Raw genomic sequence first — 72,089 nt, 5'->3', positions numbered from 1 at the left:
ATACACTTCTTCATTTAAGTAGCCATTCAAGAAGGCACTTTTTACATCCATTTGGAACAGTTTGAATTTCAGAATACACGCCACTCCAAGCAATAATCTAATGGACTCAAGGCGAGCTACAAGAGCAAAAGTTTCATCAAAGTCCACCCCTTCAACTTGAGTATATCCTTGAGCTACTAATCTAGCTTTGTTCTTAGTAACAACCCCTTGTTCATCAGATTTATTCTTATATACCCACTTTGTACCTATGACATTTACTCCTTCGGGTCTAGGAACCAGTTCCCATACTTCATTCCTCTTGAATTGACCTAACTCCTCCTGCATGGCATTGATCCAGAACTCATCAGTCAAGGCTTCCTTGACGTTCCTAGGTTCAATCTTTGACACAAAGCAGCCATGTGAGATCACTTCCCTTGATCTAGTAGTGACTCCTTTAGTTGGATCTCCTATGAAAAGATCGTTGGGATGATTCTTCTGAACTCTGATAGAGTGTCCCTTATTGATTTTGTCATCTTCAGGTTCAGCTTGAGGAGGTTCATTTTCCTTATTTTTGTCTGAGAAGTCAGCTGGGGAATCATTCAGAGATGTCTCGACATCGTCTGTGACATCAGTCTGTTGGTCATCAACCACAACATTAATGGATTCCATTAATATATTAGTTCTGGAATTAAAGACCCTGTAAGCTCTGCTGTTTGTAGAATAGCCCAGAAATATCCCCTCATCACTTTTGGGATCCATCTTCCTTCTTTGCTCACGATCAGCCAATATATAACATTTACTACCAAATACATGGAAGTATTTGACTGTAGGTTTTCTTCCTTTCCAGACTTCATATAGGGTTGTGGGAGTCCCTTTCTTCAATGTCACTCTGTTGTGAACATAGCAGGCTGTATTCATGGCTTCAGCCCAAAAATGGTAGGGCAACTTCTTAGCATGAATCATAGCTCTGGATGATTCTTGAAGAGTTCTATTTTTTCTTTCCACCACACCATTTTGCTGGGGAGTAATGGGAGATGAGAACTCATGATGAATTCCTTCTGAAGAGCAGAATTAAGCAAATTTGTTGTTCTCAAATTCCTTCCCATGATCACTTCTAATTTTGATGACAAGGCTTTCCTTTTCTCTTTGTAGTTTTAGACAAAGCTCCTTGAAGACTTCAAACACATCAGATTTTTCTCTTATGAAATTGATCCAGGTGTATCTGGAGAAATCATCCACCACCACATATCCATACTTCTTCCCACCAAGGCTTTCTACTTGCATGGATCCCATCAAGTCCATATGAAGGAGTTCCAAAACTTTGGTAGTGGTGTCATGTCTAAGCTTTTGGTGAGACATCCTTGTCTGTTTTCCAATCTGACATTCTCCATAGATTTTTCCCTCATCAATCTTTAAGTTGGGAATTCCTCTAACAGCTTCAACATATATGATCCTCTTCATACCTTTAAGATGCAGGTGGCCCAATCTTTGATGCCATATCTTCACTTCTTCCTCTTTGGCTAAGGTACACATTGAAGAGTAGCTAGTTTCTTGAGAACTCCACATGTAGCAGTTGTCTTTGGACCTAACTCCTTTCATGATCACTTTATTTTCCTTGTTAGTAATCAGACATTCAGTTCTAGTGAAGTTTACATTTAGACCTTGATCACATAGTTGACTGGTGCTTATTAGATTAGCAGTTAATCCCTTTTCAAGTAGGACATTGTCAAGGTCAGGAAATCCAGGGCAATCCAGCTTACCCATTCCCTTGATTTCACCCTTTGCTCCATCACCAAAGGTAACATAACTCATGGCATGAGGATGAAGGTCAGTTAGCAGATTTTTGTTTACAGTCATATGTCTGGAACAACCACTGTCAAAATACTAATCTTCCTTGGCTGAAACTCTGAAGGAAGTGTGAGCTATTAGACTTGTAGCATTTGTCTTAGGAACCCATTGCTTTTTGTTGACAGGCCTGTGAGGTTTGGGTCTTGATTAATATTGAGTCTGATCAGGGCTAGGATAACCATATAGCTTATAGCAAAAGGGCTTCAGGTGGCCAAATTTTCCACAGTAATGGCATTTCCATCTTTGATGCTTCCCTTTCTACTGTCTTCCCTTCTGATGTTATGACATATGATGTGACATCTCAAGTTTGTTTTTAACATGGCTGCACTTAGGTTTGGATTTTGGTTTGCAACCAGTGTAACTGTACTCAACCTTAGATTCATTGAATCCAATGCCAGATTTGTCCCTTGTTATTTGACCAGTATGGAGAATCTTGTCTAAGATGTCAGATCCATTGTTAAGCATTCTTACATACTTGGTCATCTCATCTAGTTTGGAGTTTAAAAGTATTGCTTCAGTCTTTAACTTGGAGATGGTTTCCACATATTCGTCCTTTTCATTTTCCAGCTGAGCTATCACTTTCTTTTGGCTTTCAACTTGTCTGCATACTCCTACACTTTTGTGGCACAACTCTTTGTAGATAGTGGCCAGATCTTCAAAGGTTACTTCATCATCACTTGACTCTTCATCAGAACCCCATCTTCCTGTCAATGCAGTCACATGATTTGCAACTTCTTCTGTTTCACTTCCATCAGACACAGAGGTAGCAAGACTCCTCTTTTGTTTCTTGAGGTAGGTCCCACATTCAGTTTTAATATGACCATACCCATTACACTCATAGCACTGAACTTCTTTGGGCTTTTATTCAAACCTTGTTCTTCTACCAAAACTGTTGGATTTACTGATGTCAGGTGCGATGTTCTTGACATTAGATCTCACATCAATCTTTTTCATAAGTCTGTTGAACTGTCTTCCCAGCATTGCTACCTCTTTTGCCATATCTTCATCAATATCTTGACCACCTTCCTCATCATCCTCTTCAGTGTTTGACATGAAGGCTATGCTCTTGGCTTTCTTTTCAGATCCATCACATATTCCCATCTCAAATGTTTGGAGGGATCCGATTAGCTCATCAACTCTCATATTTGAAATGTCTTAAGATTCTTCTATGGTTGTTACTTTCATAGCAAATCTCTTAGGTAGTGATCTGAGTATTTTCCTTACTAACTTTTCATCTGACATCTTCTCTCCCAAAGCTCCAGAGGCATTGGTAATTTCAAGGATACTCATGTTAAATTCATGAATATTTTCATCTTCTTTCATCCTTAAGTTTTCAAACTTGGTGGTGAGCAGCTGTAGTCTAGACATTTTCACTCTAGAGGTGCCTTCATGAGTGGTTTTGAGAATGTCCCAAGCATCTTTAGCCACTTCATAGTTGTTTACTAATCTGAATATGTTCGTGTCTACTCCATTGAAGATGGCATTCAATGCTTTAGAATTTCCAAGGGTTAGGTCATCCTCCTCCTTGGACCATTGTTCTTCAGGCTTCTTATCAACAGTGGCTTCTCCTTCCTTAGTAATTACTGGATGTTCCCAGCCTGTTAACGCAGTCTTCCAAGCCTTATTATCAAGAGTTTTTAGGAAGGCTACCATTCTAGGTTTCCAGTAGTCATAGTTAGATCCATCCAAAATTGGTGGCCTGTGAATAGATCCTCCATATCTCACCATTGTACCAGAAAGTGTTGTCCCTAGATCTCACCCAGAACCAGAGCAGGATGCCTGCTCTGATACCAATTGAAATTCTGGTATCATATATGAGATGTCGAAGATAATGTCACGACACTAATATCTGAGTAATGCAAACAAGGATAAAGATAGAGAATAGTAATGCAGGAGACACAAGCAATTGTTTACCCAGTTCGGTCCAACTCACCTACATCTGGGGGCTACCAAGCCAGGAAGGAAATCCACTAAAATAGAACAGTTCAAAGACTCTCCGTACACTTCAACAAGTTATAGTCTTTCTCACCTAATCTCTACCCGTGCAATTTCTACCTAAGCACTCTTAGATATGAGAACCCACTCACTTCCCTACAATCACACTTGTGATTTTAAACAACAATCCCTTGTGAAAAGAAAACACTTTTCAATAACACACACTTGATTTTACTTCACTGTTTCAATCAAGTAGACACACTTTTGATCTTGCTTAACAACTTTGATCAAGTAGACACACACTCTTGCTTAAAAGCTTTGAGTGACAAATTATAACCACAAATCAGACCAATTCAATCATCTATGGATGACTTGAATGGCTTACAAGTCTCACGACTAAACAAGACACAAACCCTAGCTCTCTCTCAGTATTTCACTCTGTATATTGGTTGTGTGTACAATCAGGTTTTCCAAGTCCCTTTTTATAGAAGCTTTCAGTTGGGCTTGGACATCTTGAAAACCCTAAACTATTTTCCAATTAAATCTTCTCATGACTGCTGGTTAGATCTCCTTCGAAAATAAGTAAATTAGGTTGTAATCAATGATTGAATGCACCTGCAAATCAGATCTTCAATCATACACAGATAGCCATTAAATGCGCAATCACAAAACACCAAACATTCATATTGAATGTTTTGTGTACAGGATGTCATGACATCGGGTCTGACATCCTGGAACAATCCTGCATAATTCCATAATTCCATTTATAATTTCCAGCAGGTACATATATATTAGATGTCATGACATTGTGTATGACATCCTGAAACAATCCTGCATAATTATGTTTTTAAACTCCAGCAGGTACATAATATCAGATGCCATGACATGGTGTATGACATTCTGAAACAATCCTGCATAATTATGTTTTCCATTTGAACTCCAGCACGTACACAAGACATCTTATGTTAAGACATCACACATAACATCTTGTGAACACTCTTTGTTTTACCAAAATTGCTGCCAACACTTAGAACCAACAGAATTATAGACTTGGTCATCTCAATTTCAAAGACATCAGAGATTTGAAGAGAAGAAATATGGTTTCAAAATTACAAGAAATCGACATTCCAAATGAAGTGTGTGAAGAATGTGTGTAGGCAAAGCAGCACAAGAACAACTTCAGTAAGGATGCAGGAAGTAGGTCGAAGGAAATTCTTGAAGTCATATACTCTGATGTATGTAGTCATATCCAAGTGGATACGATTGGAGGTAACAAATACTTTGTTACATTCATATATGATTTCAGTCGGAAACTGTGGGCTTACCTGATCAAGAAGAAAAGTGAAGTGATTGAGGTGTTTGCCAAGTTTAAATCTATGATTGAAAGATAAAGCGGTCGAAAGATCAAGATTTTGAGGACTGGTGGTGGTGGAGAATATGTGTCAAAAGACTTTGACGCATTATGTGTGAAAGAAGGGATTATGCATGAGGTGGTGTCACCCTATGAGGAGAAGCTGTATCGACTGCAACATATATCCTGAATAGATGTCCGACAAATAAGCTAGAAGGAATCACACCAGAAGAATGTTGGTCTGGTGTTAAGCCTAGCTTGAGCCATCTGAAGGTATTTGGATCTATAGCATATAGATATGTACCATATCAGTTGAGAAGAAAACTTGATGATAAGTCGAGTCAGATGATCCTGATAGGATATCATTCGACTAGAGGATACAAGTAGTTCGACCTAGTGAACAAGAAAATGGTGATCAATATGGACGTGATCATAGATGATCTTAAAGAATGGGATTGAGCTTAGAATGTTAAGAAGGAATCATTGATAATCTTATATGATGAACCAGCTAGTGAAGTCGAAAGAGAAGTTTGACAAGAAGTCAGAGGTGAAGCAGGCATAAGCAGACCTCAAAGAACAAGACACATACCTACAAGGTTGCAAGAATGTGTGATTACATCAGATGATATGGTCAATGAAAAAGGTGAGTTGGTACATTTATTTTTCTATGCATATGTCGAACCAGTCAATGCAGTTAAGGCATTGAAAGATTCGAAGTGGGTGAAAGCAATGAACGAAGAACTGAAGACAATCAAAGTCAACAACATTTGGTCACTTGTCGAATTTCCCCAAGACGAGAAGGCAATCGATGTGAAGTGGGTATACAGGGTGAAGTTGAATCTCAAAGTAGAAGTGACTCGACACAAGACGAGACTTGTGGCGAAATGATTTCTTCAGAAAGAAGGAATCGACTTCAACAAAGTTTTTACACCTGTTGCTAGAATTAAAACAATCAGGTTGGTTGTTGGTTTAGGAAACATGAACAACTGGAAAATGTGTCAGATGGATGTGAAATGTGCATTCCTGAATGACCCCTTAGAAGAAGTTTATGTTGCACAACTAGCTGGGTTTGTGAAACAAGGCGAAGAAAGAAAGGTGTACAGGTTGCATAAAGCCCTGTACAGACTTAAACAAGCTCCGAGAGCTTGGAACAAGAAGACATGTGAATTTCTAAGGAAGAAGGAATTTGTGAAGTGAAAAATTGAACATGGAGTATATGTAAGAAGAAGAAAGAGTGAATTGCTTATACTATGCCTCTATGTCAATGACTTGTTGATAACAGGTAGCTGCAAGAATGAGATCGAAGACTTCAAAGATGATCTCAACAAGGAATTTGAAATGTCAGATATGGGTGACATCTCATATTTACTTAGCATCGAATCCTATAAAGAGTGGTAGAGGTTTGATGATGCATCAAAGAAGGTATGCAGGCGAAATACTCAAGAGATTTGAGATGCAAGATTGCAACCCAACTTCGACTCCAGTTGAGCCCAGATTAAAACTGTCGAAATATTCATATGAAGATGATATCAACCCAGCCCAATATAGAAGACTTATTGGGTGACTTCGATATCTTTGTCACACAATGCCTGACTTAGCATACAATGTAGGTATGATAAGTAGATTCATGCAGAAGCCAAATGTATCACATCTAACAGCGACGAAGAGGATACTAAGGTATCTGAAAGGAATTCTCGACTATGGAATTTTGTTTCATGTAGCTGATGAAGGAAAAGAATGCAAACTAGTGGGATACACCGACTCACGTTGGTGTCGTGATGCTAAGGATCGAAAATCCACAGCTGGTTATGTGTTTATGCTAGGTGGTGCACCAGTTGCTTGGAGTTCGAGAAAGGAGCCAGTAGTGGCATTATTGTCGTGTGAAGCAGAATACATAGTTGCTTACCTTTGTGCATGTCAAGCAACGTGGATGGTGAATATGGTCAAAGAGATAACAACGAAGAGTCATGGAGCAATTACCATGAATGAAGATCGACAACATGTCATCTATCAAACTGGCAAAGAATTCGAAGCACATGGTCGAAGTAAGCACGTCAAAATGAGGTTCATTATCTTCGAGAGCAGGTAGCAGATAGGAAGATGAATGTGGAACACTATAAAACTGAGAATCAGATTGCAGACATCATGACAAAAGGATTGCAGGTCGAAGTGTTCAGAAGACTAAGAGTTATGATGAATGCAGATAACTTAGACATAATGAATTAGGTGGTGTGTTGAATTGTAGTTCCTTGTGTTGAAGCAGGTTGCTCGACAGAAGCAAGGAAGTGTCGAATCACCTAGTGTGTTGAGTTGTATTAGTGTGTCGAAGTGTCGAAACATGTTGCTTCACACATGATTTCGACTTAGGCATATTTTAGTAGTGTTATCTATTTTGGGCTTTTATAGTTTTGGGCTTTGGCTTAGTGAGCAAGTTAACCTAAATCTATAAATAAAGGGAGTAACCCTTATTCTTGTATGAAGAAAAGAAATAACTCATAACATTGTATTCACGGAATTTTGCACCTGCAAAGTGAATAAATAAGGTTTCCACAGGCTGTGGGCAGAGAGAAAACTATGCATAAAATATTCTTCTTCTCCATCGTTCTTTCTTTTCTTTCTCAATTATTCTTTTCTTTTCATTGTCATTGCGTGGTTGATAAAAATCTTGTTCATCAAGATTGATTGAAACTCTCCATAGGTTGTGGTGGATTTCCAACAGTATCTACAATCAGCTGCTATGTGTCCAAACTTTCCACAATGATAACAACTATAATTGTACTTTCTTGATTGTAGTTATCTCTTCCTCGAACACGGTTGTCAAATCCAAAATTACTTCCACCTCTTCCTTGATTGGATGGATTAAAATTATTGTCTCTCCATTGGTTGAAGTTGCCACGTCCTATTCCTCCATAGTTTCCTTGGACAATGACTCTATAATTTTCACTTCCTCTATTATTGTAATTATTTTGACCTCTTTTTTCTCCAATACGACCAAATTTATAAGTCTTTTTAAAATTTACTTGACTCTTGAGAGCTTATTCTTTTACTACTTTCTCAGTCTTTTCTAATATTCTATTGACGTGATTTTCAACGCTTCCTTATAACTCTACTACAGAAAAATTGTGTGTGTGTGTGTGTGTCATAGGACTCAATTATTATATTCACCGCATGGTCAAATTTCATCGACATCGTACGTAGAATTTTTTTACCACTTTGTTATCTGAAATATCTTCTCCACATACTCTCATCTTGTTGACAAAATTTATAACACGAGAAAAATATTGTTCTACAGTTTTTGAATTAGAAATTTCATACCTTTCATATTCTCTACGCAACGATTATAATTTGGACTTCTGAGTCATCTCTACTCCTTTATGTGACAAGTTCAATATGTCCCACGCTTATTTAGAAATCTTGTCATTTGCTATTTTGTCAAATATTGAATAATCAATTCTTTGATAAATTTGTGAAAGTTCCAACAGGTCCCTTCTACGAGCAACTTCGTCAGCTCCTTATTATAAATCGGGATCCACAAAGCTCCAAATATTTTGAGTTTTTAGATGTGTTGTCATAAAAAAATTCAATAATTAATATAATTATGCATTTGATTTTGGACTCGACCAGATAAAACTATAATTGTTGTCATATCTCTCTCACAAAAATACTCACAATGATTTTTGACACAATGAAAACACGAAACTTTCTCAAAGTATTTTAATACCAATTTAATATCTAATGAGTTATAATTAAATTAGAAGTCGCACTCATTGATGAGAAAGAGAAGAAGAGTAATTTATAATAACTCACGCATTCATACAAACTTCATGTCACTACATCATGACTTTATATAGACTAGAAAATAAATAAAAACTAATAAGCTAAGAAAATATATAACGGTGATATGGATGTACTAAAAACTAGTAGATAGACTCTAACTTAATTCTTACTAATTAAGTATATTTAATCTTATTACTAAACAAAGTAGTTAAGCGCCTCCTCAATATTTTAAATGTCTAATGATAACTTTTTTTAATTACGAAGATATCCATATCTTTTCAATAGTCTTCTAAATTTGATTTAATTATTCAACAAACTTACTATAAGAAACTTGTATTTTACCTTCAAAAAATTTAGCGTCTATTTAGCATCTATTATTTTAAAAGAAAAAATATTTTTCTAACTAATTTTTTAAATAGCATCTACAAATATTGGCACTAAAATTTATAATTTATAATTTTCTAAATATAATTTTTAAATTTTTTTAAATAATGCCTATTAATTTGGAAGTTAAAAAATAGTTTATTCATTTTTTTTTCTATCAAAAAATTTCCCACTATTTTTCATATTCCCTTCATTGCTTTCTAAACACTTTCTTCACTTTTCTTTTGATCAAAAACTTATTTTGTTCTCTTATTAATTAAAATAAAATTAAAAACTAAAGGAAGGAAGAGGAAAAGAGAAGAACAGGAGTAACCGAAAATGAAAAGAAAATTATAAAACTCTAATCACCAAAGTGTTTCTCCCTCGACGGCAAAACCTTAATTCTAATTTATATTTCTTATTCCACGACGATTATACCAAAACAAAGACAACAAAAGAAATACAAGAAAATACGAAAACAAAAAGAATGTACAAAGAGAAACTTTTACATCCTGTTTTGCATACCCTAAGTAAAATTCAACCTCGACGCTACTCTCAGATTCTAAAGTCCATAAAATACAGTGGGTTCTTGTTTCTCACTTTATTTCTCCGCCTATACTCACATGTGTGGATGTAGAATTCATGTTTGCTCCATGGTGGTTTCACCACCATTCAAAAACGTGTTTGTCTCCATAGATAAGCTCTTTGAGTACACCTTAGCGAAGATTTTGTGCGAAACTCAATGGAAAGGATCCATTTCCAAGGTTATAGTTTATGTGTGCACTCTTTCGTTTGTGTAAACCGATGTGGTGTTTGTGGTTCTATGTGTTATGCATGTAACATTATGGTTTTGATTATGACAACTATGACAATCGTCAAGTATGTCAATGACAGCTATGACATTTGTCAAGTATGTTGATTACATATGTCAAAAAGTTTTGATCACGGTTGCTCTTCAAATGATTCTCTATGATGACATTCAATTAAAGAAGAAATATATCAGGTATCTTCAGTTAAAGATATCAAGTTCAATGCTAGAAAAAAGATTTAAATAATTGAAGTTATGATCTTGAAGTTTGAAGGCTCGAAGGTGTAAAAGTGTTAAAGCTCGTTTGGTTCGATGCTTAAGGTTTTTCTTAGTCTTGATCAATTTAATTGTAAAAGGAAGGATATTACTTTAGTTAGGTACTTTGATTCTGATTTTGTTGGTTGTAAATTGGATCGGAAAAGTACTAGTGACACGTGTAATGTGCTTAAAAACTCACTTGTTTCCTAGCATAGCAAGAAACAAAAAAGTGTTGTATTATCCATTGCTAGAGTATAATAAGGCGATGAAGTTAGTTATTATACACAAATTATCCATGGCTAGAGTATAATAAGTGATTAAAGAATTAATCTTTGAGTTATCCTAATAAAATGTGACAACACTAGCACCATAAACATCACTAAAAATCTAATACTTAGTTGCATACTAAGGATCTTGTCCAAAAAAGGATTATGTAATTTAGTATATGTCTTCATCTAATAAATTGACATATATTATTCAAAATCTTTCTCTAAAAAAAATATTTTTTATAAAAATTGAGTTTGGGGTCTTAAATCAAACCTACATATATTAAAATGTTTAAATATCTTTGCCCCCTTCCTTCTTCCCTTTCTTAAAGTGTTATACACGTTAACAAAAACCAATATCCCACTTAACCTAAAATATATTCCAAGATAACTTCCTAATGTCTATAGGAAAGACAATAAAAAGAATTTGTATTCAGACTTTAATAATAATCATAAGCTCTATTAAAAAAATCAAAACAAATTTTGTAGCAACCCATTCTCATATTTTCCCTAAAATTTTGTACATAGGTTATCTTTGTAATAGAAAATTCTAATATATTTCACTAAATAAATCATGACTAAATAATATCTTTGAGTGAAGGACTTTGTGGTATTTACAACTAGGTGCATATAAATTCATCACAATCAAGGCATCACCACTTAAATTCTTCTTCCACCACTTAAAAGTTTTACTAATCTTGAACAAATTCTTGAACATGGTGGATCTTAATCATATTAATCTTTAAGTTCTTCTTCCACTGCTTAAAAGTCTTACTAATACATTTTTTTATGTTGAATATAAAAATAAAGAATTAATGTAACAAAAATAACAAAATTAAAAAAATCAACAACAACAAAACTAATATAGCAGAGTCTTTTACATACATTAATAAAGATAAATATTATTTAGCATTATATTAGCAACACATATGAGTAAAGCAATGCGACATCTTTTTCTCAATAGCACTTTATCTTACATGTATGAGGCATTAATTTTTGGGATTTTGAAAGAAATGTGAAGAAAATAATTAAAAATGTTAAAGCACGGGCACCCAAGATGTTGAAGCACTCTTTTAATTTTCATGGAATATCGTGCATGTTTGTGAACAGTTGTGAAAGTTGAGTGAGCTCGATTGCAAAAATCGTTGTTGGATTTGAAGTGGTGGAATACTATGCATTCAAATCTTCATAGACAAGGATTGAGGGCAATCAGAGCATCTTTAAATATGAAGCTCTGACACGTCATTCATACGTGTTGGTGCAAAGGTAGAATAAAAGATGAATATTCTATTAAGAGAATGACGGCTACAAAACATGATAAAAGTTACAATGATTGTCACCCTATTTATAAGCTAAAACTAGGGTTACTAGAATATAATAAAATACTAAAATACCCTCTAACAAACTTAGGGGCTAAGAAAATAGTAAAACTAATAAATATGAATTACTTCTAATACCATCCCTTAATTCATATTCCATCAAAACTTGTAACACCAATTCCATCCCTTAATCTGAGGAATTGATCAGTCTTGATAGCTTTCGTCAGAACATCTGCCAACTATTTCTGAGTGTTGCAGTGTACAACTTCTAACACTCCCCTCTGAACTTGATGTCTCAGAAAATGATACTTGGTCTCAATGTGCTTGCTTCTCCCATGCAACACTGGGTTTCTGGCAAGATTGATTGCAGACTTGTTGTCAATCATCAGCTTCAGAGGTTTGTTTACTTTAATCTTCAGATCCTGCAATAGATTCAGAATCCACACAGCTTGGCATGCAGTAACAGCACCTGCAATGTATTCAGCTTCACAAGTTGACAATGCCACAACAGGTTGCTTCTTGGAACACCAAGAAATGGGACCTCCCAGAAATTTGAATAAGTACCCAGACGTACTTCTTCTGTCAACTCTGTCTCCACACCAATCAGAATCTAAATAACTCAGAAGTTCTGACTCATCCTTTCTTCCAGAAGGAAATAATACTCCATACTTCAGAGTTCCCTTGATATACCTCAGAATCCTGACAGCAGCTTGGTAATGGGACCACTTAGGTTTACTCATGAACCTACTAACCATCCCAACTGAATAGCAAATATCAGGTCTGGTATTGCACAAATACCTCAGAGAACCAACCAACTGTTTGAAGGTTGTAGCATCCACATCCTTTCCATCAGAGTCAGAATCCAGTTTCTAATTTGTATCAGAAGGTGTGACAGCAATCTTACAATTCTCCAGTTCAAATCTCTTCAGAAGTTCTAATTCATACTTGAGCTGATGCAAAATAATACCTTTCTCAGAGTATCTGAATTCCATCCCTAGAAAGTATGTCATTTTGCCTAGATCAGTCATTTCGAATTCATTCATCAGAACTTTCTTGAACTTGGCTATCTCCTGTTCAGAACTTCCAGTCAGCAGTATATCATCAACATATAAACATACCAGAGTCATATTTCCTTCAGAAGTATGCTGAACATAGACACCGTACTCCATCTCACATTTCTGAAAGCCTTGCCTCTTGAAAAATGAATCAATCTTCAGATTCCAAGCTCTGGGCGCTTGTTTCAATCCATATAGAGCTTTGTATAATCTGTACACCATCCCTTCCTGATTCTTTTTCACAAATCCAGGAGGTTGTGACACGTAAACTTCTTCTTCTAATGGACCGTTCAGAAATGCAGATTTTACATCTAAATGCATCAGAGGCCAATTCCTGTTAGCAGCTATTGCAATCACCATTCTGATTGTTTCATGTCTTGCTACAGGTGCAAACACTTCAGAGTAATCCAGCCCAGGTTTCTGTAGAAATCCTCTGGCTACCAACCTTGCTTTATGTTTGCCAATTGAACCATCTGGCTTTAACTTCTGTTTGAAAACCCATCTGACGCTGATGGCTTTCTTGTCTTTTGGAAGTTCTGTCAGCTTCCAAGTCTTGTTTCTCTCTATAGCATCAAGTTCTTCTTTCATGGCCTTCAACCAGAGCTTCTGCTTAAGAGCCTCTTCTGTACTTATGGGTTCAGAGTCTACTAACATGACACACTGAATAACTTCTCCTTCAGAGTCTACTTCAGTGTCTTGCAGCATGTCAAATTCTGCATATCTTCTGGGGATGTTTCTGATTCTTTGTGGTCTCTGAACTTGTTCAGAGTCTTGAGCTTCAGAGTTTCTAGCTTCAGATGGTTGACTTCCTCCAGAGCTTTGACCATCTTCAGAGGCTGGCATATTTCCAGAGTCTGAATTGCCACCAGAATCTGGATTACCATCAGAGTCTGGGTCATCAGAGTCTGGATCATCAGAGTTTGGATCATCAGAGTCACCTTCATCTTCTGAGTCTTCTCCAGAGTCAGAATCACTATCAGAATCAACGTCAGAGTTTACTCCAACTTCAGAAATTCTTAATTCTGACATTTCTTCAGAAGTTCTAACATCAGAATCAGATTGAGACTTATCCCAATTCCAAACTTCTGATTCCTTCACAATCACATCTCTGCTGAATTCAATTTTGTTGGTTTCTGGACAATAAAGCTTGTATGCACCTGTACTGTGGTACCCTATCAGAATCATCACTTTACTTCTATCATCCAGCTTCTGTCTTCTGGCTTCTGGAACATGTTTATAGCAAACAGAACCAAACACCTTCAGATGACTAACACTTTGCTTATCTCCAGTCCACTTCTGTATTGGAACTATTTCCTTCAACTTCTTCGTAGGACATCGGTTGAGTACATACGTTGCAGTGGCAACAGCTTCTCCCCAGAGCTTCTGAGGAAGCTTCTTCTCCTTTAGCATGCTTCTTACCATATCAAGAAAAGTGCGGTTTCTCCTTTCAGCAAGACCATTGTGTTGAGGGGTATAAGGAGCAGTAACCTCATGCTCAATTCCATTCTCCTCACAGAACTTCTGGAACTCTTTGGAGTTATACTCACCTCCACCGTCAGTTCTAAGAATCTTCAACTTCTGACCACTCTGATTCTCAGCCTTCATTCTGAACTTCTTGAATTCATCAAACACCTCGTGTTTAAACTTAATAAGGGATACCCATGTCATTCTTGTGAATTCATCAACAAATAACACAAAGTATTTATTCCCTCCAATCGATGCTACTGGAAATGGACCACACACATCAGAATGTACAACTCCCAAGGCATGTTTTGCTCTTGGAGCAGTTTCTGACGCAAATGGCAATCGTGGTTGTTTTCCTTCCATGCAAACTTTGCATGACTTTTCAGGCTTCTTAATTGCAGGAATTCCATGTACCAACTTCTTTGAATTCAGATGTTTTAAGCTTCTGAAATTCAAGTGACCAAATCTTCTGTGCCACAGCTCACTCTCCTTCTCAGCACTTGTTGCACTAAGACATTCTGAGTCTGCAGTTCTGACATTCACCTTGAATGTTCTATTCCTTCCCTGTTCTGACTCCATAATCAACTTCTGATTGCAGTCATACAGCTTCAGAAGATTGTCCTTCATGGTAACTGAGAAACCTTTCTCAATTAATTGTCCCACACTCATCAGATTGCTTCTGATGCCAGGTACATACCACACGTTCTGAATCAATGCTGTTTTCCCATTGTTCAGAATCACTCTGACATTTCCCATACCTTCTGCATTAAGATATTTGTCATCAGCACATCTGATCTTTGTCCTCTTTTCAGAGTCAAAGTCAATCAGCCATTTCTTGTTTCCAGTAAGATGATTTGAACAGCCAGTGTCCATATACCACCAGTCTATCAGATCCATATCATCAGATTCAGAGGCCATCAATAGCACAGATTCGTCATCAGAACTTCTGGCTATATTTGTTTCTTCTGATTTTCTCTCCTTGTTTGACCAACAGTCTCTAGCAAAATGATCGAACTTCTTACAGCAGTAACATTGGATTTTCTTCTTGTCATACTTCTCTTTTCCCTTCTGAGCATTCTTTTGTCTATCAGAGGTTGAGCTTTCTGACTTCTGACCACCATCAGATCTTCTCCTGGCTTCTGACTGCTTCTGATACCTCCTATCAGAAGTTGCTTTCAGAGCCTGCTGCTCTACTTCCCTTTCAGAAGTTCTCTCAGTTAAACGCAACTCTTGCGCTTCTAGACTGCTCTGCAGCTCTTCAATTCTCATGGTGCTCAGATCTTTGGAATGTTCTATTGCTACCACAATGTAATCAAATTGACAGGTAAGGGATCTCAATACCTTCTCCATGATTGTTTCTTCAGAAAGAGTTTCTCCACACGCTTTCATCTCATTAGTGATCAGAATCACTCTGGAGATGTATTCAGAAACTTTCTCATTATTCTTCATGTTGAGATTTTCATATTGCTTTCTCAAGGACTGAAGCTTCACCTTCTTCACTGATGCGTCACCACCATAACATCTAACCAGTGTGTCCCACGCAGCCTTTGCTGTCGTTGAATCTGCAATCTTCTTAAACACATTTACATCAACACATTGATGAATGAAGAACAATGCCTTCTGATCCTTCTTCCTTACTTCCTTCTGCGTGTTTTTCTGTTCATCCGTCGCATCTGTTGCTACCGGAACATAACCATCAGTGACAAGATCTAGAACATCTTGAGCACCGAACAGTACACGCATTTGGATCATCCAACGATTCCAGTTTTTACCGTCAAATACTGGAAGTTTGGTGTTCATGTTGCCGTTTCCGTTCATCTTTCTACCTTGCACAGTACACTCAGATTTCTCACACAGTGTTTCCCAACCCACATAATTAAAATTCTGATCAGATTTTGTTCAAGATTCAACACGAATCTAAGAATCAAAATCAAACACACACAAGACCTCACGTTCACTCGTGTTTCCCGTGTTTCCCTATGAATCCGAACCGGAGCTCTAGATACCAATTGTTGGTGCAAAGGTAGAATAAAAGATGAATATTCTATTAAGAGAATGACGGCTACAAAACATGATAAAAGTTACAATGATTGTCACCCTATTTATAAGCTAAAACTAGGGTTACTAGAATATAATAAAATACTAAAATACCCTCTAACAAACTTAGGGGCTAAGAAAATAGTAAAACTAATAAATATGAATTACTTCTAATAATACGGTGTGTCATCGTGTCGAACACATGTTTGACACAGATACGCGTACAAGACGTGTCTGATACATTTTTGAAGTGTCCACGGAAAAATAAAATTGAATCACAACGGATACGAATACGACACCTTATTTTAAATAAAGGACATTGTCTAACTCAAAAAATTTCAACAAAAAAAATCAACTAATTTTTTTTCAAAAAAAAAAAAAATTACTTTCATATTCCACTTTCCCATTATAAAAATAACACAATTATGATTCTTTTTTTTCTCTTCATATTTCACTCCTTCTGTTGAAAGAAATTATAGCACATATTCATTTATCCATTTTATGAAGAGAAACAAGATGTCACCATATTGAGCATAAGCTTTAATATATGTGCATAATAACCTTACACTTCTATCAATGAGCACTCCCAAATATCATCAAGAGGAAATTAAAATGTGGGATATTGTTGTAGATGAGTTTGACTCATTAGATGACAGAGGATTTCTTGAATTTGTTGACTTGTCTTTGGATGAGGCAAACTTAGAGGCTGGTTTTCTCAATAGACTATGTTATGATTTGTATTATTTTGTTTTGGTGGATTTATGTCTTTTTTTTCGTTGATTGAAAGTACTAAGTTTAAATAAACATAAGTTTTACTTCTCATTTTAAACTCTTTATAAACTGTGCTCATAAATTGCATTATTATATTAATATATAAAATATATATAGTCGTATCCGTGTCCTGTATTTTTTACATTAGCGGAGTCCTCGTGTTCGTGTCCGTGTTGTGTCCCGTTGTCTAGCATAAAAACTAACACTTATTCCCATTGTCTAGATGATGTGATCTTGGTCCTCATATTAACATTCTTGACTAGAGGGAATAATTTGGCTAAAAATTTCTTGACTAGATCATTTAGTATGGTAATAGAATTGGGCTATAATGAATCGATTTTAAAAGCATCTTTCGTGATTTTAATACATTTGAAGTTGCTTGCAACTTCCAAGAATTGTCTAAGGTGTGAGTGAGGGTCATTTGCTGCCGCACTCGAGAATTTCCCAAAAATCTATAGCATACGAAACATCAAGGGTTTGAACTTAAATTATGTAATAGTGATCTCAAGCATAAGGATACAATATTCACAACATTGAGATCAGAGATGGCATAATACTTGATACTTGTTGCTTTGTCATTTGCAATGCCTATGTCATCTTGGTTTTCCCAAGACTCTTTCTTATGCTTTCTAATCTTCTAGTTCTTCTTCAGTTTGCTTTGATTTAAAAACAAAGGGTTATAGAAATTGATAGTGTTCGCGTTGAAATCTTATAAGGATTATGAATGTTCTTTTTATCTTAGTGTCAACTCTGTATTTAGGTAAAATCAGTTTGCACACATAAAGTTACTAATGTTACCTGTCATTTCAATAGTAATCAAATAACAAATTAAAAATGCATAATCATAATTATCTTACTAGATCAAATAAATAGATTAAAGTTTAATCATACAATTTCCAACAACGACGCCCAAAATTTGTCATGGATAAAAATATGTGCAAATATACACAGTAAAATCAATAACAAGAGATAAGAAAGATATTGATCCCATGAAGATTGTGTTTAAACATTTCATAAATAATTTGAAACAAATAAAGTAATTAGTAAGTTAAAAAGGAGAACAAAATTAGGTAACTTTCATAATAATATAAATTAATAGTGAGTTTGAATCACAATTTACAAAGATATTGGACAATGATCCATTTCATGATTTCACATAGCATTTATGACGTCATTTGGCATCATATCACGAGCGACCAAAGCTAAATCTCATGGTGTTTGTCAACATTGTGAAATATGTAACAATCTAAGCCACCATTAACACAATTAAATCTCAAGTAAAATTTGTCATGCTTACCATTACAACCCTAGTCCATTATGAAAAAGTGAATAAGTAAGCAACATATGTCTATTTGTTATTTAACCATATTAATTATTGATATTTATTTACTAAGCACCACCACAACTTAATAAACTTATATTTAACTCTAAAATGATCACACCTATGGTTAAACATATAACATAAACATACAAGAACTAATAAAGACAACATAAACCACATTAAATCGCATAAAAAAAATTACTCGTTTAAGGAATATCACAATATCCAACAAAATATAATTAACTCAAGGTGAGCATAACAATAACGAAGTACTTAGATATTATAATACACATTATTAAACATGAGAGTATAAAATGATAAATCTAAAGACATGTTAATGATCCCTTTAATCTTCCAATTGCATGGGATCTTAAATGTAACGTCTCTTAGCGCCAACTTTGCAATAAAAATGGATATAGGGTGAAGAATGTTGATTGAATATATGACCCATCTCTTTCTTAGGTTTTCTCCAAATTCTTCCAAGTCACTCCTAATGCATGATTTTCTTATTAGTCTTGACTCAAGAATAAAAAATATTTATATATCCATCTTTTGATACTTGGATCGATATCCTTTTATCTTATTAGTCTTGACTTAAGAATAATAAATATTTCCCTTTTGAATTTGAATTTCGATAGTACAACTGCACATGCTTGGCAACTTATATTCCTTCCCCACAGTTTTACATCCTTATCCATTAATGCAAATTCTACATATGGCCTTCACAACTAAAATCCTCTCATGGTCAACTTTTGCTCTGACGTCACAACTCCAGCCAACTGTGATAGAAATCAAGAATCAAATATTGTCTCGACACCAAGCATCACCAGACTAATTCCACAGACATAAAATACAAGTGAAATCCATAAACAAAGCATCCAATGTGTTTAACTGCAATACATAACAAAATGACTTAATTCACATAAAACCAATATTATCAACCTAAGTTACAAGAGACGAGATCAAATATTTGGGATCTTAAATAACTCACACAAATAGAGTCATCACTCGTCAAACAATTAGATGACCTTAAGGTCATCCAAATACCATGAATTATATTTCTCGCCCAAATATATATTTCAAGGGTTGGTCTTTGAACTTGAAGTGGTGCTACTTCTTGACTCATGTAGCTCAACTTGCCCATGCGAAAAGACTTTCTTGAACACAGACGAACCAAACCATTTTGATTTTAATTTTCCTGATTTTTTTTTCAATTGAGAATTAAAGAACAAGATTTTCCGTACCAGATAAACGTTTATCTTAACCATGTTTTTAGCATGATACATATTAGTTCTCGGTTTGTATATCTTGTATATCAATGCATTTTCATATGCTTTTAACCTCACCTTCTCCAACTCATTAAGCATTAAGAATTTTTTTGTCCACCTAAATTAGTGTAAAAGTTTAAAAAATTGATAACTCAATAAACTTTGTGTTCTCGTTCGACCAAAAGATGACTTAATTTCTCATATTTTAATTGATACAAATAAGTTCATATGCGTTTTGAAGGCGGATCATATGATTCAAATCATGTGACCTAATTGAAAGCCATGGATACAAATCAAACTTATAAGTGTTAACAAAGTTTTCAGCAGGCAAGAAGCCAATATATGTGAAGTGAATTTTCTAGGTCAATGCAGTGTTGTTAGCTTATCTTACGAGGTCTTTGATACTAGAAATGTAAAAAAAAACACTAAATATATAACCCACCATACAGATCTTCTACTTCATGCAAGCTGGCTATTAGGGTTTGACCCGATTACTTATTTACTAGCCGTCGGATCACTTATCATCTTCATTATATATAGCCCACCATACAGATCTTCTACTTCATGCGCCGTTCACATTCACTTCTCTTCCTCTGTCCACTCTCTCTGAAGTTAGCTTATTAATTTTCATTTTGCAATCTTCACTTTGTGCTCGTATATTGTTTCCTAGCATCTATTTCGATTTCGATTTGCTATTTGAAATTGGCTTCACTATCTGGTCGATGTGGATTCTTTCAATTCCCTTTAGACTCGTTCCCTTGAAGCAATAGTTATATGTGTTGTTTTTTCATTTCACTTCCACAATCCTTTTTTTATTGGTTCCGGGAGAATGCGAGAACAACTAAATTATAAATTGTAAATTAGATCTTTTCATTGATGAGTACGGGGAATGACTAGTTTTAACTGTGATGAGTTCTTAACAGACCTGTAATGATTTGCGGGAATGATCGCAGATTTATTGAACATCTAAGGGGCTGAGTTAACTAGTTCTTCACCCAACTTTCTCTTTGATTCTTGTTTTCAAACATCTTTTTACTTATTTTTTGTATGTGGAGAATATCGAAAAATATGATTAGATCCAAGAACATAGAGTTGTGAAACATAACATTACATTGTGGGTACGATGTCGTCGGATTTCACACTCGAATCATTCACAGTGGAAACCAGCGACTGCGTCAAACTCCGTACGAGGTTGTTCAAACCCGGTCCAAACATAAACATCAAAGACGAAAACTTTGCGGTGGTTCTCGTCCACCCATACTCCGTTTTGGGTGGCTCACAAGGTCTCCTCAAAGGCATCGCTTCTGGGTTAGCTCTAAATGGTTACACCGCCGTCACTTTCGACATGAGAGGTGTCGGAAAATCCACCGGAAGAGCATCCCTCACCGGATTCGCAGAAGTTAAGGATGTTGTCTCTGTCTCCAATTGGGTCTCTCACTCTCTCTCCATTCCCAAAATCCTTCTCATCGGTTCTTCCGCCGGTAACTTTCACTTTTAATTCTAAAACCTAATTTCATGAAATTGAAAAAACATTGATGTGTGTTGTTGTTGGTCATAGGTGCTCCTATTGCTGGTTCTGCTGTTGATAAGATCGAAGAAGTGATTGGATATGTGAGTATTGGTTATCCATTTGGGATCACTGCGTCGATTCTTTTTGGGAGGCACCATAAAGGAATACTGCAATCTGGAAAACCCAAATTCTTCATTATGGGGACACAAGATGGGTTTACTAGTGTGAAACAGCTGGAGAACAAGGTTAAATCTGCGGCTGGGAGAGTTGAAACGCATCTGATTGATGGGGTTGGGCATTTTCAAATGGAAGGGCCTGATAATGATGCTTATATGGTGGATTTGATAGTTAACTTTATTCGATCATTGTGATTGTAATTTGTAACTATAAACAAATGACTTATTCATGAGTGTGAATTGTGCTTGAATACTAAGTTTAGTTGTGTACATAATCTGGCCGTTGAATCGGCATAATTCTAGGAATGTCATGATTTTGTCATATTCATTTACAACAGTTTCTTACAAGTGTTTGTCTGTTGGTGTAAGCCCTAGAGGCTAATACATTTTGGTACTTGTATCGAATAATAAAATGCATTCTCTTTATTATGGTTGATTAATAAAGTTCCTGGAATAGATAGTCCGTTTAATGTATTAAGTGTGACTTAATCATGAGAACATATTAAACATAAGGACACTATTCCTAAAGTATCCGTAGTCGAGCTTTAGTGTGAAGTGGGATAACATTAAAGCATTAAGACTAGTATGTTTGTAGATTGATGATCACATCTCATGGATCATGGATAAAGAGTTATCAAGTCTTAAACATAGGTATGAATATTAGGAGTAATATTTATACCGGATTGATCCGCTATGAGAATATTATATAGAAAGTTATGCAAGGTGTCATAAGTTATTCTCATGGTGATAATAGTGTATTCCACTCTTCGACCTGAAACCACTATGGATCCTAGATGTAGAGTCGAGTGCTTTATTGCTGATCCAACGTTGTCCGTAACTGGATAACCATAAAGACAGTTGATGGGTACTCTACAAAGCATGCTGAGGGACATGAGTGACCTAGATGGAATTTGCCCATCCTGTATAACAGGATAAATGTTTATGGGCCAAATATTGAACTGGATAAGGATGACACGGTCTATGCCTTGTGTTCAATATAGACATAAGGGCAATAGGGTAATTATACACATAAGTATTATCACAGAAGGAATTGTCAGATCACTGTTTATTATGTTAAATGCGTGATTTAATATAATTGCCAACGTCACGAAAACCTACAGGATCACACACAAAGGACGGATTGATGAGAGATAGAGTAACTAAGGAATACCGTAAGGTACGGTGCCCTTAAGTGAGTTATAGAGCATCGTAAGGTACGATGTAATTGAGTAGAATACGAAATATGGTAAGGTACCATGAGCTTAAGTGATTTTGGGCATATTATAAGATATGGGCCAAAATACACTTAAGTGGGCTTTTAGCTTGAAGCCCACACAAGTGGTTCTATAAATAGAACCCTTGTGCAGAAGCAAAAATTTGCGGTTGCATTATTTTCGTTTTCTATCACTCTCTCTCTCTCTCACTCAAAGCCTTCATTCGTACCAGCTAGCACTGAGATTGAAGGAACCCGTTCGTGTGGACTGAGTAGAGACGTTGTCATCGTTCAACGTTCGTGATCGTTTCGTGGATCTGCATCAAAGGTTTTGATCGTCACAAGAGATCTGCACCAAAGGTTTCGATCATCACAAGAGGTAAATATTCTATCACTGATCATGACCATTCGTAAGGATCTCTAAAGGAGAAATTTTAATTTCCGCTGCGTTTTGGACCGCAATTCTCCTTCATTGTCTTCATACTATCAACTCCAAACTTTCTTTTCTATCAAGATCATAGGAACTGCTTCGGCAGGTTATTTGGCTTCTACTACTAAGACATTATAACTTTGGTGGTAATATCTCACACGCCATTGGTTTGGTTTAGTGGAAATCCACAATGTGTTACAATTTCTGGGAACAAATCCAAGTAACAGTAATACTATTATTGGAAAAGGAGGTTATATTGAGATTTTGTGAGAAATGAGACAAGAGCCTATTTAAAAGAATAATAGTAATATTTATCGTTTGAGGCAATATTGTATAAGATTGTTTAAGTGTTTTTTTCTTGCTTGGTTCATAGATGATAAACTCTCGCCTAAGAGAGATCATAAATTATTGACTGAATGTATTATTTGACCCCTCAATTTAAACAAACGTTTGTTCTGTTAATCACATTGTTGTGTTTGTAAAACTTTGTCAAATTCTGTTAACTTGTATATGCGTGGCACTTCAGTTGACAACTCCATGTCATCTAACTTAGTCCAACTGAATTGCCATATTTATTACCTAGATACATGCACTTCCTAGATCTAGAATCAAGTTTGGTACAACTTCTTTTAGAACTAGAATCATAAATTAAGCATCCAAAGACTTTCATAGTTGAATAATCAGGGCTAGTATGAAAGAGTAAATTAAAGGGAGTTTTGAAATGTAATAATTTATAAGACTTTTTTTTTATGATGAAAACATGAGATAGGACATGAGCTCAAAAATGTTTAGGAAGTTTGGATTGAAAGAGGAAAACACGAGTCACCCCTAGAAGGTATTGATATTTTTTTTCAACTATGTCAATTTATCAGGGTATGTTCGAAAGGTTGCAAGTTTAACCTGTTAAAAACTTGTGTTTAGGTTTTGTTCTTAACTTGTATAAAAGCTCTGAACTTGTGAATATTTCTAGTTTAAGTTTTGAGTTTAGCCTGTACAAAAATTATGTTTGTTTGTAGAAGGTTTTCAAGTTGATTCTCTGCAAGAGTTTAAGTTCTTGTAAAAGTTTTTGGATTGATCTTGTGAAAAGTTCAAGTTTGATCTTAGCGGAAATCTCAAGAGAAAACTCTTGGAAATTGAAGTAGGCCAAATGATTTAGGCTAAGCTGGGATAATTTTCTAATTTGATCTTTCTATCATTTCTCTCTTTATTGTCTTTTATTTATAATTTTCATTGCTTATTTATCTTTTTCATTATTCTATTGTTTATCTTGTTGGGGTTCGTTGAAAATTTACATGTTGAAGAAGTCTCGCATTGCTTGGTTTTGTGAATGAAGAGAAAGTCCAAGGCTATATATAAGATACATGTTCTTTGAAGTCCCACATCTCTTAGTTTTAAGAAGGACGAGGGAGTCCAATGCTATATATAGGATTCAAGTTTTTAACTCTAAGATGCACCAATCAAAAGCACTTTAAACTTGTATTTGAATTTCTTTGTTCTCGTATACTCTTGTATTAGAGTCTTGTGAGATGTAGTTAAATATTTGTTTTTGAGTGTGTGAGTGTACTAGGGGTCTGAGTTAGTTGAGGGTATATTATGTGTTGTAACAGTTTTCACAGTGTTATTCTCTAGTTGTCTATTGATAGATTATTAGCCACCCGTCGGCCACTTGAGGTAGATATCCACTCCGGACCAAAATGGGAGCCGAGACGCTATATCCGAATGATCAAAACGTGATTTAACGAAGCATTCAACAAAGGAATCTCGGGGTCTTAAGGTTTCAATGATCTACTATAAATTACGCCCTCGGTGAACGCGACCACTCAATGATACACCGACGGGTAAATATAAGGCGAGGCGCTCTTATGTCACGCCTGAAAAAAGGAGATACTATAAAGAAGAGAGCATAATTTATATAGCCTTGAATGAGGAGAGGCACCGGAAGCTCGGGACACCATCCACACACAATAGGGTTACTATTGAAGGTTTATCTATCTAGTCATTTTATTGTAACAAATTAAATTTATTATTAATATAAATACCCGTACATTTTCTTCATATGTTCTATGTTACATCGTCTTTATTTCTTTTTGAACACTCAAGACAAATTTAACAAAGACTAAATGCATTCATGTGACTCTAATACGGATTAAATGAACTCCTTGCTTGATTGCGTATCTGATACAGACTAATCACACTCATGCGATTCTGATATGCCTTAAACACATTCCTTGCATGATTTCATATCTAATACACACTAAACACATTTATATGATTTTGATAAGGCTTCAAAGCATTCCTTGAATGATTGTGTATCTAATACATACTAAACACATTTATGTGATTTTGATACGGCCTAAACGCATCCCTCACATGACTTCTCCTATGCGGCATACTACACGCGTTTATGCATAGATGGCGTACCCCGTTTATATCTAGCCAGTCCAATGGCATACGAGGTGGATCCTAGAGACGTCCACCTCGATTTGAGCTAAGCCTCGGGATCAAGGATGAGGATCATACCTTGGTCAGGGAACAATCTTATGTGACATGGAGTACAATACAAAGATACGACCATATATCACCAATTATGACGGGCCCAGGCTTCACCCTAGAGGAGCATAAGTAATATGTTAAGTACAACACACAAATCAATACATTACCATAATAAGTGCTTAATACAATAAACAAACATAGTGACCAAAAGCGGTAGCTAACGTCATTCAACGTGCTAAGCAACCAATCATAAAGGCATGTAAATCAAGTCAAACATTTTGCTGCAATAAAAGCACTTTCTCCTTTATAAAAAAGGCAGTTGTGGTTCTCACACCCATAACAGGCAGTACATTAGTATCGATTGTTATCTGAGGCAAAATAACTTTGCATTGTAGGATAAAAAGGCAAAGCCTTGAGTTATAAAAATGCACAAACAACTAAAAGGGGCAGCATAACAACAATAATAAAGTGGAGCCAAACACAAGGCTCTAAGATAAGCAATGCACAAATTAGTGAGGTAAAAATATTTTTATAAATGTTAATAATTATTACACCCAGGGCTAAAAAGTCGGGAAATGTTGTAGGAAATAAATAATACAAAGGAAAAAGAAAATCAAGTTGAAGCTTCTGGAGCCAAAATACCAAGATTACCATGTTGAGTCACCCTAGGAGCAGGCTTAAACGAGTTCAACAGGAAAGCATGTGAAATTGAAAGAGAAGAGAGAGATGAAGAAATTATAATTCCGACATCCGAATCTGAAACAGTTCTTGAGAATCCAACAATTGAAGAGCATCATGGTTTTGAAAATTCTTTGGAACGCGATCCTGGAAAGCGTCCTCCGATTTGGCAATATCCACCAAATCAAGTGGATGCAATACGAAGAGCTAATCTAAAATGGGGTCCATATCAAATTCATTTAGAAAACTATCCTTTGTCCGGTAACGAGGATCATTCGAGAAGGTTTCAACATACTTGGTTTAGCATATTTCCATCATGGTTAGAATATTCACCATCTGAAGTTGCCGCATATTGCTTACCGTGTTACCTTTTTTGCAAAAAACTAAGTGGACGTCCCAGATCACCTGTCTTTATTTCTATGGGTTTTAGAAATTGGAAGAAAGTTAGGAATGGAACACATTGTTCCTTTCTTAAATACATATGGAAGGATCATTGCTCACCATACAATAATGCAATGAAAGTTTGTCAAAACTTGTTGAATCAAGATGGTAATATTAGAAATGTTATTCAAGTGCAAAGTTCAAGTCAAAGAATGAATAATCGGTTACGACTCAAGACTTCAATTGACACTGTTCGTTGGTTAACACTACAAGCTCGTGCTTTTAGGGGTCATGACGAAAGTAGCAAATCAAGAAATCAAGGTAACTTTCTTGAGTTATTGAAACTTTTAGCATCCTACAATGATGAAGTTGCAAAAGTTGTGTTGGAAAATGCTCCACAAAATTGCAAGTATACTTCACATCAAATTCAAAAAGAGCTCTTGCAAATTCTTTATAGTAGGGTGAAAAAGAGTATTCGTGAGGAAATTGGTGATTCCAAATTTTGTATCGTTGTTGATGAAGCTCGTGATGAGTCAAAAAAGGAACAAATGGCTCTTGTATTAAGATTTGTTGATAAAGTTGGTTTAATACAAGAGAGATTTTTTGATGTGGCACATGTTAAAGACACTACATCTTTAACTCTTAAGGAAGAAATATCTGATATACTTTCTCGACATAACCTTGATGTTTCTAACATTCGTGGCCAAGGGTACGATGGTGCTAGCAATATGAGAGGAGAATGGAATGGTTAACAATCCCTCTTTATGAAGGATTGTCCTTATGCATATTATGTTCATTGTTTTGCTCATCGATTGCAACTTGCATTAGTTACATCATCAAGAGAAGTCAAACCTGCTCATAAATTTTTTGAGAAGCTGATCATTGTTGTGAATGTTGTCTGTTCTTCTACAAAGCGTCACGATGAGTTACAAGCTGCCCAATTAGAATAAATTGCTTATTTGTTAGAGATTGATGAGATTGTAACTAGTAAAGGTGCAAATCAAGTTGGTACATTGAAACGAGCTGGAGATACTCGTTGGGGATCACGTTACGATTCAATTTCTAGCTTGATAAACATGTATGAAGCAACTTGTTTAGTTTTAATTTTTTTTGCAAAAGATAGAGGGAGTTATGCTACACGTGGGGATGCAGATAGTTGTTACAATTACTTGAAGGCATTTGCTTTTATATTTATTTTGAACTTGATGAAAGAAATCATGGGAATAACAGTTATGCTTTGTCAAGTCTTACAAAAAAAAATCAAGATGTAGTTAATGCTATGAACTTGGTTCGTTCAACAAAACATCTTATTCAAGGTTTGAGAGAAAATGGTTGGGATATATTGTTTACTAAAGTGGTATATTTTTGTGAAAAACATGGTATTGAGATTCCTGATCTTAATGATGTTCATTCAACAACAAGATTTGAACGCTCCCGTCTTGAAGAGAATCAAGTCACAATTCAACATTAATTTAAAGTTGAAATCTTTTTCACTACCATTGACAAACAGTTACAAGAGTTGAATAGCAGATTCAGTGAGCAGGCAATGAATTTGTTAACTCTTTCTTGTTCTTTATCTCCTAAAGATGGATTTAAAGCTTTTAGCATTGATACTATTTGTTCTTTAGTTGAAAAATATTATCCTATGGATTTTAGTGATCAATAGAAGAATAATTTGCAATTTCAACTCCAACATTTTCTATTTGTTGCTCGTCAAGCATCAAACTTGAATACTTTATCAACTATTCAAGAACTATGTTCATGTTTGGTTGCATCTGGACATGCTGAAACTTACTTCTTGATTGATAGACTACTTCGTCTTATCATGACTCTTCCCGTTTCTACGGCCACAACTGAGAGGTCTTTTTCAGTAATGAAAATTATTAAGACTAAGTTGAGAAACAAGATGGATGATGGGTTTCTTGGAGATAGCATGACAATATATATTGAAAGGGAGATTAGTGCAAGCATTAGTTCGGAGTCAATTATTGACGATTTCAAGTCACTCGGAACGCGTAAAGCATTACTTTAAGGTAGTTTTAAGTCATGTAATTTAAATTTTTAGTAATTAACTTTGTATTTATTTTAACTTTAATGTTTTATTTAAAATACTATTTACATTTTATTTATAATCTTTATTTTACGTTAGCGGTCATCCCAAATTTTTTTATCTGGCTCTGCCACTGGCTATAACGAATTGATTATAAAAGCATCTTCCGTGAATTTAATAAATTTGAAGTTGCTTGCAACTTCCAAGAATTGTCTAAGGTGTGAGAGAGGGTCATTTGCTGCAGCACCCGAGAATTTCCCAAAAATCTATAGCATATGAAACATCATAGGTTTGAACTTAAATTATCTAATAGTGATCTCAGGCATAAGGATACAATGCTCGCAACATTGAGATCAGAGATGGCATAATACTTGATACTCGTTGCTTTGTCACTTGCAATGCCTATGTCATCTTGGTTTTCCTGAGACTCGTTTTTCTTATGCTTTCTAATCTTCTAGTTCTTCTTCAATTTGCTTTGATTTAAAAACAAAGGGTTATAGAAATTGATAGTGTTCGTGTTGAAATCTTATAAGGATTCTGAATGTTCTTTTTATCTTAGTGCCAACTCTGTATTTAGGTAAAATCAGTATGCACACATAAAGTTACTAATGTTACCTGTCATTTCAATAGTAATCAAATAACAAATTAAAAATGCATAATCATAATTATCTTACTATATCAAATAAATAGATTAAAATTTAATCATACAATTTTCAACAACGACGCCCAAAACTTTTCATGGATAGAAACATTTGCAAATATACACAATAAAATCAATAACAAGAGATAAGAAAGATATTGATCCCATGAAAATTGTGTTTAAACATTTCATAAATCATTTGAAACAAATAAAGTAATTAGTAAGTTAAAAAGGAGAAAATATTAGGTAAGTTTCACAATAATATAAATTAATAGTGAGTTTGAATCACAATTTACAAAGATTTCAGACAATGATCCATTTAATGATTTCACATAACATCTATGATGTTATTTGGCATCATATCACGAGTGACCAAAGCTAAATCTCACGGTGTTTGTCAACATTGTGAAATATGTAACAACTCATTGAGATTACATGATGTCTAAGCCACCATTAACATAATTAAACCTCAAGTAAAATTTGTCATGCTTACCATTACAATCCTAGTCCATTATGAAAAAGTGAATAAGTAAGCAACACATGTCTATTTGTTATTTAACCATATTAATTATTGATATTTATTTTCTAAGCACCACCACAACTCAATAAACTTATATTTAACTCTAAAATGATCAGACCTATGATGTTATTTGGCATCATATCACGAGTGACCAAAGCTAAATCTCACGGTGTTTGTCAACATTGTGAAATATGTAACAACTCATTGAGATTACATGATGTCTAAGCCACCATTAACATAATTAAACCTCAAGTAAAATTTGTCATGCTTACCATTACAATCCTAGTCCATTATGAAAAAGTGAATAAGTAAGCAACACATGTCTATTTGTTATTTAACCATATTAATTATTGATATTTATTTTCTAAGCACCACCACAACTCAATAAACTTATATTTAACTCTAAAATGATCAGACCTATGGTTAAACATATAACATAAACATACAATAGTTAATAAAGATAACATAAACCACATTAAATCGCATCAAAAAAATTACTCGTTCAAGGAATATCACAGTATCCAAGAAAATATAATTAACTCAAGGTGAGCATAACAATAAAGAAGTACTTAAATATTATAATAACATTATTAAATATGGGAGTCTAAAATGATAAATCTAAAGACATGCCAATGAGTTACATTTCTCGCCCAAATATATTTTCAAGGGCTGACCTTTGAACTTGAAGTGGTGTTATTTCTTAACTCATGTAGCACAACATGCCCATGCGAAAAGGCTTTCTTGACCATAGACGAACCAAACTATTTTGATTTCAATTTTCCTGATTTTTTTTTTCAATTGAGAATTAAAGAACAAGATTTTCCGTATCAGATAAAATTTTATCTTAACCATGTTTTTAGCATGATACATCTTAGTTCTCAGCTTATATATCTTGAATACCAGTGCATTTTCATATGCTTTTAATCTCACCTCCTCCAACTCATTAATCATCAAGAATTTTTTTGTCCACCTAAATTAATGTAAAAATTTAAAAATTTGACAACCCAATAAACTTTGTGTTCTTGCTCGACCAGAAGGTGGCATAATTTTTCATATACTAATTGACACAAATAAGCTCATATGCGTTTTGAAGGCGAATCATATATCGAACATGATTCAAATCATGTGACCGAATTGAAAAGCCATTAATACAAATCAAATTTATAATTGTTAACAAAGTTTCTAGTAGGCAAGAAGCCAATATATGTGAAGTGAATTTTCCAGGTCAATGCATTGTTGTTAGCTTATCTTATGAGGTCTTTGATACTAGAAATGTAAAAAAAAAACACTTAATAGAAAAAATTAGAGGTGCAAAAGAAGGCCCAATTTGTTTAAAATTAAATTCACTACTATTTTGTTTTTTTGGGCCTTTTATTACTGATAATCAGACCCAACGGTATCCCCGATTCAGCCGCTGCTAGGGTTTGACTGAATCTTAAATAACCGTCCGATCACTCTTTTAGTAGCCGTCAGATCACTCATGATTTTCATTATATAAACAACCAAACAGGCCATACACGTCATGCGCCGTTCAGAAGTACTAGCTTCACTTCAACGCTTCACTCACCTCTCTGAAATTAGGTTATCAATTTTTTCTAGCATATGATTCATTTTGCAATTGAAATCGGCTTCACTATCTGGTCGTTGGGATTCGTTCAATTCCCTTTAGACTCGTTCCCTTGAAGCAATAGCTATATGTGTTGTTTTTGCATTTCACTTCCTCAATCGTTTTTATTGGTTGCGGGAGAATGCGAAAACAACTAAATTTTGAATTATATATTAGATCTTTTCATTGACGAGTGTGGAGAATTACTAGTTTTAACTGTGATGAGTTCTTAACAGACCTGTAATGATTTGCGGGAATGATCGCAGATTTATTGAACATCTAAGGGGCTGAGTTAACTAGTTCTTCTCCCTATTTTCTCTAGTATTTTTTTTTTAATTTTTCAATTATTGATTTTTGTGGCTTCGGATCTTAATTTTTTTATGCTGGCACTTTTTAAATCGTGTTTGCAATGTTTAACTGAAGCCTATAATTGTGTTCCCCTCGCTATCCAATATTGCATTTTTTATGTTCTAATTGGACGTCGGGGAACTAAATTTTCATTTAATTGATAATTTTTTATTATTTGATTTCTTTTAAAAGTGATTTAGAAATTGTAGATAATGATGAAGATAAATATGTAATCCAACACTTGATCTGATTTTGTGATGTCAGTTATATTTTTATGTTTCTGAATCTACATATCTGAACTATGTCTAAATATTTTCTGTATTTAATTCATAGCTTCATGTGATGAGTTTGGAATAAATCTTAGGACACCTTCCTACACAACATATGTTGTGGATGAGATGAACTTTCCTTTCTGATGACGTATACAATGTATACTAGTTTCTGTTTTTCTTATCACATTTTGTACTCATATGAATCTTAATTATTTTTCGTCTGATTTGTTAGTAGTTTTATATCAGTAAATGGCCTTCATAATCCCAGTTAAGATTGAATATTTTCAAAAGTTCTTACATTGATTCATGGGAGGCCTAAACTAATTTTTGGAAGTTTCGCTGTTAAATGCCTTTAATTTAATTAACATCAGGTGTTTACTAGTAACTATGCCGTACACTATTTTTATTTAACATATGTTTAATTTAATACATTTATCATTTTGAATTATTATTGCAGACTTCGTTCTTGTGTTTGTATTAAATTGCTGATAAGCTATTTCTGCTTGCTTGTGTGTACATTTGCATCGTCCTATAACCTGAAACATCTCAAAACATCTCATCGAAGCAAAAAGTCATGTGGGATAAATAATGAGGATTAGAGAAATTGAGAGTGAAATTTTTTATCAACATTGTATATAATACCTTCTACACATACAGCTTATAAGTGAATTGAGATATATTGTGAATAATTGGTAATACAAATGAGTAATTAATATTACATTGAACTTAGCATGGAGGGAGTATATAGATGTTCAGAATTGGATTAAAAACAAATTTTACTTTATTAAACTAAAAATACGTAAAAGAAACATGTTATATCTTAGGTAGACATGTGTTAACTCTTTTTAATACTTGAGTGATGGCTTTTATATGTCAGTGATAAGGTATTCCGCCTCATAAGATTAAAGTGCAATTATTGGATCTTTCTTTCAATAGTATGATTTTTGTGTCCTATTGATAAAAAATGTATTTAGTGGTAATCTTTCTCGGTCATTCTTTAACAATTAGAATTTTATAGTCATCAATTCTTTGATGTATCTTAGGTTGTGGTTAACCGATGTCAAGTTTGGTAACGTATTTCACAAGTAATGCAAGGATCTAATCAATCTCTTATATTGAGTTGGATCACTACAATGCTATATTCCAAATTTTCATAAATATCTCAAATGCATACTTTCTTAGTTGTTTGTATTTGTTTGTGCGCACACATATCATACTCGAATACACATTTCTTGATGCCAACCTCCTTTAGGAAACCAACTATCATTTCGTTCCATGTTCTTGTTCTACATGCATCTTTTTTTCAATTAGTTTGTTCAAAAACATAAATTTGAAATCCATTTGATAGATGAAACAATTGTTGTTATTTGCAATACTAACAACTAGTATAGTGGTTTCAGACATAGCACATGGTGCATATTCCTCTTCAAAGTTTATGTCTTTTCTTTGTAACTAATTGAGCCTTTTGCTTGATTATTTTCATGTTTGAGATTTGCCTTCACTTTGAACACCCATCTCATGCCAATTGATTTCTCCCTGTTTGGTATATCAACTAACTCTCAAGTATTGTTCTTCTCAATAGATTCCAACTCTCCTTTACAACAGAAATTCATTTTGGATCATTTAAAGTCTCTTCTGTTTTAATAAGTTTAGATTTGACTTGCGAAATGGATAACATCACCATCATCATTGACTTTGTTGTCAAAAACTTTCAATCTAGGAGTCTTTAAGGTAAACTTCTTTGTCTTGTTGATTTTCTCACATTCTGTTCAATTTAGGCTTTGACAACAAGTGTTTTTGCACATCCTTATTCTGCAGAATTTGTATTTTCAAAGATGTATCTAGTTAGAGCTTTTATGTAACCGGTTACAAACTGTTGCAGTTGCTTTATCTCGTTGAAAATGACATCTTGCTGATCACAAGTCTCTTATTTGTTGCTTCAAACAACTTGTAACCACTTGTGGAGTTGTACCCTACAAATATCATCATTTTTCACTTTTTGTCTAACATCTTTATAAGTTGTCATAGAACATGTCGATATGCTACAGAACCAAAAAATCTTAATTAGTTCAGATTCAGTTTGAATCCTGACCATGCCAACTTCGGTGTTACCTTCTCAAACTTCTTTGTTGGACACCTATTCAATAAATAGGCATATGTGGATATTGGTTCTTCCCATAACTCTTTCGACAAGTTCTCCCCTCTTTAACATGCTTCTTACCATGTTCATAATCGACTAATTCATCCTTTCGGCAACACTGTTTTATTGTGGTGTATAAGGTAGTACAACCTCATGTACAATCCTTTCTTGATCACATAATCTCTTAGTCTTTTGAGACATATTCGCCCCTACCATCTGTTTTGAGCACTTTGAGCTTGTGACAAATTTTCCTCTCCATCATGGACTTGAACTTCTTTAAAAATTTGAATACCTTTTTTTTCCTCTTGATTAGGTACGTTCGTAGCCTTCTAGTATGATCGTGGATGAATGTGATAAAATATCTATTTTCACCAATCGAGTCAACTTGCATTGTTCTACACACGTATGAATACGCCATTCCAATGTGATTCTTGGTTCCATAACCTGCATTTTTACTGAATTTACCCTTATGTTTATTTGATTCCACGTATTCTTCATAAATTTTAGCTGATATGTTGATCAATGGCAACCCCACTACCATTCCGTTCTTTTGGAAGTCTTTGAGATCTCAGAAATTTTAAGATGCCCATGACGATTATGCCATATCCACTCTTCTCGACTCGTTGTTGTAGTAAGGCATCTATACTCCATAACCTTTAGCTAAACCTTAAAGTTTCTATTGGAAGCCATATAAGCTTTAAGGACCAAAACCTTGTTTGCATCCATAATGCGTAACCCCTTATTTTCCATATGAATCTTGTAATTCTTCTCTAGTAATTGGCCGATATTTAGAAGGTTACATTTGATTCCTGGACTGCATAATACATATTTGATCATCGTCCGCTAGAGTGGTGTCATCTGCGAACTTCACTTTGTTTTTCATGGCACGATTGATTTTTACAAACTATTCCTTCCTCCCTATCATATAAGTAGAACACCCGGAGTCCAAATACCATTCCTTGAGATTACTTCTTGTTTGCATTACACTCTTTTGTAAATGACCAAACAATTGACAATTAAAGCATTTCACCTTGCTTTTGTCAATCCTCTTCCAATCACCTCTAAAGTTTCCTCGACCACCATTTTTATTGCAACTGCTCTCACCTCTTTGACAAGTCGAAATCTTGGAATTTTGAGACTCTCTTCCACCAAAATTCTGAAAATTCCCTATACTTTTCATGGGCCATTTCCTTCCGATCTCTTGTCATTCTTGTTGAAACAACTTGCAAAGCGATCTCCGCCTTTTCCTTATCATTATTTCTCTCATCCATCCTTTGCTCATGAGCCTCAAGAGAGATTTTCAACTCCTTTTTGCTCACCGTTGCAAGATCCTTCGATTCCTCACTCGCTACAACCACGTTATCAAATCTTGGTATTAAAGAACACAACATATTTCTTTGTGATTGTTTCTCCACATGCATTCACTTGATTCACTTATCGAGTGATTCTTTTTGTGAAATCATTGATCGTCTCTTTTTTCTCAATTTAAATTGACGTTTATGAGTTTGTAACCTCACCACCTTCGTCTTGTCAGTCCCTGCGTATGCCTTCTCTAAGATTTCCCACGCTTGCTTCAATGGTTGACAATCACCAACTTTCTCAAAGTTGTCACCATCTACACATTGGCAGATAAAAAATAGCACCTTGGAATCTTTCTTCTTATCTTCCTTATGCGTTGCTCAACGTGCATGTCTTGCATCTTCGACAAGAGGATTCACCCCATTCTTGATCACTTCAAGAATATCTTGGTAGCCAAACACCACTTTAATTTGTTTACACCATTTGTCGTAATTCTTCGCATCAATGATGTGTAGGTTTGTAGAGATTCTTTCATTACACTATGTTTCAGCATTCATCCTTGCTTTTCCTACTCCACTCTTTAATGAATGATGCCATTGGAACATAATCATGGTCTTCCCCTGTTGATGCAGACACTAAATTGCTATGCACAACAACCTACTCCAAGTATTCGTGTGTGGCGACCCTCCTGATACCATCAATTTCTTGTCTGAGCGATTGCCATTAGCTGAGTGTATATTAGACAACTCCAAAATTTATTTGCAAGCAATATTTCTCTAACACCACCAAAGAAATATAACTTCCAAATCCTCCTTATGGACCGTTGATACTTGATCTCGCCAAAGTCTTCCTTTGAGTATATTGGAAACTCTTTTCTTAATATATAACAAATCAATAGAAAACCGCATTCAAGAAATGATACCTGCACCTGTTACACAATAACCAGCTTCACAAAAAAAACATTAGATACCCCAATGTACCATTACTCTCTCTTAACACTCAATCTTTAGAGCATGGTCCACAATCAAAAGAAAAATACTAAGAATGAAGATGATGAACAATGCCATATAGTCTCAACCAACCATTGAAATTACATGGTGTTTACAAGTAATTCAAATGATGGTGAATGAAGAGCACACACAAAAGGTTATATTAAGTTTCTAGATGAATGAGTCTTGATTTTTGATTGATATCAAGAGCTTGATCAATCACAACAAGATTGATCAACCCACTCTCTTTAATTTACACAAAAAGAACAACAAAATTTCACAAGAATTAGATGCAACAATAAAGATAATGAATTGACATGGATTTAATATTAAGAAGTTGGTTTTGGAGAAGAAGAGAAAAACATTCATGGTGTAAGAATGAACACACTAAGAAGAGAAGACAAAATCACATTTTGTCTTTATGGATTCCACCATAGGTTTCACACACTTGTTACTTTCACCAAAAGAAACAACTATTTAAATAAGAGATAGAAGGTTGGAATCTTTTATTCATGATTCGAATCAAGAAGGATTTATGATTCAAATCAATTTGGACAGACCCAAAAGGGAGATTTTTCAAAGGTCATGGTTCGAATCATGATATGCTTGATCTAAATCAAAGGATGTTATGATTCGAATCATGTTCAAGCTGCGATCCAAATCATTTGGTCTAAAGGTGAATTCCAATTTTCAAAGGTGAGTGATTCGAATCAGAGATAACACATGATTCGAATCAAAAGTCCAAATATAAATGTTCTAACTTGTGATTTAAGCTACGCTTGTGAAAATGACAAAAGAGCAATTTCATGGGCTCAAAAAGAAAATACTAACAAGGATCAAAGAATTTTTAATTCATGAAATATAGAGGGTTCTCAATGGTACAATTAATAATAATATTCAAAACGATTACAATCACACGAACAAAATAACATCCAAACTACAAATATACAATCCTACTTATATCAATCAATAATCAAATTATAAAAATATCAAAACACTCAAATGATACTCAAAACTCATAAACGATTCTTTGTGCTTTCATCAGTGAGCTAAAATTTTAGACCTATGAATTTTAAGACTTGCCTTTTTTTAGGACTAAACTCTTAGAATTGAACCCAAAAGAGCACTTGTTTTGTCACTTTTATTAAGGACTAAAATGTGTTTGTAAGTTGGACACGGACATTTAATCTTTTATCCCGCAATGTCACACTTATCCACTCATAAAAAATTAGTTTCGAATCAACAGTGTTTCACTTGTCCATCTTAAAAATATGAAATCTTTATTTAAAATGTGAAATTTCAACTATTAAATTATTTGACAAAAACAATTGTGTTTGTAAGCGAAGAGTAAAAAATGAAACAAAAAATTTAAAGACCTTCCTAAACATTTTGTGAAGTTTAACACAACAAAAACATTAATTATAATTTCTTATGAATGTTCTACTAGTTATAATCAATAAGAATATTTGATTTAATTTATTTTATCATCATAATTAACATAAGTAATATTTCATATGTCCAATAATAATAATGGCATGAGTGAAAAAGATAATTGTGAATTTATCAAATTATTTATGTTAATTATTGATGTCTTTTTATAATTGGTAGAGATATCACTATAATAGCATGATGAGTTGATTGTGTTGGACATAAAATCTTTCTAAAGGTCCAATTGCTGGTTTTCAAAAGGAACATGTTTCTGGAAAGAGAAGAGAACTTAAGGATTTTTTTTGCTTATAAATAAAGTCGGGAAGAAGTCCATATATAACTTGCTATTTTTTATTTAAAATTTTAAATTTCTTCCAATCTATAGTAGCACTTTTCTTCTCTTCACTTGCAGTAACGTTCATATTTGCATATCCTCTAACCCTTCATCTAGATGTTTTATTTGTAACTTTTATTACTGGTGTCTAATTGTGAAAAAACAAATTAATGATAAGTTGGAAATTTTCAATGACAATTAGTTTGGAGTAACTTTTGTAGAGCTATTACTACATTTTGTGCTAGATACGAATATCCTAAGACGTCTCACTCTTTCATATTCCACTATATACACAAAACTTAATGCGCTATAATTCCCTTCATGCATTGAAACCAAAAGATTATAACGTGTTAAATTTCAAGTCTTAAAAAGAAGCGGTTACATTTCTAAAAGGGTAGTACTAATTTATTTAACACTAGGCTATAATATGCTCAACCTCTCTAATCAGAGTGTCTTTCTAGTTCTAGTTTTTGAGTAAAATAAGTGAAGGTCGAGCGAATTTGAGGAAATATGATTAAAGAATGAAGGAAAAATAGTTAAGTATGTAAATTGTGGACTTAGTGAAAATTTGAGCAAAAAACTTTAGAAGTAATCACATCCACCATCACGCAGTATCACACATGCGATAGCGCATTAAAAGCTGCATCGCACGCACGATGTACGGTTACGTGAATGCGATGGTCACTTTTCTGACATGTTATGTTCCATTCTTACGTCTTTAAAAGAGATTTTTTTTATCATTTTCACAAGGGTTACGATTTTGGGAGATTGAAACACAAATTAGAGAGCACAAGTGGTGATTTTTAGAGTATTTGAAGTCATTGGAGGTCATCTCTTCAAGGGACTTCTTATGTTATCATTGTTTATCAATTATGGTATTTTTATAATTACACTATGACTAGCTAAATTCTTCTCGGTTAGGTTGTGTTATGATGAACATGTTTCTCAATTCTTGGATTCTATGTTGATTTGACCACTGTATGAACCTATTGATCTATAATCTTATTCAATTACTTCTTGTTTGTAATGCTTTTTATGTGAGATACTTTTTTAATCTAACTTAAGACAATTGTTGTACTTACGTTGATTGAATATGGATAGGAGACCCCGAGTATTGGCATATAGAATTAATGTTCTATACGTCGTTTAACCCTGCTTACGTTGGTAGACTAGGAACAGAAAGCTCATGATAGTGGTTAGTGAGTTATTTCGTGAGGGATCGACTATAACGGTTTTGTCAATTCGTCGTGAGGTTGTAGTGATTAGATCATTCATATAATGCATCAAACATTAACAAGAGAGGATTAAGGGATTCTACAACACAACCTGACCTCTTTCGTGACATTGTTTACTCACTTATTTACTTTTCGCATTAAAACTCGACCCCCCTCTTTTTAGTCATTTTTATACATTGCATACATTTTGTCTTGCTTGGAGGCAGTCCCTGTGGATTCGATTTTTTTATTACTTCGATATTATCAGTACACTTGCCGAGAAGTCATCAAGTTTTTGGCGCCGTTGCCGGGGACTGTTAATTTTTCAACAAGGCGACGTTTGTGCAATTGTTTTTTTTATTTTTAGTCTTTCTAATTTTTGTTTTAATTTCTTGTTTATCATAGTGCTACTGAGGTATTTTATGTTTGTGTATGCACAGTTCAGGATCACCATTAATTCCATTTGATCTAGAAATTGTGAGAATCGTGCGTGCTTTTAGAAAAGTAGTTAGAGAAGCAACTCTGGACAGAGGAATACCAGAAGAAAGCAATTATCAAGTTTTTCTGACTCTGAAGAAGAAGCCATGGCAATTGCACAACCCCTCATTATGGGGTACTACTATAAACGAACTGATGAATGACAGGTTTCTAGGGGGTTTGTACTGGCAGACCATGCTAATTTTTATATTAAAAATTATGTACTTTCAGGTTTAAGAGAAAATCAATTCGATGGGAACGCGATTAGAGACCCATGAGCGCATCTTGCACGCTTTTATGAAATAACTTCAATATGCAAACCTACTGATGCCACAAAAGACCAGGTTAAATTGAGATTGTTTGGGTTCTCATTAATTAGAAGGGTGAAAGGTTAGTTGTTTTACCTTCTGAATGGAATAATCCGAACTTGGAAGGAATTGGAGGATAAATTCCCTGAAATATTTTTTACAATTACTCAGTTTATCGAGCTCCGAGAAAAAAATATTAATTTTGAGCAGCAGGAAATTGAGTCATTTTATGACGACTGGGAGAGATTTAAACTTTTGTTGCACAAATGCCTAAATCACAACATGAATAGTATGGATCAGATGCAAAACTTCATCAAAGGGCTCAAGAGTCAAACTCACATGTTTTTGGATGCTTCCACGAGAGGTACTATCCGCCAAATGACTGAACCACGAGTAATATACCTCATTGAGAAGATGTGTATGAATGACTACCATTCGAAAAGTGAGAGGTCGACCAAGATTGAAACTATTGGCACACCTAAAGGTATGTTATCTCTTGATACTCATACTGCTCTTTTAGCTCAAATTGACCTGTTGAATAAAAAGATAGCAAAAAGCAGCTTAGGTAGAGCTAACGTGAGCCAGGTATAAGAACTTAGGTGTGATTTATGTGGAGGAGAACATGCCAATGGAAGGTGTTCGTTGGAAGGGACAAGTAAAGAATTCAAATTTGCAGGTTTTTAAAAGAACAACCCATATTCCAATACATATAATTCTGGTTGGAAAGATCACCCAAATTTTCATTGGACCAATAATCAAAAACCAAATGTCAACCAAGGAATGCAACAAAGCCAACAAGCTCTGTTTCAAAGGAAGCCATCACAGTTGGAAGAGACTTTGCAAAATTTCATTAAGGCCACTAAAAGTAGCTTTGAGCAGGTAACTAGTAACCATAAAATTTTAAGGAGAAACCATGATGCGTCAATAAAAAATTTAGAGACTCAGATAGGTAAATTATCAAGACAAATAGTTGCTTTGCCAAGCTCAAGTGAAGGATTCACCGGTAACACCATTGCTAATCCCAAGAATGAAACATGCAAGGTTGTGGAAACGAATTTTGGGGTGGTTATTAGAAAGGAAGAAACTGAAAAGGTTAGAGAGAAAAAATTGAGGAAAAGGACTGTGAAATTGAAAAGGAGGAGGGTGGAAATCAAGGTGAAGAAGAGGAAAGAGGAGTCACCCTTGATCACTTCATTGATAAAAATTCTCCTTGGAAAAGAACAAAGGATCAAATTCTGAATGAACCGAACCCACCTTTACCAGATTACATAAAACTATCATATCCATTATTAAGAAGAAACTGGTACAGGAGGATAAGGCTGCAATGTTTGAAAAATTTAAAGATATGTTGAAACAACTTCAGGTAAGTCTCTCTTTTCATGAAATTTTAGAACTAATTCCCAAGTTTCTAAGTTTATGCAGGTATTGATGAAAGGTGGAAAGTAGAAATTAACACAAGAACGGGTTAACATGGAAGAAAAAGAGGAGACGGTAGGACCGTCGGAAGTGTCACCAAAGATGAAGGATCCAGGGGAGTTCAACAACATTTGCACCATTGGGGGGATGAAAATCCCACATGATTTATGTGACTTAGGTTTGAGCATCAATGTCATGCCTCTGAGCAAATTTAAGGAATTGGAGATAAGAGAGATCATACCGAGCAATATGACACTCACTTTAGCCGATTCATCTGTGACTCATCTGCTAGGTATTTTATAAGATGTGCTAGTTCATGTTGATGGTTTGATATTCCCCGCAAACTTTGTGGTGATCGACATGAAAAATGAGTCGGAAGGGTCAATGATTCTTAGGCTCCCATTCTTGGCAACCGGGAAGGAAAAAATAGATGTGGAGACTGGTGAGTTTATTTCGAAGTTTAATAAGGAGAAGGTGGTGTTTAATGCATATCAATGGACACCATATATGGAGGATCTAGAGACTTTCTATCAATTGAAAGAGAAAGATAGTGAAGTTCACAAGAGGATGAAGAAACGAGTTTTCACCAGAATGAGGGTATCCCTTACGCCTGATGTATTTTGAGCATGGAACGTCAAGCTATTGATGGAAAAGAAGTGCTGGATGGGAGACAATCCATCAATTTTTATATATATTAGTTTTCATTGACAAAATTTATTTTATTTCTATTCAAGACCATATCAAGAGGAAGTGGCTACTCAAGCATAAAGTTTTCATGAAGATCTCAATTGTCTTTAATGAACAAGTTTATAGTTATTTATGTTTTTTTCTTCAGATTGCAAGTTTGTCACTTTAGCATTGAACAAATGATCCAAAAGAAACTTGATCATCGGAATAAAAACTAGCAACTTGAAGGTGAAGGATGAGAAAAGAATCAACAAACTTGTACTCAACCTACAAATACCCCATCTAGTAAGGTTAGAGCCAAATATTTCCATTGTTCACTTTTCTTTCTTTATGAGTGTGTCCATGCATTATTCTTTTATCTAGTTTGATTTATTTCCGTTTAAGTTATCTGGTTTAAACAACACACACTAAAGCAATTTTTTTAATAACTTTGAGCCTTTGTAAACCACCCTTTAATAATAGGTTTATCCATTTCTAACCACTTTGAGCCTAAACATTTCTTTCAATGACGTAGCCTTAAATTCTTAGCCATATTACTCGAAAGATCTTTTCTTTCCACCCTCTCTTTGGAGTTAGGTAGAAGTACAATTCTTAAAGTATATGAAAAAGATTTAAGTTTGGGGTTTCTATGATGAACTCGATTAGAACATGATAAAGCTAAATTTAATTGATTTTACATGTTGATTGAGTGATCACCCTATCCATTGAGTGAGTTATAGTGAACTGAGAGACATGTTGAGTACTCGTCAATGTTGAGGATGTTTTCCAAATTCGCAAGATAGAAGTTGGAAGCTAGAATCATGGTCAGGTAAAAGAAATATTTAATTTGGTGATGTTCGATTGTTATTGTGCAACTTGTTATTTGTTAAAATATGCAGTTGCAGACAAGTTACTTGAGGACAAACAACGATTCAAGTTTGGGGTTGTGATGACAGTCTGTCATTGCATATATTTAGTCGAAGAATCTGAGCAAAACAAGTGAAAAATGAGCGAATTTGAGGAAGAATGAAAAAAGAATGAAGGAAAAATAGCTAAATATGCAAATTGTGGACTTAGTGAAAATTTAAGTGAAAAAGGAGCAAAAAAGAGTGAAGCTTCGGAAATAATCGCATCCACAATAGTACAACATCACGCACGTGATAGGGAATTAAAAGATGCATTGCGCGCGATGCAGAATATCATGCACACGATGGTCACTTTTCTGGGTCTGTTTCTGACGCGTTCAGGTCCATTTTGACGCCTTTAAAAGAGGTTTTTCAGCACTTTCACAAGGGTTATAATTTTGAGAGATTGAAGCACAAATTAGAGAGCACAAGTGGTGATTTTTGGAGCATTTGAAGCCATTTGAGGCCATCTATTCAAGGGACTTCTTATGTTATCATTGTTTATCAATTGTGGTATTTTCAATTACTATATGAGTAGCTAAATTCTTCTAGGTTATGTTATGTTATGATGAACTTGTTTCTCAATTGTTGGATTCTATGTTGATTTGACCAATGTATGAACCTATTGATCTATAATCTTATTCAATTGCTTCTTGTTTGTAACGTTTTATTATGTGAGATACTCTTTTAATTTGATTTTGGGCACATAGGGAATACTGATCATTAGTCTATGTGTTGGATGTAAGGTAATTGTTGTACTTACGCTGATTAAATAGGGATAGGATACCCCGAGTAGTGGTATAGAGAATTAACGTTTTATACATCTCCTAACACTACTTACGTTAGCGGACTAGGAATAGAAAGCTCCTGGTAGTGATTAGTGAGTTATTTCCTGAGGAATTAGCTATATCGGTTTTATTAATTCTCCATGAGGTTATAGTGATTAGATAATTCATACTTGGCATCAAACATCAACTAGGAAAGAATAAGGGATTCTACAACATAACTTGGCCGCTTTCGTGACATTGTTTACTCGTTTATTTACTTTTCGCATTAAAACTCGAACCCCCATCCTTACTAGCTTTTATACTTGCACACATTTTGTCTTGCTTGGAGACACTCCTTGTGGGTTCAATCTTTTTATTATTTTGAAATTATCGGTACACTTGCTGAGAAGTTATAAGTAGCCTTGTTGAAATGGTCAGCGATAAAGTTAGTAAAGCTAGCACGCTTTGAGTTGAACCAAATGATGTCGTCAATTTCAATAAATGGGTCGAACACTTTTCTAGTTGGTCGAAGACCAGTAATGGAAGCTATGTCTAACAACGGTATAATCATTCCATAACGCAGTTGGAAGGTGTTCGTCAAACCCTCCCAAAAGTGAAGTGCAACTAGTAACATGTTTTGGTTATATGCAGGACCTACCCTAGATAATTGGATCAGGTCGAAAAGACCTTGATCTTTCCAAATCTTTCATTTCTTGGATTCCATCTTATTTTTAAGAATTAAGGTAGTTCGATTGATTGGTATAAGGAGCAGAGTGAAAGACACAGGTAGACACTTAAGTAAAAGTCTAAAGGCTGATATACGATTACTAGAGGTTTTGTACGATGGTAACAAGGGGAAAACTTACTAGTTCTTGCTATGTTCGTATTCAAATTAGGGAAAGGGCCAGATAAAGCATGTGTGACGTTAGAAATGGTGAAAGGGATTAATACATGAGATTTTCAAATGTGTGCTTTTTCTTCCTGAAGAGGAGGTTCAAGAACATACAATTGATTCCTGACGAGAGTGGGTGTAGTAATTGCTGTAGCCAATGGAATTTCTTGATTTGGAGTTGATGTGGATGCATTTGACTGAGTAAAGGTTGATTTTTTGTAGAGGAAAACTTTAAAGCTTCGTTGAAGATGAAGAGAAGAGAAGAAGAGAAGAAGAAGGTTATTTATAGCTTCGGGGGGGGGGGGGGGGATTGTTTGGTTTCTTTATTTTCTTTAAAAGAAAAAAATAAAATCATAACACTTTTTGACAAGTGTCCCACTAAAACTAAGAAAATGGGAAGTTGGATTCCTGTGTGGCCCATGTTCCCCCAAGGAACTCGGAGCCATGATGGCTTTCTGAACTTGCACGTCTCGAAGAGATGTTATAGGTAGTAGTCATGATGACGGTGACGTCAGCGCACAACTTTGAATAGTGGTGAAGTTTCAAAAACGTCACATGTCTCTCAAAAATGAATCGAAAGTCGCATTTTTTGGGGAAAATTTGTTAGATAAGAAATTCTAATGTGTAAATTTGACAAGGGAATCAACTGGAATTTATGCACAAACACAAGGCAAGGTTACATGCCTTTCGACCAGAGACCTTGGAGGAAAACGACAACGTTCGACATTGAAGAATTTGGTCCGATACTTAGTGAAAATTTCGAAGGATTTGGTCATTCATCAATTCGATAAGTCGAAAGAAATTTGACTAAAGTAGATTCAAAATTCAAACCAAATAATTGTCTTTTGATCTTATCCAAAACAACGAAGACACGTGGAGATCAATCGAAGACAAACAGAGCATGCAGAAGTGACGTGTCAAACAGAAGATAGTTGAACGTCGGAGACCGTTAGTTTCATTGTATTATAAATAGGGATTCTAGTGTTAAGATTCATGGGTGGAAAAACCATTGTAAACTTCAATATAAACTCAAAGTACCCATACGCAAGTGAGAAATGAGTATCTGAAGAAATGTACTTGCCTACCAATTTCTTAGTTATGCAAATAAAGTTCTTTTTCATTTAATTTACATTCACTTATTTTTATTTTATATTCAAGTCACTAATTTCGACCCATTCGAAATCATTTGTTACATTTACTTTCAAACTTAATCATCTTTCTAAAATAGTCAACATACAACGTAAGTATTCCGACAAAATTAATGCACACTTTCTTTTCCCATAAATCTAGCACAACTTGCCACATGATTTACTAGTTTGATTCTTCAAGCATAAAATTTAAAACTAAGTGATTGTTTACCAAAAACACCTGTGAACAAACAAGTAGAGATATGGATGTCATGTTTGATGATTATCTTAGTCAGCTGGTACCAGAGGAGGCACAAAATACCATAGCTGAGAGTGACTGGAGCTATGTAGACGGGTACATCAGATGATTCTTCAGGGTGTCACATTCATATATGGTACATGCTACTCCAAGAGATCCACCGAAGCCAGGTCATTATGAGATACTAGAGAAGGAGCAGGCTAGGTTAGATCATGCTCATGATGTGTTGCCTAGATGTCACAATATTGTGGAGATTACGCAGACATGTATTGGCATATGTATCTTTTTTTATGGTTCTGATGTGAGGGAGGTCCTAAAAGCCATTATGACAGGGGCACGAGAGGTACTGATGTATCAGAGATAGCGTTAGAGCACGGGGACAGAGGAGACCGAGGAGCTCGAGTCCGGCATACGCAGTAGTTGATAGTATCTGTAGTTTGGATTTATGTTCGGTTGTATTCTATTTTTACTTATTTCAACTTCATTGTGTATGTCATGATGACTTATTTTGACTCCAGATTTATATATATCAACTTTGCATGTTAATTGTATGGTTTAATGTGCATCAGATAACATGAGACTTAACATTTATAAATCGTCATTTTCATCTAACTAACTTAACTTGCATCTTCGGATCAATAAATTTTTAAAATGCCTTTCAGAGAGTGATGCATGAAATGTGTTTTAAAATATTTCGGAGATAAATCTCCGGATTCGTGTTTACAAAATATGTTGATGTGACTTTATAGGATGCATGAGATGTGTTTTAAAATATTTTAGAGATACATTTTTAGATTAGTGGTAACATTTTGACTTAAGACATAAGTGTGTCCAGAGATTTATCCTCAAAATTTAAGACATTTTAAATTTTATATAAGATGTTTTCCCCCCTTAATTTTAACCTTATTTAACGTTGTTTTTAGAAAAGCAAACCGACAAAACTGCTTTTTCATATATGCCTTCATACTATAGTTAGATGCGTTAAATCAAATTTGTAGTGCATAATCATGTGTTAGAATTATTGAACATACTATGAAACTGCCATATTCAGTTACCAGTATATTTTATATTTTAAATTCTGAATGCATAAAGTTTTAAGAATAGATATTTGGATCTTATAATCCGAACATTATTAAATATTAGAGAATCCGAATGTATATTTTAAAAACGTTACATATTCGGATTCAATAATTTAAAATATACTAGTCTCATACCTGAAAAATTCTTATAAGTTATATATCAAAATAATTACAATATCATATACACAAGTGCATATTTCGTTTGAATAGATGTACCGAATGATCTTCGTATGAAACTGATATCATCAAATCGCAAACAAATGAGTATCATACAACAATTTCTTGTGAGCAATCTATGTTGGGTGGTCTTGCACTGTTGCACATGATGTCTTGAAATAGTTATATGATGGGATTGACTAACTTCCAAAAACATTTTAATATGTTAAAAAAGATATAAAATTCAATGGAAGTATTTGTAATCATGGAGTCTATGGGCCTTTGATTCCTTGCTAACTAACTCCAAGAAGAATATGTTTGGTGCTCTTGTTACCAAGTTCTTTTCTTTGACTGTCAGGCCCAACACATGAACAATGAAATTATTAGAGGATTTGATGCCATCGCAAGCTTCTTAAGGAGTAATATAGGACTCTAGTATTCCTTCATTAGAGGAGATTCTCCACCAAACTCGACCATTTTGAGTAAATCTTCATTTTGGTCCCTAAATGTAATGAAACTGAAAAAACATCATTGAGTGTATAACAATCCTTTGGTTTATATTGCCGAAAATGGTAGATACAAAAACCCTTGATAAATATTGCTAATTAAATCTATGATTGAATTGAACATGAATCTGTGAACTATCTTCTAGTCCAGTAAGTATGTATTAGTACATGTATGAAAATTTTGGCATCAAACACTTGACATGATTTGCAGGTATAGCTGAGAATAATGATCCAACACTGTCATTAGATGAAACACTCAAGGATATGCACAGATTTAAATTTCATCATGATCATCTGTCATATCTCCCATCAGCAATTAGGTAATGATTGTTTTTATATCTAAAGACCCTTTGTCAATTTGTTCAATATATAGCTTAATAACTTCTATTTTGTTTGGTTTTTTTAGACATATATAAGGATCGGTGTAAACGTAAAATGATATCTTGCATGGTCGTTATTGGACAATTTTAAATAGATTGACGGTTATGAAGTGAGGTTTGGAATGAACTTCGTAGACTACAACAATAACTTGACAAGATATCAAAAGCTACAGGCACAACTGTTCAAGAGTTTTCTTGCTAGAACTTAGACTTTCTAATATATATGTCCCTCTAATGCAATGAGATTCATAAAATAAATATGTACAAAGTAGTTACATATGATTGTTCTTTCTCCAAAGAAACTATGTGACTCATTATATTATGATTTTTGTGCATATTTAGTATTTTCTCTTACTTTTGTTTCAACAATCACCATTACCACATTGACATCTAGATGTTATAAGAAAATTTGCATTTAAAACATGATTGATTTCACTCATCTAAATGGGATAAACACAAACTCCTGGTAGGTACTAATAACTCTTTACTTTCATTCTGTTCATCAGTCCGTTGTAGTCTAGTTGGTCAGGATACTCGGCTCTCACCCGAGAGACCCGGGTTCAAGTCCCGGCAACGGAATTCATTTTTTATCAACCAATTTTTATATACTGGTAAATGCAGCAACGATTCATCACAAAAATGAAAACTAAATAGTTACATTAATTGAACCGAACAGTTCGAATTTATTTAAAATTCAATCGGTTCAAATTTCAAATAGTTAGAGGAAAGTTTTTCAAACAAATATATGTTATAAAAAAATTTAAAACTTGTTTTATTATTTTTAATTTAATTTGGTTTGATTTTTTATCATTTGATTAGATTCTAAAATTGTTTTTGCAACACGATTCATTTCGGTTTGACGGTTCGGTTGAGTTCAACATATTTTTTGAACAATCTTACTCGGTGCATACATACTAGTTCTCTCAAACTCTATGAAAACTCGAAAATACCCTCAGTACTTTTCGGATATTAAAATCTGAATACACTCAATGACAATGCTAAAAAAATACCACAATATAACAATTTTTTTTATCATAAACGCACTCAATGCCATGAAACTCAAAAATATCCTTCGTACTTTTTAGAGATTAAAATCTGAATGTATCAAATCTTAGGAAAATACTACGATACAACAAATATTTTTATCATGAACGCATCCAATGCAAATAATCATTTGTCTAGATTACAAATTCTGAATATTCCCTTCACCAATTGAAATCCAGACTAATTCGAGCAGAAAAATGAATTATGTATTACCTTCTATGCGAGCCATGTATATGGGATTCTTTATGATCATAATGTATTTCCTTAAACCCTTACAAAAGTTTCTTACAATCTTATTCAAGATTTTTCGTTTGCAAACCCAACCTTATTGTATTCCGACATCAAGAGGTACAAAATTGATTGAAATTACATGTAATATATATGTATATCAGTGATGATCATTATGATAATCTATTTTTTTTCCTATAACATGAACGTAGAGTCCGAAAATTATAATTCAGATCCTTTAAGGATTGGTTCAAAAATTGAATTACAAATTATATGTTTGTTGATTGAAAATGTCTTTTTTTTTATTAGTTATAGTTATGGTGCACTCTGATGTTGTGATCAAAGATAATGCATCTAAGGATGATGATCTGAAATCACCCCAACATGATGTTTTACATGTTGATGTTAGAAAATAATTTATCAATAAACATGAGTTTACTTTACGTGAATATATGTCTTAATGGGTCCGCATGGAGGTTGCCAAATTAGGGTTTGGCATTATTATTGGGAAACCGAATTCTGGTTCTGATAGATAGATATTTGTTATGATGGGATGCGAAAGAAGTGACCAGTATTAAGAACTTGTCCGAAAGTTGAAATGTGATGATAACGAAACAATAAAATATGAATTCTCTTTTAAGTTGTCCAGGTATCACAAATAGAATAATCCATGGATATTTAATGTGATTTGTGGTATACATAATCATGGATTGTGTTTTAAGTTAGTTGATCATTTGATTGTATGTTGTCTGAATTCTGAAGAAAAGAAACTTGTTTCAAACATGGCAACAAATATGGTTCAGTCCAAAAACATGCTCACAACTTTAAAAAGGAAAAGACCTGAAAGTGTCTCAAATATGAAGCAAGTATACAATGTTTGCCAATGAAACAACAAGTCGATAAATGGTCCAAAATCTGAAATGTAACAATTATTGAAGTTATTGGATGATGATCAATACGCATCTAGGTACAAAGTGTGTGAGGATGGAAAAACTATTCGAGATTTATTTTGGACTCATCATGATTCCATCAAGTTATTCAACACATTTCCCACGATATTGATAATTGGTTCAACATATAAGACCAATAAACACATGCTTCCTCTTCTTAAAATTGTCGGTGTTACTTCTACAAATATGATTTGTTATATTAATTTTGCATTTTTTGAATGTGAAAGAGGATATTGTCACATAGGCATTGAAAATGTGTTAGAATATGTTGAAGAACTTAAAAACATGTCTTATGTGATTATCGTTGATCGTGATACTAGACTAATGAATTCGGTTAAAAATGTATTTTCTTCATCATATGTTTTACTGTGTAGGTATCATATAACTAAAACAAAAGTGTGATGTAGACTTAAGAATGCGGTAGAGACCAACAAATCAATGGCGAAGATGAAAAAATGGTCAAACCTAGTCAGATATTGGAAAGTATAATGGATTCTTGGAATGTCATAGTCAATTCTTCTATAAAGGAGTTATTTGTCGAATCTGTCAAATATTTTAAAATGGTGTGCACAAAATATTTGAATTTCTTGAACTATGTTGAAAGTACGATATTAGATCACGTGAAGGAGAAAATTGTTTGTGCATTAACTGATCAGGTTAGACACTTTCAAAATACCATAACCAATAGAATTAAATTTGCTCATGCTACATTAAGGAACTAGCTAAGAGATAGTAAAGAGTATTTTTGTAAGGGTTGGGAATCAGTAGTCCAAATAATTAAGAATCAACATAACAATATACATACATCATTTGTTTGCAGCATCATAATATTATAACATAAATTCAAAGACAACAATATATATTCACGGTTTGTTTACAATATATATCGAGAGGGATTGAACTTTTTTATCATGAAGTTATGCGAGCAGAGAAAATAGGTCCACATAGCTCAAAATATGGTTGTACACTTAGATGAACATTGGGGAACCATGTTTTGCAGGTTTTGAAATTCTGGTGTAGTCAGAGTTCAGATGTTCTACTCCAAGTAAAGACATCTGATCCAACATTGTTACTAATACAGCAAGACAGTTATACAAATTAAAACCAAGTACTGATATGCACACATTCACAGATGTCACGACATCTGCTACTATATCACCATAGAATGGAAGAACACCCAGTTCTGTCCATCTGGTACAAAGACACATCAGAGATCAACATTGGATGTTATGACATCCACTTCTGCGCAGACAAGAATGATGCAGAACTTAAATTTAAAGTGCAGTAAATAACACAAGGACACTACGCCAAAAACTGGAATAGACAGCGCCCCTTAGAGGGCGCTTTATTACAAAAGCGCACTCTAAAGTGAAGAGAAAAAATAAGGAGCATACTATTGGAATAGACAACGCACTTTAGAGGGCGCTTTTGTAACAAAGCGCACTCTAAAGTGAAGCGAAAAAATAATGAGGAAATGGAGGGACACCAATAGATGACGCTTTATTGAAAGCGCCCTCTAAGGGTAACCTTAGAGGGCGCTTTTTAAAAAGCGCTCTCTATGTACATGTACATTTCCAGTTTATAAGGCGCTTTTGGAAAGCCTTAGAGAGCGCTTTTAGAAGCGCCCTCTTAGGCCCCCTTTAGAGGGCGCTTTTGTAACAAAGCGCCCTCTAAAGTGAAGCCAAAAAAAATAATAATGAGGAAATGGAGGGACAACAATAGAGGGCGCTTTAGTGAAAACGCCCTCTAAGGTTACCCTTAGAGGGCGCTTTTAAAAAAGCGCTCTCTAAGTCCATGTACATTTCCAGTTTAGAAGGCGCTTTTGGAAAGCCTTAGAGAGCGCTTTCAGAAGCGCCCTCTTAGGCCCCTGTCATACCCCAAAATTTGCCCATTAATATTGCAAAACATTTCCCGAAGCACTCCAACTTATTCTACAAGGCACTGACCTTAAAGGAACAAAAGCCCAGCTCACAAGTGGCCCAATCCAGAAAATGGCCCAAACTGGCCTGCTCGCTAGGCGAGCAACTCCTTCGCCTAGCGAACCCTTCGCTACACGCTCGCCTAGCGAAGCTTGCGAATATCAGAATTTTTGGGCTTCATTCTGAGCCCATTAGGTCACCATAATCACTATAAATACCGACACTTCAGTCACGAAAATGGAGAGACGAAGACGCACAGAAACCCTGGCATAGAAACCCTGGAGACCAACTCAGAGAATTCCGAGTAAAGAAACCCTGAAGGCCGCTCATCCGCACCAAGGTTGCCTCCGCCCAATTCGACCCGATTTGCCAATCCAAAGCTGCAATTCCACTGCAAACAGGTTTGCGCATCACTACTGTTTTATGCTTTTAATCGGTAATCGCTACATACATAAGGCATCATGATTAAATTTTCGGATATGTAATTTGATTTCACATGTGAATTTAAGTATGCCTGAATATCCTGAATGTTTGTCCATGCTATTCCTGTAATTAAATGCCATAAAGTTCAGGGTGCCGGAGATCATGCTGCTATCAAACTCAAAACCCGTAGCAGCTCGCTAGCACATCGCTAAGCGAGCCTGTAGCGAGCATTCGCTAAGCCTTCGCTAGGCGAAGCAGGAGCGAACGGGACAGTGGCTGTTTTGTTTCTTTTCTGTTCTGCCTTATGTTTATCTAATCAAGATTTATTATAATTCTGCATTATTTGGCCTGACTTTATGACTGTTGTGTTTATTTCGTGGTGCAATTTTCAATTGTACTTTATCTCGATGTTCTAACCCGTGTGCTGAATTGTGTAAAGGCTTACACATTCCCGAAGAAACGGCCGGCTAAGTATTCCGCTTTATTTGTGGGATACCCTTATGGAGAGGGATTCTGAATTACTTAATTTTAATGTGGAGATACATCCTAAATTATCTAGCTGATTTTAATGTATTGATTTCATCGATTTTAATGTGGACCTAATTACTTAATCGATTACGGCTATCTAATTAATTGTAAAACTTTGCCTTTAAATATGCGATCTTGGACCTCTCTTTGTTACCCTACGATATTACGGTATTATGGTCATGTCCCGCGAATGTGGGGATACCCTTAGCCAAGACCCTTCGATTAAATCATCATAAAATAAATCATAGTCCCTCGGATGTTGCCTTCAAATATATGATTTTGCCCCTCGATGACCCTTCGGTGTAGCCTACGGTTAAATGATGATAGTCCCTTCGAATGCTAAGGTATCCTTACAACCGTTGCTTTCAATGACCAATCGATGACCCAACGATGACCCTTTTACATCCAAAGGATAAAACTACTTATTTCTCAATAATAAGGACGGTTTTACCCTCACAAGGATAGGAAATGCCCATCAAGACCTTGGGTAGGTATAACTCTTAATTGCTTACTCACAATTTAAAAATATTTTTCACACTTCACAAATACTAGAAAATCACCACTTGGTATACATTCATACTAGAATCATTACTGAGTTATATTTTTCTAAACCATTTTCAAAACTAAACGAGATAACCACTTTGTATACATTCATACGAGAATCATTACAAAGTTAAATTCTCTTTTTCAAAATATTTTCTAAACAATTCACAAACACTTTTTCAGACAAGAAAAAAATAACATAAGTGACCAAGCAATTAAGAGCCCATGGATAACCATGGATACAAAGGGTGCTAACACCTTCCCTTTGTATAATGTACCTCCCGAACCCAAAATCTAAATTAAGGTCTTTCCTGTTCTTTTCCACCTTTCCTTATTGGATAAAAGAAAAGTCGGTGGCGACTCTTGCTAACCGCGACATTTGCTTTCCAAAGCAAAAACACACAAAGTCAGTTCACCGTATGACAGCCCCCTTTAGAGGGCGCTTTTTTTACAAAAGCGCCCTCTAAGGTCCCCTTTAGTAAACATTAAAATTATAACATATAATGCATGTCTCTTTATTTTCCCTCTCTATAAGCTATTTCGTTTACGTAACTGGGTTTTCTCTCTACTGCGATTACTCTCTACTGCGATTACTCTCGTCCTCCGTTCGTTCTCCCTCCCTCACCGTCATCGTCGCCGTCGCCTTTTTCTGCTGCTGCGTTCACGTTCACTGAGTTATCTGCGTCCACCGTCACTGTTCACTTTCTTCTCCATCGTTACCGTCACCTTGAAGGTATTTCTCTTCTCCATCGTTACCGTTCACTTTCTTCATGTGTTTGATTAGGGCATTTTCTAAACTTAGTTTTACATTTTGTGCATTATGTTGATTAATGTTGTTTAGGGCAAACTGAGTTTTTTATTTCTGATTGAAAACTGATATCATTTGAAGTGTGTTTGAGCTTGTGCTTGGAAGTTTGATCATTATGGATGCAAGTTTGTTCATGTTCCAAACACCATAAGTTTGCATTGGTCTTTTGCATGCAGTAGGTGTGTGTGAGTTTGTATTCAATAATGATAAAAAAAAAGAGTTTAGATTGTTGTAACATGAGAGAAATGGAAGGTATATGAATGTGTTCACGTATTGAATCATTGTCTTACTTGGGTCTTATTGAATCATTTCTATATTACAGATAAAATGGCTAACCAAGACGATACCCATGACGCGAATGGATCACGTAACAATGTTGAAAAAGAAATCAAACGAGGATTGACTGTTATGAAGTCAATCATTCGTGCAAGAGACAAGGGTGTAAAATTTGAAGTACATTGGAGTGCTGAAGACCAACTAATTGAGCCTAACGGTTCAATGTTGGCAAGTTACATTGGTTTTCTTGTTCGACAACATATTCCGATTACATGTGATAATTGGAGAAGTCCGGACTTGAAGGTTGGCAAAGAAAAAATATGGTCGGAGATACAGGTACTTACCATATATTGTTATATGTTTTTTTTATTAACTATTTGTTGACCATATATTGTTATAATATTACTTTATAATAACACACTCCATGTGTATGTTTTTTAGAGATCCTTTCACATCGATGAAAGCCGGCAAAAATATTGTATTCAATTGGCCGGAAAAAGACTCCGAGGATTTCGATCCTTTTTGTCCAACAAATTTCTCAAGGATGAGGAAGGAAAATTTGTTGAAGCAGAACGGCCAATGAAGTATGCCGAGATTATTTCAGCCGATGAATGGGATAACTTTGTCGCCAAACGAAGAAACGAAAAATTCCATGTAATGTCTATTAATTATGGTATTATACAATTGTTAAGTTACTTGGTTCTAATATGCCTTAAACTTTTTTATCCAGGAAGTAAGCGACAAAAATCGGAAAAGGGCATCAAAACCCGCGTATCCGTACAAAAAAGGGCGTACGGGATATGCACGGTTACAACAAAGAATTGTGAGTATATTCAAATGCTATGAGCTTATACATTGTCACAATATGTTATAATTGATGATCTTATAATCTAATTCAATGTGTAGCTAGCCGAGGAGAAAAGTGACGCAACATCTCTTCCGGAGCACGTATTATGGAAGGCTGCTCGGGTTGGGAAGGATGGGGCTGTCGTTGAAGCGGTCCAAAATGTTTATGACGAATGTGTAAGTATATGTAACATTATTTCTTTAATTATATCGAAAATTTTGTTAGACATATAATTCATTTTTAATCTCCTCTAATAATATTTCAGGAGACTTTATCCCAAACCTTACCTTCAACCGAGGTCCAGGATTGTAGGAGCGTACTTAGTCGAGTACTAAATGTTCCTGAGTATTCCGGTCGTGTGAGGGGTAAGGGTTTTGGTGTGACTCCGTCGTCATTTTATAAAAAACCAAAAACAAAAAATCCTAGCAACAAAGAGGTGATGGAGACCTTGGCGGAGTTAAGGGCACAAGTACTCCAACTGCAAAACGAGAATGCAAGGTATAGAGAGGAAAGGTGCGCTTCCGAGGCAAAAGATACTAGTGACCGAGCTAGTATCAATTGTCAACCGAAATTTCCCGAGGTAATTATATATGTTATTATGAAATTAAAATAGCACTTTTTTACTTGACACATATACACGTTAACAATAACATTTATTATTGGTTTAGGGCATTTCACCTTGTCAGCTGTATCTATCGTCACCAACTTATCGCATAGTTGGCAAGGGAAAAGTGCACAATACTTCGGGTGAATTACTTCACCATAATCCCCTCCCGGTGGGATATATGAAAGTTTCGGTTGACCTTGTATTAGATACGAACGCCCTTCTACCATTACCTGACGTTGTTTCAGAGACAACGTTGATGCGAGATGCAGTCGGATCCTTTGTTGGTTGGCCGTCAGATCTAATTTTCCCTGATGCCGAGGTATATATGTTCTAAATGATTATGAATATTTAGTATTCACATTTCAATTCAGCTACAATTATGATATTTAATCAATCCTTATTACATGGTAATGTTAGACTCCTACAAGACCCACACATAAAGTTGGTAAAGGGATTTCAAGACGCATCGAGTCGGTTGCATCTCAAAAAGAGGTACAAATATATATACCCATTGAATTATATACGCAACGATTCTGTTGCATCACAAAAAGTCATGATTTATTTTATATGAATTTTTAGGTTCCCGGTCGAAAGTTGAAAAGCGCTGCTAAGGATATTCCAACGACGTCCGGGACAAAATCTCAAATTATGATGCGTCTTGAGAAAATGGTGGATGAGTCCGATATTATGCACGGGGCCATTCGTAGTATAGATTTTGATGAAGGTGTTTTCGGAGCTGCTCATTTCGAAATAATTGCAAAGGAGGACATGCAACAACTTTTTGAACACGACGAATTGGGCATCGCTGTCATTCATACATACATATGGTACTCCGATCAATCTATAATTTACTTAGTTGAACAATTTATTTACACATTTCAATGAGTAGTCTAATTGTCGCACCTCGAAAAAAATATGGGGATACGACTTCAAAGCGAAGCGCGATCGCACGCTCGCAATGATGGACTGAACAGAGTCGCCACCGAACTTTATTTATTCCTAAAAAGGAAAGGGGAAATATCGATACAACCCAAGACAAAAGAAAGGATAAGATATGGTCATCGCAACCAATATCAGGGTTCGGGAGTCGATTACGCAAGGGGAAGGTATTAGCACCCCTCACGTCCGTTGTACTCAACGGGAACCATTAGGTCAGTTGTGTGCATTAATGTTAGTTTGAAGTGTTAGGCTTTTCAGTTATTAGGTGGGAAAGAAAGAATAGAAGAGAGAAGAAATGTTTTTGGATTTTTGACGAAGGACTAAACCTAAGTTTTTTATTAGTGGGCCTGACAAGATTTACAAATCCTGCTCCTACGTATCTCAAAAGAGAAATCAAGGCTTACGTAGTTCTGGGTAGAAAAATGTTTGTTTGTTGGTCGATTTTAGCGAAAGCTATATTGTATTAATCGACGAAAACATCGTTTTACCCAAAACAGATGAGGAGTGGACGCATACCACACATCGAACGGATTTATAGATCTACATTCGGAAAAACGTCACTTATCTCTACTCAACAATCGTGGCCGAAACATTGTTTTGTATCACTTAAGACAATATATCTTTCATTTATGAAAAAGGTTTTTGATTAATCGCGCGGCGGCGAGAATGAGTTTGATTGGTTGGATGTATTTTGAGTGATGGCGAGAACTTGGATAAGCGAGATATACATCTCGAATCCTAGCCTCAGGAGTGCATGGTATACACCATGTTTCATTTCCATCTTTATTGAAAGAGTTTAAGATAGGAATTAAGTATTTTGGAATTTGATTGAGAAAGGGTTTGAAGAAACCGCATTGACAAATTTAGGCGATGACGAGAGTTAAGATTGGCGAGGCATACGTCTCGAATCTTAACCTCAGGAGTGCATGATATACATCATGTTCCATTTCCACCTTTATTGAGAAAAGTGTTTAAATAAGAATTAGGTGTTTTGAGTTTTGTTGTGAAAATGACTTGACCTAGATCAAGTATTGATGGACGTTTAAGAAAGATTTGGCTGAGTGTTTGAAGAAACAAAGTGGGTAAATTGGATGATGGCGAGAGCTAGGATTGGCGAGATATACATCTCGAATCCTAGTCTCAGGAGTGCGTGGTATACACCACGTTCCATTTCCATCTTTATTGAAAAAGTCTTGAATATGAATTACTATTTTTTGAGTTTTTATTAGGAAAAATGGCTTGACGTTGAATCAAGCGTTTGGTGAAAGTTTGAAAGAAATGGAATAGAATGGAGAAATGAGTTGATTTGTTTATTTGAGAAAATACTCGACGTTGGATCGAGTCATATTTTTTTGTATTTTTAGGAATGATTGGTTTTATTCTTGTGTTAGTATCTAACTAAACAGACAAGCAAAGAGAAATAAAATAGTACAAGATTATTACACATCGGGGGAGTGGGGTACATTTTGTCAAATGGGGATTAAAAAAATCATGAAACAAATAAATCGGACCCAAACAACAAATAACGCAATGCATGAGTGTAAGTGCAAGAGAACCGGCTCATTGTAAGAAAGCCCAAGAGTAAGCTATGTGAGGTTGACGGCGATGCTTAAAAAAGCAATCGACTTACAAAGGTGTGAAAAAGGGCTCGATATTGAATCGAGAAAAGAAATGATTTTTAGTTTTAAAATGGTTTTGAATGAGTTTTTTTTTTATCAATGAGATTGAGATGATTTATCATGATTGTGACATGACTCACACATAAAAATAAATAATTCACATAAATCTCAAAGAAAGAATAATCACCTAAGTTACATTAAGAATGAATAAACAAAAGAAACATATTAGTTAAGTAGTAATTAAATGTGAGGATAAAGGGAAATATGAGAAAGTCACAAAAAATGCTGAAAAACCAAAATAACATGCCCAAGTATCGAACCCAGGACCAAAGAGGCAATGAGTTATCTCCATCACCACTAGGCCACGAATGATTAGCTGTCATTTTACAATGTCAAATGGGCTTTATAAATCAAGAAAAGATTGGAACAAAGAAAATTAAGGAAAATAAAACCAAAATGATAATAATAATAAAAAAAAGGGACTGTTGGATTACCCCAAAAAAATCCAGCCGCCTGGCTGTTGGATTTTAGAGGTTGGGAATATTAAAAGAACAATTAACTAAATCCTAAACTAATAAAATCATAGTTAATGACCTACCTAAAAACTCTAAACATTATTTAAAAGTCTGTTTTAAAAAAAAAAGAATAAAGCATTGAATAAATAAACAAGAAAAGAAAAAAAATGAGGACGCAAAACAGTAGCTCGATCGTCCTCCTCTCTCGTTCTCTCACTCATCTCTCTCACTCACCGCCGCTCTCCACTTCTCTCACTCTCAAAATCGCCTCTCACTCAAAAAGCTCACACTAGCCTATTCATTCTCCTCTCCGTCTCACTTTCAAACACCCTCACCCTCTTGCTCTCAAACAAATGCTCCAGAAAGATTTAAGCAAAAAAAAAAACACTCACCTTCAGTAGCGGTAATGACGAGCTTGATGAAGCTTCAAACTCTTCCAACTCTTCCACCAGGTTTCCTTTGATTCTCAGGTTTAGGGTTTTTTGCTTGGTAGCTTTTCCGCCTCCACTCTCGTTTTTGAATTTCCTTTATGATTAGGGTTTTTCGTTTTTTTTACTGATTTCTTCTCTTTTCTATTTATGCTCTGAATTAGGGTTTCAATTGGTGCCCAAAGGTTCAATGGAGAAAGTTTTCAGAAGTGCTTTTTCATGCTCAGAAGTGTGTTGTCCTGTTTATTGTTAAGTTCGAAAAAAGGTAAACAGACCTATACTTTCTCTTTGCAATTTGTCTCTATTCCAATTTGGGAATTTTTCGAATCTTTACTGTCTTGGCTAATTAGCTGTGTTACTGCAGTGAAAAATGGAGTATTGGTTTGATTTTCCCACTCCCACTGAGTCCTGTCAACACAATGGTGTTAGGCTTGATGCGCTTAAAACCGAAGCAGGAGAAGAATTAGGGTTGTGAAAAAAACGCGATAGCAGCTGGAGCATAAAGTTGATCGGTGGGAATTTCGCGAATGTAGTCATCCGCCACATTCAACGGGTGAGAAGTCTGTTCCTTCCATTAATCCAATCCTTGCTTCCCTCTCCTCTGAATTTGATGCAAGTTTTGTTTTTTTTTTTGTAGGATTGAAATTGAAGTGTTGATTTTGGTGTTGGATGTTCACTTTTGGATGAAGATGATTGACCTGCGGATTATGATTCCACATCCTGCAATCCAAAAATCCCGGTATGCCCTTTACTTTTTCTATCAAAATCATCACTGGTTTCAATGTGGTCGTGAATTGCAGTTCTAGTCTCAAAATAAGGAGACTCCAACACGAACCCTGCTGTTGGCTCAGAAAATTGAGACAGGGAGCTTCTCAAAATGCCGCCCTAACAAACCTTGAGGGCATTTGCATAAAGTGTCGCCTATGAATGCTGGCTTGTCCACCGGTAAGGTCTGATGTTGCTTGCCACAAGGTACGCTTGGAGTGGTTTTTGAAATGCTTGTAAATTGTATGGATGTTAGAAAATTTAGATGGAATGGGCATAGATTAGAAATGATTGTAATCCCCTTTTTTTTGGGACTGCTATGAATTTCTTGCCACAAGTTGCTGTTGGTGCCATATTCGACTGACAATATTGCCTTGTGAATTGGTAGGTTCGTCTTGTCACAATTTCAGCATTAACACGATGTTCTATTTTGCTCCTAGGCTCAAAAGGGGCGGTCGGACGGACTTGAAGCCAAAGTAACAAAAATCATGCCTCGTAGTTCACATCATGCCGAAACATTTACGGTAGGCTTCTCCTTTATTTCATGTGCAAGAATTTCCGGTCTTCTTCGTACCATAAGATTGGCATTTCACATGGCGACATATTGTATCTCATGTTTTACTAAGAGTACTGTCACCTTCGGCTTTCAAATTTTTTGGAGTTGAGTTGAGATTACTTCTTAAATTAATCAAGTGTAGTATCCTGCTATATTCACACTAATAGACTCAATTGTTCACAACTTATGTACTTGCAGCCTTCCTATGTGTGTCCTTCTGCAGTGCCTTAGATTGAAAGCTGGAACTCCATCGACGGACTCGGATGTCACATGTTTTTCTGGTGCTTTGACAACATCTTCAATTTTACCTTGGGATCATTATTGTAAGCAAGCATCTTACAACTATCTTGCGACCCCCGACTCAAATCTGTATGCCGGTCATGCCTGCATCAAGATATTCTATTTGAACTATGGAAGAAAGTACTTTGTGCTGGTAGGCTCTCATCCTCAGTATCTCCAAATATCAACCTGATTAATTTAATTCAATTTTGTACATATTGATGTTTGTAGGAATGAGGGGTGAGGCTTCTCGATCAGGATTTGGTGTCTTGCAGTCCTAGGAGATGCTACTGTTAACATAATAACCGATCCTCCTTTCTGAACTGAGCATTAAAGTCAGCTCAAGTGATTACATATGGCTGCACGCAGCCAATCAGCAGAGCAAAAACAGTTATGCCTATTGTATATAGTTCCATCATTCTTAAAATTGGAATTCTGTCAAAGAAACTGCAGAGAAATTGTTCCGTCATTGGTCCGAAACATAAAAATGTTTTGTTGCTTGTATGAATCAAATTCGCAATATTATTTTCCAAAGTTGTTATCTTTAGTAGTTCCTAGTTTTGGCATTAAAAGAAAAGGTAGCTTTGTATCAATATTGTGTATGAGGATCATCTCCTGCAGCCGTCATGAGAAATTGCATGAAATCAAGCCCTTAAATATAAAATCTGCAACTCAATAAATTGAATGACCGGATATTCAACTTCACTCCTTGTATGATATAGGTACACGGCCTATGCTATAAATGAAATACATATCATTCAAGTTGGTTAACACACAGGAGATAGCTTTGAGGATTTTAGCAGGCTAGCACCATAACGTAATGAATTATAAGCACTTTTCCATTTCCAAACTTTTCATTAGCTGCTCTCGTCATGCTCTTTCAAAAACTCATAAAAGCTTGGATCCTTTTGCTGAAGACCTTCAAATTTAGGGACATTCTCTTCGAGATTCAATAATTGGAAGGCGGATAGAACAAGTTCACACAAAAAAATCTAGGATTTCTCTTTGTATCTTAGAAACTCCATGTATTCATGCGGTGATGTTTCAAGGTGATGCATGTAAATGAATGAATGACGTAATTGAAATATGAATGATTATGAAGAATTCCTTCAATATTAATGGATTTCTTTTTTTTTTTTTTAATGTGAATGAAGCAAATATGAATGTAAATTTGGAACGTGAAAAATGTAAATAAATATGATAAATAAAAATAAATATGAAATAATAAATATGATCATGAATGAAGGATATGAAGGTGAGTGAAGAAAGAATGCAAACGAGTGATTGGTGGGAAGAAAATTTCAGGGCCAAAATCGGGGTGTGACAGTTGCCCCTATTTAAGCGTCTTCAACTAGAGAATATGAAGCAGGACACTCTTCATATGATCATAGTGGGAGATGGTTAAATACTAAGAAGACCCGAATTTTGATCCTGAATCCCTACGACATGATGTGATATGACATGATATGCGTGGATGCATGATTCTTTTTTTTTTAATTTTCTTCCCTGCTAGGGATATGGTGGACCCTTGACAGGGGATGCTACCAGACATACCAAGTTGTGGGGAATGCTGATGGTCCACAGGAAGACAGACAAGTGGTAAGAAACAAACTCGCTGGGGAAAACAAATCCTGCTGGAGAGTCAAACACACACTGGGGAGTATTCAAAGTGAGATTTGATAAGCAGCATTCGGAGTACAAGAGATTTAGGGATTTCGGTAGTAAGTTCACACATGACTTACCGAACCCGAATAAAGGAAAAGATGCTACAACAGGTTCATATATGACCTGACAACGCTGGGGAATAATCAAGGAGAAAACTCTTCAGAACAGGTTCATGTATGACCTGACACCGGAATAAGGGTTCAACAACAGGTTCATACATGACCTGAATGGTATTGAACAAACAGAGAAAAAATCTTCAGAGCAGGTTCAAGTATGACCTGACACCGGAATAAGGGTTCAACAACAGGTTCATACATGACCTGAATGGTATTGAACAAACAGAGAAAAAATCTTCAGAGCAGGTTCAAGTATGACCTGACACCGGAATAAGGGTTCAACAACAGGTTCATACATGACCTGAATGGTATTGAACAAACAGAGAAAAATCTTCAGAGCAGGTTCAAGTATGACCTGACACCGGAATAAAGCTCAATGACAGGTTCATATATGACCTGAATGGTATTGAACAAACAGAGGAAAAATCTTCAGAGCAGGTTCAAGTATGACCTGACACCGGAATAAGGGTTCAACAACAGGTTCATACATGACCTGAATGGTATTGAACAAACAGAGAAAAAATCTTCAGAGCAGGTTCAAGTATGACCTGATTCCGGAATAAAGCTCAACAACAGGTTCATACATGACCTGAATAGTATTGAACAAACAGAGAAAGAATCTTCAGAACAGGTTCATGTATGACCTGATACTGGAATAACAACAATTGGACTCTGACCGTAAGCAATGGACTACAACCACTCTTTAACGGATTTTGCCAACAACAATTGGACTTGAAAATGACCGGGAAAAACGGATGTTGGTTTAGGGATACCAAAGACAAGCTGGAGTTAGAGGTCAAAGGATCTAGGATCGACAACAAGACCTGGGTCAATGCAAAATGAGCACGAAGTACATTTCGGCTATGCATGATTTGAATGCATGATATATGAATGATCATGATTATGAGAATGCTGACACTTGGCAGATTGGGTGTTTGTAGGGACAGAGATTCTAATTCTTCAACACCGATAACTCATACCCGTACAATTAACAGGCGCATCCATAGGAGAAACTATCATGATTGACAGTTATAAACAACCAAAGGTCCATCCTTCTAAAGGATTCATAAGTTGTACTCCATGGGACTTTTGTTGGTGATCCTGGAGTATTTATGCAAACTTTGAGCCTTTCGGGGAAACAAATGATTTTCCTTCAATTTTCACATGTATCAAAGTAAATTTGTTCTAAGTTTCAAAATTCTTTTTCCAAGTTTCAAAACTTCATTATTAACAAATAAATGACATTTTGCATAACAAAGAAAAGCGTAGATGAATCACAAATTAACAATGATTAGGAAAACTTGTATTTTATTCAAGAATGGTAGCACACAAATGGCGTAGCTCCATAGAGTGTTACATTTTTTTGAAAATGGCAATAAGGAAAGGTTTACATTGAATTCAGTGACCACTAACATCCTTAATAGATATGATCCCCCAAAAACCTGGCTTCTAAGGGGAGTGACTGGATTAATCTTCCACCTCAAATTCTTCGGTGTAAATCAGTAACAACTGATGCAGTTTATGCCTTTATGCCCCTAACTTTTGCCTGGATCGCCCTTTCGGGTTTTCAATCCACCGGGACGCTCCTTTTTTGCCTAAGTCGCCTTTTGTAGTTTTTGAAAGGATTTCCATTTTAAGGAAAACAACAGATAAATGAACGACAAGAATTTGAACAAAATGCTCTTTATTCGTCATAATGATTTTTTGAAATTCAAAAGGGGCCCTACAAATGATCCATTAGCCTTGGGCAGAGCTAAGGATTTTCAAAAAACACAAAGGAAAACAACAATTACTTTGACACAGGAAAAACTTCTGGAATCTCAACCGCTTCCCAGTTTGTTAGGGCTGCTTCACACCGGTATATCAGATTCGATGTTTCTCCATCTTCAGTGTCATCTTCCACTGCACCAACTTGTTCTCCATGGATAAATCCTTTGCTCAGGAAAACTTCTTGTATACTCCGCACACGGTCCTTTGCAGGGACCAAGGCTCCTTCATTAGCAGAAGACTTGTACCCCAAACCAAAACGGTCATTTTTCTCATTGACGTTGATAACTTGCCCCCAACCTGCAGGGCCTCCACTTTCAACTGCTGATTTTGCACTCTTCAAAGAAGCGAATGACAAACTAGCTTTCTCAACAGGATCCTTAACCTCTTCAAGTGTGGCATTGGATATTTCTAGGGCTTGAAAGGAGGTTTATAAGGCATCCTCATCAGCCTCAATATAACGGAAAGAGGAGAGTTGACTGATGATAAAGTCCTCTTCACCTGAGACAATAACGAGTTTGTTATCGACAACGAACTTCATCTTTTGATGTAGAGTAGAAGTCACTGCCCCAGCAGCATGTATCCATGGGCGTCCTAAAAGGCAGCTATAAGCCGGATTTATGTCCATGACTTGGAAATTGATGGGGAACACATGTGGCCCGATCTGTATTGGTAACTCTACCTCTCCAACTACTGTCCTTCGTGAACCATCAAATGCTTTCACCACAAGCGCACTAGGCTTCAACTCTGAACCTTGATAAGATAATTTAGAAAGTGCCCTCTTTGGTAGAACATTGAGGGACGATCCAGTGTCAACTAAAACTCTAGCCAGAGCATCTTCTTGGCACTTTATGGATACATGCAGAGCGCGGTTGTGATTCTTCCCCTCTTTGGGCAGCTCTTCATTACTGAAGCTTAGAGTGTTACAGGTTGTGATATTGGCGACCACTCCATCGAATTGGCCGACCGTTATATCTTGGGTAACATGAGCCTGAGCAAGCACTTTCAGCAGAGCCTCCCTATGAGCTTCGGAATTCAGAAGCAAAGACAAGATAAATATTTTTGATGGTGTTTGATGTAACTGATCAACTATCTTGTAGTCAGATTTCTTTATTATCCTTAGGAACTCACTTGCTTCATCTGTTTGCACAGCCGGCTGTGCCCCTCCCTGTTCTGGGGTAGGATTTACATTTGCAGCTCCCCTTGTTGGCTCTTGAGGGTTCACATTAAAATTGGGAGTATAAATCCGACCACTACGGGTCATCCTGCTTGTCCCTGCGATATTGGTGATGTCGGTGTCAACATTCTCCAAAACTTCCTTACTTTCAGCAATCTCGGGCTTTCCATCTACCATTCCATCCACCACTGTGATGTCGTACTTCCAGGGTACCTCCTTGGTGCTCTCGAAAGGAAATGGGGTGGGCATGCAAACTACCACGGGTGACGGATGAACAACGTCTCTTCTGTGATAAGTCACCTCAAACGGTTCTGGTATATTAAAAACGGGTTCAATGACCGAAACTTCCTCGTTTATTGCTGGACCAGAAATTTGTAAAACACCTTGATTCATCAAATTCTGAATGTCATTTCGTACCACTTTACATCCTTTTGGCTGAATGGCACATTCCTCACAACTATCGTGACATGCGTCAATCAATCTATCCCTCACCAATCCTGCATGAAGCGCTAGCAACGGAGTTTTAACATCTTCCACGTTTTTGATTACACATACGTCAGAGGCATCTTCGACGGCATTAACATCACCATGTGCTGGTAAAGGGTTGTTCTTGACATTGGGTCCGACGTCTCGAAATGAAAGAATCTTTTTCTCGACCAGGTCTCGCACAATATGCTTTAGAGCATAACATCCTTCTAAATCATGTCCAGGGGCACCCCCATGGAAAGGACAATGGGCATCTGGATTGTACCATGGAGGTAAAGGATTTGGTGGAGGACCCAAAGATCTGGGCGTCACTAACCCTTTCTGTAGCAATGATGGGTACAATTCAGTGTATGTCATAGGGATTGAAGCAAACGGAACTCTACTTCTTTGTACCCTATTTTGATTTGGAGGATTTTGTGGACGAGGAGCCTGTGCCCTCGGCTGTTGATAAGCAGGTGGCGCTGGTGCCTGCTGGTATATCGGCGCTTGTTGAGCAGGAACAGGTTGATAAACTGAAGCTTGTGATTGGTTAAAATTTGGTGTGACAGCTGCCACATACGGTTGTTGGACATATTGTACTGGGTAAATTGGTTGTTGTTGAGAAAATTGGTGTTGTTGAGTAAATTGGTGTTGTTTCTTCCATGACTGACTCCTTCTTTGACTGGTTGATACTGCATTCGTATCCCCCTCCTTCTTTCTTTGAAACCCTCCAGGAAACTTTTTGGCATTACTACCATATGTTTCAGAGGTAGTCGTCATCTTTCCATTCTTTAATCCAAGTTCGACCTTTATGCCTACAGCGACCAGGTCAGAGAAACTTGCAGATACACTACTTACCATTCTTTCATAAAACACAGGTTTAACTGTATCCATGAACCAATCCGCTAATTCCTTCTCAGCCAGAGGTGGTTCGACTTGCGAGGCTACTTCCCTCCATCGTTGCGCATACTCCTTAAAAGACTCCTTGTCTTTCTGGGACATGCTGAGCAGTTGTCTCCTATCTGGGGCCATATCCATGTTATACTTGTAGTGTTGGATGAAGGCATCAGATAAGTCCTGGAAGCAACGAATCCTACTCTGATCCAGGCTTAGGTACCACTTGGAGGGAGCACCCCTCAAGCTGTCTTGGAAGCAATGTATCATGAGTTTGTCATCCTCTACATGCGCAGCCATTTTTCGATAGTACATAATAAGGTGACTCTTAGGACACGAGTGGCCCTCATACTTATCGAAATCTGGGGTCTTGAACTTCGCAGGAATCACAAGACCTGATACCAAGCACATCTCCTTAGCTGTAGCACCAAAAACTTGGTCGCCCTCCATAGCCCTCAATCTCTTCTCCAGCAGCTGGTAATTCTCCTTCATCCCTCTTAGGTCTTCCTGCCTTTCCTCATCTTCATCTGAAAAGTCTGGAGCATGTTGCTGGTCCTCAAAGTAAGGTTGCACATGTGCCCGGACGAGAGGAGGTGCGAACGTGTGAACCACTGGATGATTTTCATTGATGGTCGGTAGAGGAGCTGTCTGCTGAGCAGGTGGTGGAAAACCAGGTGCACCTTCAACTGTAGGCGTGAAACCAGGAGGTAAACCATAAGTTGGCCAGGTTGTTGGTACCGCCCTCACAGGTTGGGGTTCAATCGATGGACCTACGATTTCAGAAACAACCGTTGTTTGGGTGTCTAGCTTTGCCCTGATGACCTGTAATATCTCCATGACCTGCCCCATGTTTCCACGCAGGTCTTCAAGCTCTGAGCTCACTCACTCCAATTCATGCTCTTGGTCTGCCATTCTTTGACGAGCTCTGGCACGAGTGTTATACTGGTGTTGAAAATTCAGCGTGAAACTGGAGGAAGAAAGGACGGAATGAGACTCTGTTTTGAAAAATGCATGAATGTATGTATGAATGCATTTTGTTTGCAAAACTCTTGGTTAGTTTCAATCATTCATTTCAAAAACATCACAACACTTGTTTGCAAATATTTAAAATAATAAGGCAATGAAACACAACAAAACGAATCTCAAAAGCGATTTTTCATTAATCTCATATTCAAGTTCAAATACAAACAACGTGCTCATGGTTTATGGGCTTTCCGAACCGTAGCAAGGTCGGTAGTTAGCCCTTCTAACATTGCCTTACAAAACTTAATGAAATTACAGACTTGATGCGGTGTGTTCTCTGGACACATGCACCAATCAGCTTCTTGCAGCTTCTCAGGTAGCTCTTGCATGATGGAACTCGCAAATCCGGACAGCTTCAAAAATTTGCCTTTCCACTCAGTGTAGAGCCCTTGGAGATCTTGGATAATGCGCACGTCTTCAGCCTTGGTCACCTCTATGTCCCTATAGAGGTTTCTCCAATATCTGCATTCATTCAGCAACACCATATAGGCAGCATCTTGATCTCCACCTTCAAGTGCCTGGATTCTAGCATCGGCTCGATCCAAATGATGTTTCAATCGTGTGCACACTCTCTCTGACTCTTCGGTCTTCAGCTTCTCACGTTCCAGAGCATCCTTGTACTTCTGAATTGTATTCTCCAATTCACGAGTACGAATCTCAGAAATTAACCGTGCTTCCCTTTTCATCTCAAGGGTCAGTTCCAGAGTCTTGTTGAGTTTTTGAATCCGGAGTAAAGCTCTATCCAACTCCTCTTCCTTTGATTTGAACACAGATTTAGTGCTATAGAGTGCTTGTCCAAACTTTTCCCTCCTTGCTTTAGACTCTCTAGCTCTCTTGTTGGAGACTTCAAGCTCTTTGTCCTTCTTTTGTTGATCGTCTTTCAAGTTCCCATTCTCTATCGAGACTCGGCCAAGCCTGATTCTCAAATCAGCATTTTCCAACTCCAACTCCTTGATACGGGCATTGAGCTTCTCTACATCTTCAGGTAATATGGGCTCTGGCTCAGGAACCACTGGATAGATGGAAGGATCAAATGGATAAGGGAGTTTAATCATCTGAACCCTCTCTCTAACCCAACAAGTGTAAGGCTCTTGGGCAATGACATTTCTCTTACCCAACTCCTTACCCTTTCTGATGACTGCTTGCCAAGACCTCTTGATCTTTTTCACCATGGGATGATCCGCTTCAATACCATGTAAGATGAAAGGCTCTAGAGCTTCAGCTTTTGGAGGGCCATTCATAGGGTATCCATGCTGCCTTAGAGATAACATGGGGTTATAGTTGATGCAACCCTTGGTTCCTATCAACGACACATTGGGGAAGTCTCCAATGCTGACAATCACATTCTCGGTTTCCCAATCCCTGATATACCACCTAACATGACTGGAGGTGAGGGAAGCTAACTTCTGGAAGGGCTTGAGTTCCTTCGAGACAAAAGGACCTTCTTCGGGCATATGGGATCTAAACCAAGCATGCAACAATTGTGCACAGCATAAGACGATTCCTCCCTTCTTCTCATGACGATCATGGAGAGTGTAGTAGAGATCTGCCAAGAGGAACGGTACAGGGTTACCAGAGAGGAAAATTCTCACCGCCAGGTGGTCCACAAAATGGTCAATATTTGGGAAGAGGACTATCCCATATATCAACACGGCTAACACAGCATAGAAGGATTCCCAATCCCCTTCTTTTTCCATCTTCTTGGCCTGATCTTCCAAGAACTTCCTAGAAAAACCACTGAAAGGTCCTTTCACATCCCAATTGTCCACGACTTCGGCAACTTTCAGACCCAAAGCTGAAGCTATTCTCTTGGGGGGGATATCTTCATCGAGCTTAGGAAATGGGTTATGGTCCTTCAAGTTCCGGCCTACGATCCTCTCAACCTCCTCCAAGGTAGGAGCCAACTGGAAGTCAGAAAACGTGAAACAACGTAGAGGTGGATCATAGAACTGAGCAATAGTCACTGCGGTCATCATGTCCATCTTCTCATTTAGGATGTCCAGAATTCTTCCATAGTTTTGTACGAAGCTGTTGAGTTTGAGTGGTGTTATTTTGGCACTCAACTTCTGTAGGCTGGTAAGGTCCACGTTCTTGTATTTGAACTGAAAAGTGCCTCTTCTCTCAGGATTCATCTTGCTAACAAGTCTTGGACTCCTGAAATAATGCGAAACAACTAAGAGTTTTGCTTTTTATGCATATGCAATGAATGAATGGATGCAATGTTTTTTTTAGGTTCAAAGGTCCGAGGTATGGATAAATTTGATTGCTTTTCCAAAATGGGGTTCTCACCGGGTATGATCTAGGGCTTTTGTTACAAAGGATCCCCAGAGTCATTGATTCACAAGAATGTTTGACGCTTACGGGAAATACTTCCCGGTCGTCAACTCCATCAAGGGAATCTATTCTAGGTGAGGTTCTCGTACCGACTCTTACGACGTATACACCTCGCGAGTCCGTACTACGCAACCATCGACTGGGTTCTAGACAGGGTACTCAGAGTCATGGATTCGAAAGACTGTTTGACGCTTACGGAAAATACTTTCCGGTCATCAACTCCATCTAGGGAATCTATTCTGAGCGAGTTTCTCGTATCGATTCTTACGAAGTATACACCTCGGGAATCCATACTACGCAACCATCATTTCTAGTTGGCCAAAGGTTTAATGTTCTAAAAGGTCCCTAGAGTCATGAACCCCTTTGAAACATCGACGCTTACGAGGTATACACCTCGGGCGACAATATTTACAAAAGAATCTACTCTAAGTGAGGTTCTCGTACCAACCCTTACGAAGTATTCACCTCGGGAGTCCGTACTACTCAACCATCGTCCTATCTTATGTTTTTTCACTCTAGACTCGGGTGTAGAGTCTTTCCCACATGGTTTGCAATCAAATACCCAAGTACCAACAATCGCAATAGAACCAATATACAACATATATCAATATAACAATAAAGATATTAAAAGCAATAAATAAGGGAAAAGCCATAAAATTAAACAAACAAAGGCACACAAACGTCCTAACTAGGCTTGACTCGCTTAGGATTTCTGACTCCCCAGCAGAGTCGCCATCTGTCGCACCTCGAAAAAAATATGGGGATACGACTTCAAAGCGAAGCGCGATCGCACGCTCGCAATGATGGACTGAACAGAGTCGCCACCGAACTTTATTTATTCCTAAAAAGGAAAGGGGAATATCGATAAAACCCAAGACAAAAGAAAGGATAAGAT

At 36.0% G+C, this 72,089-nt stretch overlaps 1 protein-coding gene, 2 long non-coding RNA genes and 6 other non-coding genes across 9 annotated transcripts; all 9 read left to right on the top strand.

The window, feature by feature from the left end:
- Positions 1-20,316: 20,316 nt before the first annotated feature.
- On the top strand, positions 20,317-21,932 carry LOC127118527 (uncharacterized). Its single transcript, XM_051048734.1, has 2 exons — positions 20,317-21,301; positions 21,379-21,932. Exons 1-2 carry the CDS (start codon positions 20,944-20,946, stop codon positions 21,699-21,701), a joined length of 681 nt encoding a protein of 226 aa, XP_050904691.1. The 5' UTR covers positions 20,317-20,943; the 3' UTR covers positions 21,702-21,932.
- LOC127124812 (small nucleolar RNA SNORD25) lies at positions 20,719-20,804 on the top strand. The gene has a single exon (XR_007804284.1). It is a non-coding gene; the product is annotated as a small nucleolar RNA SNORD25 (small nucleolar RNA).
- Positions 21,933-31,327: 9,395 nt separating the features above from the next.
- On the top strand, positions 31,328-34,209 carry LOC127118526 (uncharacterized). Its single transcript, XR_007802258.1, has 2 exons — positions 31,328-31,492; positions 32,595-34,209. It is a non-coding gene; the product is annotated as an uncharacterized LOC127118526 (long non-coding RNA).
- On the top strand, positions 31,729-31,814 carry LOC127124811 (small nucleolar RNA SNORD25). The gene has a single exon (XR_007804283.1). It is a non-coding gene; the product is annotated as a small nucleolar RNA SNORD25 (small nucleolar RNA).
- LOC127124790 (small nucleolar RNA snoR136) lies at positions 31,874-32,014 on the top strand. The gene has a single exon (XR_007804260.1). It is a non-coding gene; the product is annotated as a small nucleolar RNA snoR136 (small nucleolar RNA).
- On the top strand, positions 32,072-32,155 carry LOC127124758 (small nucleolar RNA snoR31). The gene has a single exon (XR_007804227.1). It is a non-coding gene; the product is annotated as a small nucleolar RNA snoR31 (small nucleolar RNA).
- On the top strand, positions 32,399-32,537 carry LOC127124753 (small nucleolar RNA snoR83). The gene has a single exon (XR_007804221.1). It is a non-coding gene; the product is annotated as a small nucleolar RNA snoR83 (small nucleolar RNA).
- Positions 34,210-48,208: 13,999 nt separating the features above from the next.
- Positions 48,209-48,833, top strand: LOC127121243 (uncharacterized). The gene is made up of 2 exons (XR_007803360.1): positions 48,209-48,419; positions 48,506-48,833. It is a non-coding gene; the product is annotated as an uncharacterized LOC127121243 (long non-coding RNA).
- Positions 48,834-48,985: 152 nt separating this feature from the next.
- TRNAE-CUC (transfer RNA glutamic acid (anticodon CUC)) lies at positions 48,986-49,058 on the top strand. Its single transcript has one exon. It is a non-coding gene; the product is annotated as a tRNA-Glu (tRNA).
- Positions 49,059-72,089: the final 23,031 nt, after the last annotated feature.

The sequence above is a fragment of the Lathyrus oleraceus genome, chromosome 2 (assembly GCF_024323335.1).
Source record: "Lathyrus oleraceus cultivar Zhongwan6 chromosome 2, CAAS_Psat_ZW6_1.0, whole genome shotgun sequence".
Taxonomy (NCBI): Eukaryota; Viridiplantae; Streptophyta; class Magnoliopsida; order Fabales; family Fabaceae; genus Lathyrus; species Lathyrus oleraceus.
The sequence above is the reverse complement of the archived record's forward strand: the minus strand, read 5'-3'. Positions and strand labels throughout refer to the sequence as shown.

Coding starts and splice junctions, on each gene's coding strand:
- LOC127118527 (XM_051048734.1), top strand. CDS start 20,944: ATGTCGTCGGATTTCACACTCGAATCATTCACAGTGGAAACCAGCGAC. Junction 21,302..21,378: donor TCTCATCGGTTCTTCCGCCG/GTAACTTTCACT, acceptor TGTTGGTCATAG/GTGCTCCTATTGCTGGTTCT.